This window comes from Solanum lycopersicum, chromosome 11 (genome assembly GCF_036512215.1).
Source record: "Solanum lycopersicum chromosome 11, SLM_r2.1".
Taxonomy (NCBI): Eukaryota; Viridiplantae; Streptophyta; class Magnoliopsida; order Solanales; family Solanaceae; genus Solanum; species Solanum lycopersicum.
Genome location: NC_090810.1, coordinates 29084929 through 29157017, shown reverse-complemented (window position 1 = coordinate 29157017; position 72089 = coordinate 29084929).

Below are 72089 nucleotides of genomic sequence, written 5' to 3'. Positions count from 1 at the left end.
ATCGTTCTACTATGCTCATCTTATGAAGCAGCTCATGACAATCAACCAGAAAATCATAGGCATCCTCAGATTCAACATCCTTGAAAACTGGAGGTTTCGACTTCAAGAACTTACTGAAAATTTCGTGATGATCACTTGTCATTATAGGCCCTGTAGTCAACTAAGGAAACGTGCCTATTTCCAATGAGGCATCCATGCTGGGAGCCACAGCAGCTGCATGTTGTACTCCTCGAACCTGAGGTGCTGGTGCAGAAAACACTGAGGTGTCTGGCCCTGATCAGATAACCTGCTAACATAAGCAAGAACCTGATTAATCATCCCTGGGGTAGGTTGGGGTTGTAATTCCTCACTCTGTACTTGTTCATTGTCCCCTTCCTCCCCCTCTCTTAATACTTCCTCAGTCGCTGGAGGAGTCACCGCCCTAGTACTAGATTGGCTAGGTGCTTGTCCTCTTTCTCTAGAGGACGTCCTCTCTCGACCTCTACCACGACCTCTTACCACTGCTCCTCTTCGAGCTACAGCCCAGTGGCTGGCTCAGACGCATCTTGTCTTGCCGGTGTTGGTGTTGGCGCAGTTGTTGCTCTAGTTCTTACAATCTGCGAAATAAAGTGAAGATGGTCAGATACCAATTTATATCACCTATATACCAATTGGATCCAAGTAATAGCACGAAAGAAAGAAAGAATGGCATTTTCCAAAAGTCTTATAGCCTCTCAAAGAAAAGTAAAGGCGTCCCCCTACCGTTCTTCAAGACTCTACTAGACTCGTTCTTGTGTGATGAGACCAACGAACCTAATGCTGTGATACCAAGTTTGTCACGACCCAAAACGAGCCGCGAGTGGCACCGACACTTATTCTCCTATGTGAGCGAACCAACAAATCTAAACCCCAACATTTAAACCATAATGAACGAAATATAATGCGGAAGACTCAAAACTCATTAACAAAAATCTATTAAATAACTTCTAAAATATAGTACTGGTTATTCCCAAAATCTGGAAGTCATCACCACAAGAACATTCTATCCTCAAATTACTAAATCTAAGAGTATCTAGGAAGCTAATATAAGTAAACAGATGGTCCATCTCCGAACTTCAAGGACATCAAAACATGAATGAGAGAGAAGCCGGTCCGAGCTAGGAACAATAGCTCACCCTGAAATCTGACGTGATGAAGACTGGCTAGAGTTGAGGACGAGTTGACGATGAAGGCACGTTTGCTGCACTCCACAAATAACAAAGAAGAAAATTACAAGTAGTGGTCAGTACAAGGCACAAGTACTGAGTTGGTATCATCGGCCAACTCAAAATAGAAAGCAATGTATATCATATAATAACATAAAATCAACCATAACACTTAACAGATGACAACAACAAGTACCATAACCATTGGCCACAACACAAGCATATCTATGAGGACTCAAGCCTCAACACCATACTCACTTAGGAATTAGGTTCTTCAAACCTAAGTAAATTAGCATAATTCAAGATTCATTCTCTTTACTATCCTGGTGTCGGAACGTGACACTCCAATCCCCTCAATATTCATTCTCTTAATTATCCTGGTCTCGGAACATGACACTCCGATCCCCTACTATCCTTGTGTAGGAACGTGACACTCCGATCCCCTACTATCCTGGTGTCGGAACGTGACACTCCGATCCCCTACTATACTGGTGCTGGAACGTGACACTCTGATCCCCTACTACTATGTGTCAGTTCATGACACCCGATCCCCTAATCTCATTAATTTCCAGTTCATCAACCTTCCTTTATGCCAAGACATCATCATTAATAGAGAGGTTTTAGAGTTTAAGATTCAACAGCCTCATCATGCTAATTTTATCACAATTATATAATCACATCATGCAACCACACAATTAAGCATATAGACGACTTTACAATACTACCCAATACATATCAATCGCTATTTAGAGTTTACTATGGAAAATCATAAACCATAACCTACCTCCACCGAAGAATCCGTGATCACGCAAGCTACTCCTCACGGTCTTTGCTTTCCTCTTCGTTCTCTCTTCTCTCGCTCGTTCGTCCCTCTCTTCTTTTCTTCCTATTTTTTTGCTTATTCAAACTCATTTTATTTAACCCCAATTATCATATAATTAAGTATAAAAGATGGTAAAAGTAACCCACTATTTATTTCAAGGTTATCTCCTTTAACCCTCAAGTCATTGAATTATTATCATGAAATCACTAACTTTATAATCATAAGCATAAATAGTCAAAAACACCCCTAAAAAAACTTGAGCAGAATTTTGACCCGAATAGGCTTACGTCACTCGTGACGGCCCGTCGTACCTGCGACTGTCCGTCCTGCAGAGTCGTCACAAAGTTCACAGACTCAATTCTGTGGAAAGATTTGTGACGGTCCGTCGTGCCAACGACGGTCCGTCCTGCCATTCCGTTGTTAAGTTCAGAGAGTCGATCTCAGTACCCAAATTATGAGAATCTAAGTGTTTTGGAACGAGACCCCCTCGACGGTCCGTCGTGCCCATGACGATCCGTCGTGGGATCCGTCGACCCAGACAGTTATTACCAGAATAAACTCTATTGCTGAAAAACGACTAAACAAGTTGTTACACCTATTTAATAGATGATGATGATAATTACAAGATATTATTACTTTATATATTAAAAGACCTTAATACTTATATAAAAACAAAAAATTTATGTCATATTAGTAACATATGAAGTAATAGAAATAACAACCCAAGGTTGGGCTGAACTAAGTATACAAAGTATAAAAGATGAATTATATTATGACATGTATGATTTATATGACGATTTAGATGTATTCAGAGATCAATAATTAAACCAAAAATGTCTGAAATTTGGCAAAAATGAAATAGTAATTTTTATAAAATAAAAATTATTAAAAACCCAACTAAATAAAGTAAACTATTTAAAATTTTGTATAAAAAATATAAATGAAAAATACAACAAGTAAAGAAATAAGTATAGAAAGAACCAAAATAGATAAAAAAAAGTACGAAAGATATGGAAAAAATTAAAACCCTTATATATAGAATATGAAATATCACAACTTATCAAAACAAGTGACAATAAAAAATATCATTTAACAAATATAATTTAAAAAACATAATACAAATATGTTTGTTATTTGAAAAAACTGTGTGAACAAAGAAAAATATAAACAACAATTGATAGAAAAAATAGGTGAAAAAGAACAAGAATTACAACATAGAAAAAAAAGACTAGAAGAAAATATTTTAGCAGGAGTATGTAATAAATCAATATTAGCACAAAGAAAAGTTATATTTATGTTAGAACAAGAAATAGATTGTCTTGAATATAAGTTACAACATAATATAATACATAAATTATAATGTACAAAGAAGAATTTGCAGTAGACGAAAAGACATATGAAAATCAAGACGGAATGATAATAAAAATAATATTTTCAAATTAGGAAGAATAGGTGTTTTAGCTTTTATATCTTGTATTTCTTTTTTTTTAATTCTTTACTTAGTATAGGTATATATGCTTTTCCTCTTGCATATTTACAATCTATAATATGTTCTTTCTGACTATCTACATAATATTCATCCTTTTGTCTTTTAAACCAATTTTTCAAAGTAGGTAGTTCAAGTATTTTTTTAACACTTAAGTTTAATTCTTTTCCTTTTATTTGTTAAAAAATTGTATTATCAAATATAATCTTTTGGTCTGATAATTCTTCATTTTGATAATCTTCTTTGGATGTTATTTTTATATTGTCTTCAGACATTATATTTCTTTGTCTATTATGTCATTATTTATATTAATATATTCTTCTTCATTTTCTGTTTCTATGTCTGATACTTGGTATATACTATCATTTTCACTTAGTTCATAGTCTATATATTATATTTGCATATATTTGTCACTATGTATAATTATTTCTGCAATTTGCTTCTTTTTTGGGTCTTTTGGTAACTTACAATCTCTACCTATGTGTCCTATCTTTCCGCAATTGTAACATGTACATTGGGATATTTTTCTTTTAGGTCTATATGGTCTTTTCATTTTATAATTTTTTACATAATATCTTTGTCTTGGTTTTTTGTAGTATACATAGTTTTAGTTTTTCTATAATTTTTATATTGCCTATGTTTTTTCTTTTTATAATTTTTTGTTATGCATCCAAACTGTGCTGCTTTTTTATTTTTACAACAGGTTAAATTTTTGTTTAGTACTTTTTCCATTTTTAATTTTTCTTTTTGATTTTCACATAGTTGTATGAACCATTGATGTAAGAATTTTATTCTTGCTCCTAAAGTATCTACTAATCCTTCGTCATTCCAATCTTTTATTACTTTTTCACTGAATGGTTCCGGTAATTTCGTAAAATATTGTTTTCCTATTCTTTTGCTTCATCAAAATTTTATTTCGCTTTGTAATAATATTATTTAAATGCACAAGTGTGTTCTTCTACATAACACATTTTACATATAGCTAATTTTGTCATAAGTTATCTATTTATTATTTTTTCTCTGTTTTGTTCTCTTATATCTGTGGTCATACCTCAAAATTCATTTCTTATCTATGATTCATATTTATCTAGTATATCTATATTTGTTGATGATGGAGATCCATCCATTTTCTTGTCACTTCTAAGTACTTTTAAGCTTTCTAAGGGAAGATTTTCTATCTATAATGTTGTTGTTCCTACAAATGTTCTTTCTATATACCTTGGTGTTTCTGTTGTTTTTATTTTATTATCTATTAGTTGCTTAGATATATTTCCTATCCATAGTAATATCACTTTATTTGTATCTGTAACACAGTATACATCTAAGAAATTAAATTGTTCGTTTATTGGTTTTGGTATCCAATTTTTATTTAATCTACTATTCCATATTGCGTTAGTTCTATCTTATTGCTGATAACTTTCTGTATAATAAGTTTGTGGTGTCCATCTAGGACTAATTCTAGGACTATTTCTGAGACTATTGTCTGGAGTTTTAACTCTTGGCGTACTAGGTCTATTCATATCTCCTGTGTTTATTTCTATTTTTTTTGGTTTATTTACCTGTTCTAGAATTTCTATATATGTCTCACTTATATCACTTATTTCTGATTTTTGATCATTTATTGTATCTGATTTATTTTCGTTTATTTCATTTACATCAAGATCTTCATTTAGTTTTTGTTCCATCTCTTTTATTTCATTAGTTAATTCAAGCTCTTTATCTTTTCCCTTTTGTTTTTGTTTAGTTTCATATAATAATTTTAACCTAGCTAATTCTTTTTCTAATTCACTTATTCTTGTATTTTTTATTTTTTCTAAATTTTGTACTTCTTGTTTTGCTTGTATTTTTATTTTTTCAATTTCTTTTGATTTGTCTATTTGTTCATTTTCTTTTGTTATTCTTATCATAGTTGTTAAACTATGTAACGACCTGTTTAGTCGTTTTGAGAAGCAGATTTTATTTCTAGAAAAATAGGCTGAGACGACGGAACCCACGACAGAACGTCATGGGCACGACGGACCGTCGAGGGTGTCTCGTTTCAAAACACTTAGAAAATCTGAAATTGAGTACGGAAAATTGACTCTTTGAACTTCGTGACGGAATGGCAGGACGGGCCGTCACAGGTGTGACGGACCGTCACAGACCCTTGGTGGAAATTTGGGTCTCTGAACTTTGCGACGACCTGCAGGACGGACCGTCGCAGGCACGACGGCCTGTCACAGGTTGCGCAATCCTAGTCCGGGTCGAATTTCTTGATACGTTTTAAGGAACGTTTTTGACTATTCTTGCCTTAATTATAAAGTTAGTGGGTTAATGTTAATAAGTCTAATTACTTGGGGGTTAAAACAGGTAACCTTAAGTTAATTAGTGGGGCATTATTGCCATCTTTTATCCTTAATTATATACTAATTAGGGTAAAAGAAAGAGGGTTTGAATAAAGAAAATAGAAAGAACAAGAGAAAGAGAGAGAAAGTTGAACGAGAAAGAGGAGAAACGAAGAGGACACAAAGCTTTGGGAATTTGCTTGCTTGATTTCTAATCTTCGGTGGAGGTAGGTTATGGTTTTCATTCTATTCGTAGTAAACTCTTAATAGCGAATGATATGTGTTAGTAGTATTGTAAACCTTCTATATGCTTAATTGTATGCTTGCATGAATGATGTGATTATGTATTTGTGAATAAATAAGCATGATGAAGCTATTGAATCCCAAATCTTGAAAAGAAACCCTAATCTACTTTGTTAATGATGATGCCTTGGTATAAAAGAAGGCTTGATAAACGAAAGTGGTGAGATTAGGGGATCAGGTGCCACGTTCTGGTACTAGGATAAAATATAGATCGGGTGTCACGTTCCGACACCAGGATAGAATATGGATCGGGTGCCACGTTCCGGTACCAGGATAGAATATGGATCGGGTGTCACGTTCCGACACCAGGATAGAATATGGATCAGGTGCCACGTTCCGACACCAGGATAGAATATGGATCGGGTGCCACGTTCCGGTACAAGGATAGAATGAGGATCGGAGTGTTACGTTTCGACACTAGGATAGTATATTGAAGAGCGGAGTGTCACGTACCGACACAAGGGGAATAAAGATAATGAATCTTGAAATATGTTAATATATCCAATCTAATGAACTAAATTCCCAAATGAGTATGATGAGGAGGTGTGAGTCCTCATTGATGTGCTTGGTGTTGTAACCAAGGGTTATGGTAACTGTAAATGCTGCATGCTTAGGATATTAGTTGATTTTATGATATTGCTTAATACATAATGTTCTCTATTTTGAGTTGGCCGATGATATCTACTCAGTACCCGTGTTTTGTACTGACCCCTACTTTTATGTTCTCTTCTTGTTTATTTGTGGAGTGCAGCAAACGTGCCATCGTCTTCAACTCAACAGTAATTCAAGCCAGTCTTACTACATCTGAAATTCAGGGTGAGATAATGCTTCTAGCTTGGACTGGATCTTCTTCTTCAAGTCTCGATGCCTTTAACTTCCGGCATGGACTAGCTTCTTATGTATTTTTAGCTTTTAGAATACTCTTAGTTTAGCCATTTGATCGTAGATGTTCTTGTGGTGGCGACTTCCAGATTTTGGGGATAATAATAGTCATTGATTTTATTAATGAGTTTAAGTCTTCCGCATTACTTTATGTTGATATTATATTGAAATGTTAAGGTTTAGATTGGTTGGTTCGCTCACATAGGAGAGTAAGTGTGGGTGCCAGTCGCGGCCCGCAATTGGTTCGTGACAAACTTGGTATCAGAGCATTAGGTTCGTTGGTCTCATCACACAAGAACGAGTCTAGTAGAGTCTTAAGGAACGGTAGGGGGACGCCTTTACTTTTCTTTGAGAGGCTATAAGACTTTAGGAAAATTCCATTCTTTCTTTCTTTCTTTCGTGCTACTACTTGAATCCAATTGGTATCTAGGTGATACAAATTGGTATCTGACCATCTTCACTCTCTTTCGCAGATGGTTAGAACTAGAGCAACGACTGCGCCAACGCCAACACCAGCACCAGCAGGACAGGGTGCGTCTGAGCCAGCCACTGGGGCTGTGGCTCGAGGAAGAGCAACGACAAGAGGCTGTGGTAGAGGTCGTGGGAGGACGTCCGCTAGGGGAAGAGGACGAGCACCTAGCCCATCTGATACTAGGGCAGTGACTCCTCCACCGACTGAGGAAGTAATAAGAGAAGGGGAGGATGGGGAAACTGAACAAGTGCAGAATGAGGGATTGCCACCCCAACCTACCCCAGAGATGATCAATCAGGTTCTCGCCTATCTCAGTGGGTTGTCTGATCAAGGTCAGGCACCTCCAGTGTTTTCTGCGCCAACACCTCCGGTTTAAGAAGTACAACATGCAGCCACTATGGCTCCTCGTGTGGATGCTTCATTGGACATAGGCACATTTCCACGTCTGACTACTGCGCCTATAATGACAAATGATCAGCATGAACTTTTCAGTAAGTTCTTGAAATTGAAACCTCGGTCTTCAAGGGTGCTGAATCTGAGGATGCTTACGATTTTCTGGTTGACTGTCATGAGCTACTACACAAGATGGGTATAGTAGAACGGTTTGGTGTTGAGTTCGTGAGTTATCAATTTCAAGGGAACGCCAAAATGTGGTGGCGATCACATGTTGAGTGTCAACCGATAGAGGCACCACCTATGACTTGGGCCTCATTCTCTAGCTTGTTTATGGAGAAGTATATCCCTCGGACTTTGAGGGATAGGAAAAGGGATGAGTTCTTGAGCCTAGAGCAAGGTAGGATGTCGGTTAATGCTTACGAGGCTAGGTTTCGCGCACTATCCAGATATGCCACGCAACTTTGTTTCAGTCCACAAGAGAGGATTCGCCGGTTTGTGAAGGGGTTGAGATCAGCGTTGCGAATTTCGGCCTTACAGGTAGCGGCTACAGCAAAATCCTTCCAAGAAGTGGTAGACTTCGTGATAGAGGTGGAAGGAGTGAAGCCCGATGACTTCACCTCGACATCGACATCAAAAAGGTTACAAAAGAGTGGTGAGTTTAATGGTTCCTACTCTAGAGGACAAGGTTCCGGAGGTTACTCAGTCCGACCAATTCAGTCTTCACTACAGACTGTAGTTGGGGGTCCACCTCCGACCGGTCAACACTTCTCTGAGAGACCTATGCTTGAACCCAGAGAGTGTTATGGCTGTGGGGAGATCGGACACATTAAGAGATATTGTCCAAAACAGAGTTACAGACCTCCAACTGTTAGAGGTAGAGGTGGTTATGGAAGAGGTCGTCATTCTGGAGGACGCGGTGGTCGAAGTAATAGTGGTCACCAAAACGGTCGGGGTGATGGGAAAACTTGAGCCACTACATCACAACATGGTAGGGGCAACGGACAAACAAACGAAAGGGCCCATTGTTACGCTTTCCCTGGGCGGTCAGAAGCGGAGACATCAGATGCTGTCATCACAGGTAATCTTTCGGTTTGTGATTGCATGGTTTCTATATTGTTTGATCCTGGATCCACATTTTCTTATGTATCTTTTTCATTTGCTAATGGTCTAAATTTACCTTGTGAATTACTTGACATACCTATTCGTGTTTCTACTCCGGTGGGTGAGTCTGTGATAGTTGAAAAAGTATATAGGTCTTGTTTGGTGAATTTTGTGGGGAGCAACACTTATGTAGATTTGGTTATCTTAGAAATGGTTGACTTTGATGTAATTCTGGGTATGACTTGGCTTTCTCCACAATTTGCGATTTTGGATTGTAATGCTAAAATGGTGACGTTAGCCAAGCCTGGGACAGATCCGTTAGTTTGGAAAGGCGACTACACTTCCAATCCGGTGTGTATCATCTCCTTCTTCGTGCTAAGAAAATGGTTAGTAAAGGGTGTTTAGCTTTCTTGGCACATCTCAAGGATGACACTACCCAAGTACCCCCAATTGAGTCGGTTTCCATGGTCCGTGAGTTTCTGGATGTGTTCCCTGCAGATCTTCCTGGTATGCTACCAGATAGGGATATTGATTTTTGTATTGACCTTGAACCGGGTACTCGTCCCATTTCTATACCCTCTTATAGAATGGCTTCCGCGGAGTTAAGAGAGTTAAAAGCCCAACTTCAAGAGTTGTTAAACAAAGGCTTTATTAGACCAAGTGCATCTCCTTGGGGTGCTCCGGTTTTGTTTGTGAAGAAGAAGGATGGGAGTTTTCGGATGTGCATAGACTACCGACAGTTGAACAAGGTAACCATAAAGAACAAGTATCCTCTTCCTCGCATTGATGACTTGTTCGATCAGTTACAAGGTGCTTGTGTCTTCTCTAAGATTGACTTGAGATCCGGTTATCATCAATTGAAAATACGGGCAACGGATGTGCCAAAGACTACTTTTCGAACGAGGTATGGGCATTACGAATTTGTAGTAATGTCTTTTGGTCTTACGAATGCCCCTGCTGCGTTCACGAGCTTGATGAACGGGATTTTTAAGCCATATTTGGATCTCTTTGTGATCGTATTTATTGATGACATACTGATATACTCTAAAAGTAAGGAGGAACATGAGGAGCATTTGAGGATGGTATTGGAAATGTTGAGGGAGAAAAAGCTTTATGCCAAGTTCTCTAAGTGTGAGTTTTGGCTAGATGCAGTGTCCTTTTTGGGGCACGTCGTTTCTAAGGATGGAGTGATGGTGGATCTTTCTAAGATTGAGACAGTGAAGAATTGGGTAAGACCTACTAATGTGTCAGAAATAAGGAGCTTTGTTGGGTTAGCTAGCTACTACCGCTGATTTGTCAAGGGATTCTCTTCTATTGCTTCCCAACTGACGAACTTGACTAAGCAAAATGTTCCATTTGTATGGTCGGATGAGTGTGAGGAAAGCTTTCAGAAGCTCAAGACTTTGTTGACTACCGCACCCATTCTCACCTTGCCAGTGGAAGGTAAGAATTTCATTGTTTATTGTGATGCATCCTATTCTGGTTTAGGTGCAGTACTAACGCAAGAGAAGAGTGTGATTGCTTATGCTTCAAGGCAACTAAAGGTGCATGAACGTAACTATCTGACCCACGATTTGGAATTGGTTGCGGTGGTGTTTGCATTAAAGCAATGGAGACACTATTTATATGGGGTTAAGTGTGAGATCTATACGGATCATCGTAGCCTACAGTATGTCTTTACTCTGAAAGATTTGAACTTGAGACAGAGGAGATGGATGGAACTACTGAAGGACTACGACATCATTATTTTGTATCATCCAGGGAAGGCGAATGTTGTAGCGGATGCTTTAAGTAGAAAAGTGGGAAGCATGGGAAGTCTAGCTCACTTGCAAGCTTCTAGAAGCCCATTGGCTAGAGAGGTTCAGAATCTAGCTAATGACTTGATGAGATTAGAAGTAAATGAGAAGGGAGGATTGTTGGCTAGCGTGGAGTCAAGATCTTCTTTTCTTGACAAAATTAAAGGAAAACAGTTTGATGATGAGAAACTAAGGCGAATCCGAGATAAAGTATTGCGAGGGGAGGCTAAGGAAGCACAAATCGATGAGGAAGGTGTTTTGAGAGTCAAGGGAAGGGTATGTGTACCCCGCGTCGATGATTTGATCAACACTATTCTGACAGAGGCTCATAGTTCAAGGTATTCTATACATCCGGGTGCAACCAAGATGTATCATGACCTAAAACAACACTTTTGGTTGAGTAGAATGAAGCGTGATATTGTTGACTTTATTGCCAAGTGTCAAAACTGTCAACAAGTAAAGTATGAACACCAAAGGCCCGGAGGAACACTTCAGAGAATGCCCATTCCGGAATGGAAATGGGAGAGAATCGCAATGGACTTCGTGGTTTGTCTTCCAAAGACAATGGGTAAGTATGACTCTATTTGGGTGATTGTTGATAGGTTAACTAAGTCTGCTTATTTCATTCCGGTCAAGGTGACTTACAATGCAGAAAAGTTAGCCAAAATCTATGTCTCAGAAATTGTTCGGTTGCATGGGGTTCCACTATCCATCATATCAGATAGAGGTACGCAGTTTACTTCTAAGTTTTGGAACACATTGCATGTGGAATTGGGTACTAGGTTGGACCTTAGTACTGCGTTCCATCCTAAGACCGATGGTCAGTCTGAAAGGACGATTCAAGTGTTGGAGGATATGCTTCGTGCATGTGTGATAGAGTTTGGTGGCCATTGGGATAGCTTCCTACCCTTAGCGGAGTTTTCATACAATAATAGCTATCACTCAAGTATTGATATGGCCCCATTTGAAGCATTGTATGGGAGGAGATGTAGGTCTCCCATTGGTTGGTTTGATGCATTCGAGGTTAGACCTTGGGGTACTAACCTTTTGAGGGATTCGATAGAGAAAGTGAAGTCTATTCAAGAAAAGCTTCTAGCGGCGCAAAGTAGACAAAAAGAATATGCAGATCGAAAGGTTAGAGACTTAGAGTTCATGGAAGGTGAACAAGTCTTGTTGAAGGTTTCGCCAATGAAAGCGGTGATGCGATTTGGTAAGCGAGGTAAACTTAGCCCAAGGTATATTGGTCCATTTGAGGTACTTAAGCGAGTAGGGGAGGTGGCTTATGAGTTAGCCTTGCCTCCAGGGCTGTCCGGAGTGCATCCGGTATTCCATGTGTCTATGTTGAAAAGATATCATGTGGATGGAAATTACATTATCCGTTGGGATTCAGTTTTGCTTGATGAGAACTTGTCTTATGAGGAGGAGCCTGTTGCTATTTTAGATAGAGAAGTTCGCAAGTTGAGGTCAAGAGAGATTGCTTCCATCAAGGTGCAATGGAAGAATCGACCGGTTGAAGAGGCCACTTGGGAGAAGGAGGCGGATATGCGAGAAAAATACCCATATCTGTTTACAGATTCAGGTACTCCTTTTCGCCCTTGTTTTCCTTCTTGTGATCGTTCGGGGACGAACGATGGGTAAATTGGTATATAATGTAACGACCTGTTTAGTCATTTTGAGCAGCAGATTTTTTTTCTGGAAATATAGGCTGAGACGACGGAACCCACGACGGAATGTCATGGGCACGACGGACCGTCGAGGCTGTCTCGTTTCAAAACACTTAGAAAATCTGAAATTGGGTACGGAAAATCGACTCTCTGAACTTCGTGACGGAATGGCAGGACGGGCCGTCACAGGTGTGACAGACCTTCACAGGTGTGACAGACCGTCACATACCCTTGGTGGAAATTTGGGTCTCTGAACTATGCGACGACCTGCAGGACGGACCGTCGCAGGCACGACGGCCCGTCACAGGTTGCGCAATCCCAGTCCGGGTCGGATTTCTTGATACGTTTTAAGGGACTTTTTTGACTATTCTTGCCTTAATTATAAAGTTAGTGGGTTAATGTTAATAAGTCTAATTACTTGGGGGTTAAAACAGGTAACCTTAAGTTAATTAGTGGGGCATTATTGCCATCTTTTATCCTTAATTATATACTAATTAGGGTAAAAGAAAGAGGGTTTGAATAAAGAAAATAGAAAGAACAAGAGAAAGAGAGAGAAAGTTGAACGAGAAAGAGGAGAAACGAAGAGGACACAAAGCTATGGGAATTTGCTTGCTTGATTTCTAATCTTTGGTGGAGGTACGTTATGGTTTTCATACTATTCGTAGTAAACTCTTAATAGCGAATGATATGTGTTAGTAGTATTGTAAACCTTCTATCTGCTTAATTGTATGCTTGCATGAATGATGTGATTATGTAATTGTGAATAAATAAGCATGATGAAGCTATTGAATCCCAAATCTTGAAAAGAAACCCTAATCTACTTTGTTAATGATGATGCCTTGGTATAAAAGAAGGCTTGTTGAACGAAAGTGGTGAGATTAGGGGATCGGGTGCCAAGTTCCGGTACCAGGATAGAATATGGATCGGGTGTCACGTTCCGTCACCAGGATAGAATATGGATCGGGTGCCACGTTCCTGTACCAGGATAGAATATGGATCGGGTGTCACGTTCCGACACCAGGATAGAATATGGATCGGGTGCCACGTTCCGACACCAGGATAGAATATGGATCGGGTGCCACGTTCCGGTACCAGGATAGAATGAGGATCGGAGTGTCACGTTTCGATGCCAGGATAGTATATTGAGGAGCGGAGTGTCACGTACCGACACGAGGGGAATAAAGATAATGAATCTTGAAATATGTTAATATATCCAATCTAATGAACTAAATTCCCAAATGAGTATGATGAGGAGGTGTGAGTCCTCAATGATGTACTTGGTGTTGTAACCAAGGGTTATGGTAACTGTAAATGCTGCATGCTAAGGATATTAGTTGATTTTATGATATTGCTTAATACATACTGTTTTCTATTTTGAGTTGGCCGATGATATCTACTCAGTACCCGTGTTTTGTACTGACCCCTACTTTTATGTTCTCTTCTTGTTTATTTGTGGAGTGCAGCAAACGTGCCATCGTCTTCAACTCAACAGTAATTCAAGCCAGTCTTACTACATCGGAAATTTAGGGTGAGCTAATGCTTCTAGCTTGGACTGGATCTTCTTCTTCAAGTCTCGATGCCTTGAACTTCCGGCATGGACTAGCTTCTTATGTATTTTTAGCTTTTAGAATACTCTTAGTTTAGCCATTTGATCGTAGATGTTCTTGTTGTGATGACTTCCAGATTTTGGGGATAATAATAGTCATTGATTTTATTAATGAGTTTAAGTCTTCCGCATTACTTTATGTTGATATTATATTGAAATGTTAAGGTTTAGATTGGTTGGTTCGCTCACATAGGAGGGTAAGTGTGGGTGCCAGTCGCGCCCCAGATTTGGGTCGTGACAAACTATCTTCTAATTTTGTTGTTTCCTTTTCTAACATTAAATATAGGTTATTTCCTATTTTGAAATGTTTCTCTTTATTCTTTCAGGACATACACATTTTCTATCAAAACAAAGAACAAATCCAAGCCTACAAGATTTAGGATTACAATCTTTTACTTTGTGGCACTGTTGACCTTCTCCCAATACCATACATGATTGCATGCCTATATAACAACAAAATAAATAATAATTTCATCAATTCAATTAAACTCATCAACAAATACATAAACATTCAACATATATAGTTTGTTTAAGTTACTATAACTATGTTTATAATGACTTTCAATTATTTAATATCGATCGAATTTGTTGATAATAGTCTAACTTGTAACCTTCAAATGAATAAAAAAAAAACTTCACAATTTGCCCTTTGTAAGTCAAAATAAGTTGGTGCATTGAATTTTATAACTAAAATATATTTTGAAAACATTTTTTATGATATTTGTATGGCTATACGAGATGTGGCAATGAATATTGCCTCGTACAACCATATAGTCAAAAAAGTATCTAAATTTACACTAAACTATCTAATTAATTTTTATGTTTTCTCTGTAATACTTTGATACATAGCCTAGTGAGAAATCAAATATATCTAAATATACCCTTAAAAATTAATAAATATCCAAAATACCTTATTTGTGTTCCACTAAATCAACAAAATCAAACACATTCTTCTATGACAAAAAAATTGATATTGAGAAAAAATATATTTGAGACAAAATATATAATAATGTGGGTCAATAGGTAATCATATATACGTGAAATACAATTTGCAAATGTTTAACTTTTTTATATACATGTTTATATAGATTACGTATGAAAATATGTGTATATGTAAAAAGCAAAAAAGTTACTGGCATATAAAATAGAAGAGAAATGAGAAGAATAGAGGTACAGAGAGAGACAATATAAGGAAAAAAGGGAAAAAAACATAACCGAGTAAAATAAACATAAAAAAAAAGAGTGAGGACATTGGTTGATTCCTTCTTCATCTTCTTTACAACTTCCCTATATCTCCATTATCTGCGATAATAATTTTTTTTTATATTGATTAAAGACACAAGTCCTGATATATATAAGACATAGGTGGTATACTAACTTTCCAAGAGAATTCAATCAAAAAATTATCAAATCTAGGTGAAGTAGATAAATTACAAATTAATAGACACTAGTCAACTATTCCGTGGAAGTTGGAAAGTAAAACTAATTAGCTTTTAGACTTATTATTTAGTGCTTAAATGAGTAAAATACTTATGAAATTAACATGGTTCACACCCGATTTGGACTGACTCATATTTTATTTTGATTACTATTTGATTATATAAATATTTTAATAATTAATTTTTTTATTTCTATCTGTTAACTAGTATATAACTTTTTATCTAAATTATTAGTGTTAATATTCAAAATTTTATAATAATTCATCTTTTATTTATCACTATTTGTCTCCATCGACGTGTCTACTTCAGCATAGGCATTTTCAAAAAAAGGTTTTAAAATATTATTTGGTTTTATTGTAATTTAAATATTGTACTCTTTCCTTTTGTAATTATGATACCCTCTTTAAATTTGGCCTTTGACTTTAAATTCATATATACTATAGTTTTCGCTTTATTATTCTGAATATCCCTAATATTAGTATATTTCTTATAAATTGTTTGAATAAATATATCAATTATAGATGAAGAAAATTGTTACTCAAATGTAAAACTCATCAAATAACAAGCTAACACGCTTTTTACATATGATAATACCCTTAACTCTTTTTATAATGAATTTCTTAACTGTAACACTATAGACAAACAAATTCTATTGGAATTAACTCATACAAAATTTGGATTAAATCTATGTTTATTTGGGTAGAACGATTAATTTGGGCTTTACAAATAAATAACTCCATTTTTATTAAATTCAAGTCCAAGGATAACATTAATATCATTGAAGATTTGAGATATAGTAAAGTTGTAAAGAAGATGAAAAAGGATTCAACTATTGTATTCACTCTTGTTTTTGTGTTGTGTCTATATTCTAGTCCGTCTGATTTTTATCTTCATATATTGTATGTAATTAATATATATATATATATATATATATATATATATATATTAGGGGTATATTTAGATCTATTTAATTTCTCATTAGATAGACATCATACTTATGCAGAGACATAAAAAATAATTTGATAGTGTAGGTTGAATTTAGATAATTTGATTGTCTAAGGTTCCACTGAGTCAATTTTCATAGTAAAACCTGGTATAGGCATACAAATAAATTGAAAGACTTTACAACTTTATTCTTTTTGTTAAATTTAGTACCCAACTCTATCGTTCAAAGTGCAATGTAAAAATATGTACTTTTTATTTGTTATTCATTTGAAGTTTACAAGTTTGAGTTTGACCACACGAACATATCGATATTAATTGATTGAACTTCATGATAAACATAGTAGTAGTAACTTGATGAAACTAAATATGTTTAATTTTAATGTATTTACTTGAATTAATCATATTATAATTTTTTTTATGTAGGTTTATAATCATGTATGGTATTGGAAAATAATCAACAGTGTCGAACAACAAAAGATTGTAATCCTGATTTGTGTAAAATTGGATATCTGCTTTGTTCTGATGGAAAATGTGTATGTAGTGACAGAATAAGGAGAAACGATTCTTTCAAGAAAGACATGTTTTCATGTATAAGTGAGTAATTCATCTTCTAATATTAAAAACACTGAGAAATTTTTTCTTATCATAATGAACACATAGTCTGCTAATTTGATACATCGATTTCATTTACCTCAAATTATACAAGGATAAATCTATCATGGTACTTATGGGCTCATTTGAGTATAAGAAATCTACTTATTCTTTGTGAATAATTTATTTCACTATGAATACAATTATTAACATGTAGAATTATCTTAAGATATTTATGAAAATCATTAACTTTAAAATTCTAGGTTCACATTTAACTTTATGTTGCAAATATTAATATACTAAAAGTGTCATTCCTCTATTCTACCAAAAATCAAAATCATTGCTTATCCAAAGTAAGCCCTGGTTTGACATACTATAAGATACAAAACTAATTAATGTGGAAGCCGAGATTGATAGTGATGAGTTAAAATGTTTATGTCATAACCAGACGACTGACCAATGCTTAAAATTCTAAATCATATAGCATATACCAATGCCAACTAAATCGTAGAGGATGAACAAAACTTACTCTAAGCCTCAAAATAAATCAATAAAACAGCAAAAGTCTAAAATATTACATTCTTTGAATTCGACAGTTATCGTACTAAAACTATTAAAATAGCTTGCATCGCTTGTTAAACCTTGAGATTTTAATCCAATGAGCAACGCTAAAAGTTTGGTGATCATGTGAACATGATAAGAGAGAAGGCACATGAAAGGTCTTGTAAAAGAAAGGATACAAACGGAGGACAAGTGTCGTTTAAAATTTGAAAGTTTTCCTTTTTGAATGAAGTGTTTGAGATGATAATCAATTATAAAATAGTTGTTAATATATTTTTTCACCTCAGAGGATTGTTGTCTTTCTTATGGTTTGCGATATTTTTGTTGTGTTTTATATAGAAGGACGTAGACTTATAAGCATTTACCTATAAATATCTATGTATTCAATTTTTGTAATCAGATTATCTACCATACTTAACATATTACAACACATGGAATCGAACCTTCAAAGTTATTGGAAGAGAAAGTTTAGTAGTTAAGTTTGTTAGCATTCTAATAGTTGAGGGAACATTACTGGATAAGTTATTACCTGAAAGTGTCAACTTTATCATTGTCTATATGGATTCTGGATCCATGCCTTGAAAATTTTTGGAATGGAAGGGAGGTCTAAGTGAATGATTGTGATATGTTTTGAGATAGTTCATGGATTATTACTAGTGAACTTGTTACCTGAAAATGTCAATTCTATGCTTCAAGTGAGATTGCGTAGAATGGAGACTGATAAAATTGTTTAAAGAGAGATCTAAAACCTATGAGAAGAAGGTTGCCAATTCCAACATGTAACTTCCTGATACCCCAAATTTCTTTCTCGAAAAGAAGTAAAAGCAGTTGCATCAAGTAAAAAACCCAACTAGTGAGGTTAGGATCATACCCACGAGAAAAATGGTTCGGACTTAACTTGATTCTATTATAACTTCTATTTAGTCAATTACATTCCAAAAACAAATAACTAAAGGGGGTTTTGATTAATAAAAACAATTATCTAAATTAAAGAAAACAAGTGACAGGTTCAAGAATTGGATTTTAATCAAGTAATGAGACTAACTAGAGCATAAGTGTTACCCACACGCTCCTAACTCAGTAATTCTAACTATAACAATCCTTTCATAGTATCTAGCATGCAAAGTGATAAGTTAGGTTACTCTAAATTCCTTGTCCAACATTTAGATAGTCTCACTCCGTACCTTTGTTTGGCTATATGTTTTGCATTACTAAACCTTATCGTTACATTATATTAAGCAACATATTCAATATTTGACTAAATTTTTACTTCGTACCAACCGATACTAGCTATTAGATTGTATACACTAAATTTATGTTGATAATTCTTTTTCTACTATCTACCTTCTTAGTTCGGCAAGTAGCAATAACACGAGTTCTAACGTTGGCCATCCGTTAAAAAGACTTCTAAGCAAAAGAATTAGCAATACATGTAAGACACTATTCTAGAACTTTTATTATAGCTAGATTTTACGTTATTAATTACCCATGGTTCCCACAACTCTAGTTATACAGTTTAGTTACCTATGCTAATAATCACACAATTCATATTGATATTATAATAATTCATGCACTTAGTTTTATGAGAATGAAGAACATTCAGAAATTCACTTGAAAAATTTACAAAAACACAAACAATTGATTCCGAAAAAGTATGATCAAATGCCAAAATAAAGAGTTCAATACTTAAACAAGAGAACTAAAAAATATCAAAAAGTCTATCACCAAGAACAAGGTTTTTCAAACTATTTATAATAAAAATAAAACATAATAAAAGAAGGACTCTATTAAAGGAAAATCTATCCAAAATGCGCCTGAATCGACGAGCACTGCGATGGACCGTTATGGACACGATAGACCGTCGTGTGCTTTGTTATTCCATACTTGGAATAATTTTCTGCTGCTTTTTTCATCAACTCGATATTACCCTCGACGGACAGATATGAAGGACTGGTGCAAGAACGATGGTCCATCAAGGGGTTCCGTTAGACAAAACATCGAAACTTCTTGAAATTGGGTACTAGAACTTCTCTCTGATAAAGACGACAAATATACAGGACGTACCATTGTGTCTATGACGGTCTGTCATGATTCCCACACTTGGTCAGACTTTTCCAACTTCCTTCAGAAGTCATTTTTATCTCACGACGGTGCCACCTATGGACCGTCACAGTCATAATGAACTTCATGGGCTCCGTAGGTAGAGACATCTGCAATTCTAGTCAAGTACTCCACATTGTCCATTGGATAGATTTCCTGCAAAATAAAGAGAAACATACATAAAAAATAAATACAAAAGACATTAGACACACGCCGAACTTGAGCAAAAGAAATTGAAGTACTTTTAAACCACGATACATCGACACCCTCAACTTAAATTCGTTGTTCGTCCTCAAGCGACACACTATGACTCAATAAAAAATCTTTGTACAAGAGTATCTGTCTCTTAGCTTTCGCAAAAATCCTGAGTATTCTCATTATGCTTATGCATGGTATCATTAATAGGTAATTATGTGGATTAGACCATCACACTGACTCATCACAACTTGACACCTATCTTCGTCGATCTCTTACCTAGGTGTTAATTTTTTCGGTATTGCAACTAGTGTCCTAACTTCAAAATAACACCCTCATTTTTGACATAATGATTTGAGTTTTAGTATAAGGATTAGTTTTCAACACTCACTCTAAGAACAACTTCACGACTCATTTATACATATTTTCATAGGCTTTCCCTTATTTTCACTATTTTAAGTTCGCCATAACAATGCTTAGAATCACGATAGGACTTTCTTAGCTTGTAACATAGGCTAAGGATTAGGTATGGTATATTTTAGTGACTTGATTTTCTCCTTGGCTTATCGGTAAAGCGTCCTACCTTTTCATTGTTTTATTCCTCCCATTTCTTATATTCTTTCATCTTGCTATTTTCCCTTCTTTCTTCTTTTGTGTAAGTTACTCTTTTGTTTTCTTGCTTGGATTTATTATTATTTTTTATTTAACTTTTATTTCAACTTTTATTGAGTCAATTTTTTTGTTATTTCTCTCTCTTTATTCTATACACCCCAGTTTCAGGAGTATTCCTCATAATAGTCACCCTCAACTAATGGCTTTGCAATGAGTCAAAGTACACAAATACCAAAATTTGGTCAGGGCCACGACAAGGTTGTTTTATGCATTATCCATCCTCAACTTATGCTTTTGGCATATGCTAAGGTGCACATGTCCAAGGAGGGACAAGGGCCAACACATTGTTCATAGCAAAGATCAGTTGGGTGAAAAAGAAAGGTCTATTTTAAGCTTAATTCATTTGGATCAAAAGAGGATAAATTTCATTTGGTTTCTGTTATTTAGGCTAAATATTATCTATATTGAACAAGGGCCTATGATCCTTTCCTAATTTTCTATTATGGGTTACTTTTAACAAGACAAACCAGACAAGTTCTAGCTTTGTAGAAATAGTGAACTATTAAAATTTTCCTCACACTCACTTCACATCTCATTACTCTACCAGATTATATGAAACCTAGTTCGAGTCTCAGATTTACGGTCATGCAGTGGTGTATTTCTATGTCATGCTTAGAGCCACACATTTCTTAGTTACTATACCCAATCATGCATCATTTTCATTACATCATGATATCATTTCTGTTTTAGCCATCATGCATCAGAGTTATACTATGTACACAAGATATCGACATGCCAGTTCAAAAATAAAAATAATTAGTCTCTTGGGGAAAAAAAGAAAACAGGCAAGAAAACTCCAAAAGAGGATCCTGAGTTGGGCTACTCAGACTTCATCCTAGAACTCACTCTCTATTTACCCCACCCCAAAAAAAAGATATGAAATTGTACCCAATGCATAAAAGAATAAAAAATAATAGAGTGGTACGTGGAGAAAACCTTAGGCGCAAAGCCTCGTCGATTAACAAGATGGTGGGTCCGGTGTCCAGGAACCCACTACCTCTGTAGTATAGACACCCTCAGTAGTATCCTCAGTCTCAACACAACCCTCACAAGTGCGTCTCTGAATAATCACAACACCATCTGTAGTGCTTTTCTTTGCCTCAACAATTTTGGATCTAGACGATCCAACAACTAACTCAATAGCCCTCAACTGAAGGGCCTCCTCATCAGCAATCGAGGCTCTCCTTACAACCTCCAACTCTCGTCTCTCCCTCTTCTTTGCCTTAGAATCATCCTTATTTCTACCTCTATGGCTCTTGGCATGCTTTTGTGGTGGAGGTGGTGGCACTGCAACAATGAAGAATAAGGCCACCAAAACAATACACTCGACGGGCTCTACAGAAGGGGCCTCAGACTCAGGCGCCCTAGCCTTTTGAATCGTGTCCAGGTTTGCTCTCAGACTCTATACAACATCCTGAAGGGTCGACACGTCCACCGGAGGGTCTGGTTGGGCTAGCACACACAACTGAAAAACGTCAAGTCGTTGATGAACCTCCATGATATTTATCTCAGTGTGCAGGGACATCTTCTTCTCCATGCGCTCCTCAACCTCAATAACAGACCTCTGAATCGAAGGCAGGATGTGATGCAGAAGAGTGGCAATTTGGTCCTCAAGTTTCTGGATCATAGAAAGTGTTACTAGAGTGGCGAAGGGAATCGAGAGAGAGGATCTCGGAGCGGTGCTATATCCCGGGCTAGACTCGACAAGGGTGGTTTCAATAGGCTCACATGTAGCCTAGGTAGCCACTTGGGCTTGCTCTATAGTGTCTGCCAGGTTATCACCAAGCAGAGGTACCTTCAGGCGGTGTCATCTCCGTGGGGCCAACTCATTGGCCTGATAACTCATAAGGCCTATATAAACAGTGCCCAGCGGAAACCTAATCTAATAAATGTGCAAAATAGGCACACCTACAGCTCTGCACAAATCAAACACCATGCATGGAAATGGATAGGTAGTAGTGACCTTGAAGTCCCTCTCGTGCATGACCACCTGATGAAGCCAAGTGAAGTACAACTCGAACCCTGCTATGATTGTCACCATTAGAACTGTGCGATCCCAAGTGCCTATATTTTTTGTAGTAGTGGGGGAAAGGTATATCAACCACAAAAACTTGGTCGTGAAGGTCAGGTTAGTCTTCTTGATGGATCCCTTCGTCTCAAGTACCCAATCAGCAACCTCTCTATCAACAGACAAATAACGGCAATCTAACTTTTGGTGGTCTTTATCTATTTTGGCACACGCAGGGAGTGTCCATGTTTAACCAGTTTCCACTAGTAGTCTAACTCCATAGTGACAGGAGTCCGGTTGGCATCAATAGTATCGCCATATGGATACCGGTGGATAGAAGGCAAGGAGATGTCCAACCGATTGTCGTGGACTCGGATGTTCTCTAGTGGGGCCTGTTTCACGGGGACATCCCGCTATTCTATCTCGGCTTGGAGAGTCCCCATATACGAGGCGTAGAACTCTCTGACCAACTCCTCAGTGTATCGGCCCACATCAGGAGCTGTCCATTCTAACTGATGCCTAGTGAGGAGGGCAAGGATTGTCGGCATGATGGGGAGACTCCCCGTGAGGACCCACCTCTACAGTGTAAGGGTCCAGGTCATAAACCCCTTATCATTCGAAAGCTTGGCGTATGAGTACACCTTAAACTGCCCCTCAACACACCACTAGATGGGAATGTCGGCAATCGGGGCGGGGACTCCTGTCAGTGGCTCTTGAGTGGAATCAACACTATTGGCCTCATCAAATGAGGCGGAATGAGATGCAATGGTTGGAGTAGGAGCTTCCTTAAACCCGGAGGCTTCTTCTACAACCGAAAGTTCCTCAGAGCCAGAAGCATCCCTGTAGTGTGTAGAAGACCTAGAAGACATGTCGATCAGTATGCGTTAATCTTCAGAATGAGAGGCAATGACTACATCGGGCGTCACCTTCGTGGGGTTGGCTCTGGTGGTACGTGCAGCATGTGCAGGAGTGGCAGTGCTTGGGGGAACGTATTTAGGGTACGCTCATTGTCAATGCCAATGACCAGTCGGGTAGATAGGGCGACAGATGTTGAGTGACCTCGTGCGTACATGCGATCTAGCTTTGGTACCCTAAGTGTTAGTACCTGAAAAGAACAACATTTAGTACATGTAGAAACAAAAAACATGGAAATAAGAAAATAAAAACGTAAAACAAAAATTGAAATGGTATTGATGTAGTTTCTGTGCTGGATGACAGACCAGTTGACGATTCATCGTGAGCATGAAGGAACGTGATGACGTTCCTTCATGAAATACTTATGAAATTTTATTGGAGACTCTCAGAAAGAAAGTCTCTGGCAATCATGATGGTTGTGCAGGACATAGCGTCGAAAGCATGATGGTTCGTCGTAGAGGTTTGTCATTTGACATTTTTAAAAGATTTTCAGACCCTGAAGAATAGGGTCTCTGTCAACCATGACGGTTGTGCATGATCGTCCGTCATAGAGGTCCGTTGTTGGAAACATGGAGAAGATTTTGAGGCCGTTAGGAATATGGTCTATGGCAACCATGACGGTTGTGCAGGACGGACCGTCGAGGGCACCACGGTCTGTCATTGGACACTTGGAGAAACTTATGAGACCCTTAGGAATAGAGTCTCTGACAACCATGATGATTGCATAGGACGAAACGTCGAGGGAACAACGGTTCGTTGTAGAGGTCATCGAGGTACACTGAGAGAAAATAAATGGGAATAAGTGGGACGGACCCCATGACGATCCATCGAGGGAACAATGGTCCATTGAGGGTGTCGCGTTCTATACTTCAATGACAGAACTAGGGATGCCTCAATCGTCCCCTAAAATTCTTAATGAAAGAATACTTATCAAGCCATAATTTCTAACGCAATTATCCAGCATACTAGCAATCCTAAGTCAATAATTTCTCGAGTTTTAGCATGCCAATTTTGAGGACTATCAACCTAGGTCAGAAACATACACAACCATATGATTTAGTTAAGACAATATCCCCATACTCTTTACTATGTGAAGCGTCTTAAGGCATGTAGGATTAACGGGGTGAGTTCGTACTATTCAATAGGGGTCAAATTTCGAAGATACAACATTCACAATCAAGCAAGCAGTATGGGAAAACAAGAAAGCAATGTAGATGGTTTAGATATCATAACCACTACCTGATATTTGGAGAATCTGAAAATTTAGTAAGGCACACAAATCTTGTGATCAACAGAAGAACAGTTGACTCCGACAGGAAGATTACATGAAGAAGCAGAGAGATTAGAAGATAGAACATTAGGGGAATTCGTGAAGGGATGGGGAATCTGATGTTTTGGGGAGAGGAAGAGAGTGTTAGGGAGTTGAATAGAGAGTAAATGGGGGAAGTGAGGGAAAGAAAAGGTCAGAATGAAGAGGTGGGAAGTTAAAAGGTTTAAAAACTTTTAATATCCGCCGAACGGGTAGGGTTGGATTTACGGGTATTGATGCTATCAGTCCCCATCGACGGTATGTCATGGGGTCCATCATGGGTTCCCTAATTTAAACAATATGGAAAAACTTACCTGGGAAAAATGGATGCCTGCGTTGGTCTGTCGCTGGCATGACGGTCCGTCGATGGGTCAGTCAATGAATTCTGCAGACCAATTTTCTGACGATGTGCTACCTGTAGACTTGATACTCATGAAGATATTCTTTTTGTATTTTCTGGACACTTTTTGGACACAGACCCTAAACAACGCTCTAGCCAAAAATTCTAAAATGAAACTAATACTATAAAGTCATAAAAAAACCTATAGTTGTCTTAGAGGATACATGTTGGGTTGCCTCGCAAGCAGCGCTCGATTTAACGTCGTGGCACGACGGAGGAAATTTGATTACTCAGACTTCATCAAGATGGTATGCCTCGATCACTTCATTCGCCGTTTCAGCATTCCACATATAGACTTCGATTCGTTGTCCGTTCACCTTAAATTGCACACCCTTCTTGTTTTTAACTCAAACGCTCCATTAAGGAATAGTTGGGTGATCAAGTAAGGGGCCAGTCCATTTTGACTTGAGTTTTTACGAAAACAAGTGCAACCTAGAATTTAATAAAAGCACCAAATCATCAACCATAAAATCGTGTCTCTCAATATTTTAGTCATTGTACTTCTTCATCTTTTCTTTGTATAGGGTTGAACTTTCATAAGCTTTTAGGAGAAATTCATCGAGCTCATTCAACCTATTTAACCTCTGTTATGCATCCTTATTCCAATCCATTTTCAACTTCTTCATTGCCCACATAGCTTTATGCTTTAATTCGACCGATAAGTGAAAAGCCTTCCTTTTACAAGTTTGTATGGGGACATACCTATGGGAGTCTTGTATGTTGTCCGGTAGGCCCAAAGAGCTTCATCAAGTGTCCATGACCAATCCGTTCTACTAGCGTTCACCCTTTTTGACAAAATCTCTTTATCTCTGTATTTGACACCCCAACTTGACCACTAGTTTGAGGATGGTAAGGAATGGCCACATTATGGAGAACCCAAAATTTCTCCAATAATCCCTTAAACAATTTGTTGCAAAAGTGGGATACCCCATCATTAATAATAGCCCTTTGTGTGCCAAATAGAGAAAATATATTCTTTTTCAAGAACGCTGTGACAGTCTTCCCTTTATTATTTGCGAGTGCAATAGCTTCTATCCATTTAGTCACATAATTAACCACTACTAGGACGTACTTTATCCCATGAGATGTCAGAATAGGGCACATAAAGTCAATGCCCCACACATAAAATAACTCAATCACAAAATTGAGTTTTAAAGGGAGGTCTTGCTTTCTTGAAATGCCGCCATCTCTTTAGCATCTATCGCATGCCTTGGAAAACTCATGAGTATCTTGACTAATAGTTGGCTAATAGTAGACACATCGTAAGATCTTGTGAGCGGTACAGATGCAGCTTTGATGTCCACATACGTGTGAAGAATGGCATGCCTCCAAAACACTGAACATCTCAATTTCTGGCACACAACACCGAATAAGCCCATCGGCACAACTCATATAGAAGTATTGCTCAGCCCAAAGAACTTTTTTAACATCATACATAAACTTTTTCCTTTGATAAAAGGACAAGTCCAGTGGGATTATATCGCTAGCAAGATAATTCAAAAAATCTACGAACCATTAAATTAAGTGTTGAGAGGCGGCCAATACATACTTGTCAAGGAAAGTAACATCAATTTCAATTTTATGCCCCAGCTCTCTCATTACTTCATCTTCTAAACAGGACAAGTGATCAGAAACTTGATTTTTGGTCCCTTTTATATCAATCACGTCCGAGTCAAATTCTTGCAATAGTAATACCCAACGAATAAACCTGAATTTGACATCCTTCTTTGCCATGCAATCTCTAAAATCGGAATGATTGGTATGCACTATAACCCTAGTACCATGCAAATAAGTGCAAAATTTCTCGAAAGCAAAGACTACTGCAAGGAGCTCTTGCTTAGTCTAAGTGTAGTTCTTTTGGGCTTCATTTAGGGCTTTACTAGCATAGTAAATGGGGTGAAGGATTTTATCCCTTCTTTGCCCCAACACCATACCAAGAGCAACACCACTACCATCACACATTACCTCAAATGGCATGCTCCAATCCGACAAAATAATGATAGGTTTTAACACCAATTTTTCTTTCAACTCACCAAAAGCCTTAAGAAAGGATTCATCAAAATAAAATTTACACTCTTTCTCAAGCAACTTGCACAAAGGATGCGTAATTTTGTAAAATTCCTTGATGAACCTCCGGTAAAACATCCATGCCCAAGAAATCTTCTCACACCTTTGACAGAAATAGGTGGGGGAAGTCTCTCTATTACCTCGAGTTTAGCTCGATCAATATCTATTCCATTCTCTGCAATGCGATGACCTAATAGAATACCCTCTTTCCCTATGAACTGACATTTTTCCCAATTTAGTAGTAGATTGCAGTCTTCACTCCCATTAAGGACCTTAGACAAATGACTCAAACACCGCTCAAAGAACTCACCAACAACAGAAAAATCATCCATAAGCACATCAATAGTGTCCTCCACCATATCGGATAATATCAACATCATACATCTCTGAAATGTGATGGGTGCATTGCACAACCAAAAAAACATTCTCTTAAACGCAAAGGTACCATATAGACATGTAAAGGTGGTTTTTTCTTGATCTTCTGGTGTAATAGAAATCTTACTATACCCTGAATAACCATCAAGAAAATAGTACCACCCCTTTCCGGCAAGTCTATCCAACATCTGATCCATGAAAGTCATAGGAAAATGCTCTTTTTTGGTCCATGAATTTTATTTCCGTGATAATCCATACACACCCTCCAACCAGTCACCGATCTTATTGTAACAAACTCATTTTTCTCATTTGGGACCACATTCATTCCCCCTTTCTTAGGTATACACTTAACATGGCATACCCTACTAATATCGGCGATTGGATATATCACTCCGGCATCAAACAAATTAATAACTTCATTCTTCACTACATCTTGCATAAGTTGATTTACACGTATCTGATGCTCAATACATGGATTAAGATTGAGCATGACTTGGATATTATGAGAAAAAATACCGGGAGGGATCCCAATAATATCAAAAATACTCCATCCAATAAATCTTTTGAACCATTTTAATAATTTCACCAAACTCTCAACATGATGCACATTCAAATATGATGCAATAATAACCGACAAAGCGTCATCTTTTCCCAAGAAAACATACCTCAAATGAGGTGGTAGAGGATTAAGTTCAATCTTTGGAGCTTCCTCAATAGACGTTTTTATGTGTTGAGATTCTCGATTTTGCACATCTAACTTAATTTTCGTTCATTTAAAATGAACATTACCTCGATCAAGTGTCGCGACAAATGACCCATACTCTTCAATGTCGTCACTATCAAATATAATGATCATTGCCACCAATGATTCTACACCAAGACACTCTTCAATTTGTACCTCCGATGACTCTTCAACTCTGTAGGATATAGAAGAGAGCGATTGGAGCTCACCACTCTGCCTCATGGACCTACAAATGTTGAAGGTCACTTCTTCAGTGTTTAACCACAATTTCATCTGCACCTTTTACATATCAACCAACGCTATACCCATAGCAACGAATGGCCTCACAAAAATAATAGGCACCTCAAAATAGGCCTCACAATCAAGAATCACAAAATTGGCTGGAAATATGAACGACTCAACTTATACTAGCACATCGTGAAGTATACTAATGGGACATTTTACCGTTCAATCGACCATCAAAAGGCGCATCGCAATGGGCTTTGAGTCACCCAAACCCAACTTCTTGTGAATCGAGAGGGACATGAGATTTATACTCGCGCCAACATCACATAGTGCTATTACAAAAAGTAATATCCCGACTGTACAAGGAATAGTTAAATCACCTAGATCTTCTTTCTTTTGCACTAAAGATCTTGAAGCAATGGCAATGTAGTGCTGCATTCTATCATCATCCCAAATGTGATTGATCTTTTCTTTGTAATTAAATCTTTTATGAACTTTCAATAATCAAGCATTTGTTCAAGAGCTTCTACCAAAGGGACATTGATATAAGTATGTTTCAACATTGTTATAAAACGCCAGTATTTACCATCCCAGTCTTGTTTACTAACTTTTGTGGGAAGGGAGGTGGTGATCGAGGCATGGGGGTCACCTTTTGGGGCACCTCAACATCTTTTACCGTTTAATCTTCTAACTCACCACTAGCCTCCACCACTGTATCATCATCTCTTATCACCTTTTCTACACCAGACAATGTAGGTGATTCAATGGTTTTCTTACCATCCCGAGTAGTAATTTCCATATAATGCCCCTCATTTTTTGGATTTTGGACAGTGTTGCTAGAAAGAGTGCATGGTTTGTCTATCTTCACAGTTGTTATTATCATCTTGTCCCCGATAGAAATGAACTTTAAGAGACTCATCATTTATGCGGTGATTTGGGACACTTTTTAAGAATGAAGTGAAAATGTCCCAAGAAGTGCTAACTGACTCTACCGATAGTGCCACAAAGTTGTTCACTCTGTCTTTATGGTTTTGTTTCTTAGACACCAAGCAGTAGTATGCTAACAAAGCATCCCTCTGTTGATTCCTAGTGAATATTGAGTTATAAGGGAGCTCAGTAAACCAAACAGCATCCTCTCACATCTGTGAGGGAGGAAAAACTCTTAGCCCGATTACATCCATATATAAATCGAGCCTCGCTACACAACTTTTTCATACTGACCTTACCTTAGCGATATCAGCATGTGGATCCTCAGATGGTAGCCCTGAAAACAAACCTCCAGCAATGAGAATTTGCATCAGACTACTAGTTACCACAAAAGTTTGACCGTGTGGTAGAGGGGGCAAGACGAGTGGCCCATTATAGCCTGCAATATTTTCATAGACCCTATAGTACTCTTGAGGGTTTGGAGTGGGAGGTTGTCTCCGTATTTCACCTTCCCCAAGAATATCAGGTATTACAAGGTCACAAGCGTCGACGAATAGGTGCATTTGCGGGTTGACCTCATCACCTTGAATGCTCGAAGTTCGATTAATTCTTCTGAAAGTATCCTTTATATCCTTAACTCCGTTTGTTTTCCCTGTAAAAAATTTAGACCTGCATGTGATAAAACAAAAACAAAAAGTAAAATTAGGAAAATGTGGACTAAACTTTGGTAATAAACTTAATGTTTGTCTGAAAGCCACTATCCTCGGCAGCGGTGCCAAATTTTGATACGCTCAAATTTACTTCTAGAAAAGAAGTAAAAACGGTCACATCAAGTAAAGAACCCAACTATTCAGGTTTGGATCATTCCCATGAGGAAAATTTTTAAGACTTAACTCTATTCTATTATTACTTATTTAGTCAATTATTTTCAAGAAACAAAAAACTAAAGGGGGTTTTGATAAATAAAAGCAATTACCTAAATTAAAGTAAACAAGTGATAGGTTCAAGAATTGGAGTATAAAAAAGTAATGACAGTAACTAGGGCATAAATGTTCCCCACAGTCTCCTAACTCGATGATTCTAGCTGTAACAATCCTTTCCTAGTATCTTGCATGCAAAGGGATAAGTTAAGTATCTCTAAATCCTTGGTCTTGCATCTGGAGAATCTCATTATGCACCTTGGTCCGGCTACAAGTGTTGCTCTACTAAACCTTATCTTTACCTCGTATTAAGCTATATATTCGATATTTGACGAAGTTGTTACTCGTACCAACCGACACTAGCCTATGAGATAGTATACACTAAATTTATGTTGATAATTCTTTTCCTATTATCTTCCTTTTTTGTCCAGCAAGTAGCAATAAGGCGAGTTCTAACGTTGGCCATCCACTAAAAAGACTTCTAAGCGAAAGAATTAGCAATTCATTCAAGACAATATTCTAGAATTGTTATTTTAGCTAGATTTTACCTTGTCATTTACCCATGGATCCCACAACCCTTGTTATAGAGATTAGTTACCCATGCTAATAATCACACAATTCATATTGATAATATAAGAACTCATGCACTTACTTTTATGAGAATGAAGCAAATCTAGAAATTCAATTAAACACTTCACAAAAACTACAACAATTTATTCCGGACAAGTATGATCAAATACAAAAATCAAGAGTTCAATACCTAAACAAGAGAACTAAAAAATATCAAAAGTCTAACATAAAAAATGATGTTTTTTGATCTACTTATAATATAAATAAAACCTAATAAAAGAAGGGCTTTATTCAATGCAAACCATTCCAAAACGCGTCTGAATCGACGATTCCTGCAATAGACCGTCATGGACACGATAGACCATAGTGGGCTTCACTGTTTCATACATGGCAAAAATTTTCTTCTACTTTTTTCATCAACTTGATGTTACCCTCGATGGACAGATATGATGGACTATTTAAATAACGACACTCCATCGAGGGGTTCCGTTCCATAACACTTTGAAACTTCTTGAAAATGGGTATTTCTCTTACAACCACGACTAATATGCAGGACAGACCGTCGTGGTTATGACGGAACGTCATGAGCTTCCGTAGTCCCACACTTGGTCAGAGTTCCCAACTTCCTTAAGTAGCCAATGTCATATCACTACGGTGCCACCTATGGACGGTCACTATCACAACGGACTGTCGTGGGCTTCGTAGGTTGTTACTTCTGCAATTTCTACTCAAATCCTCTTGTTTCTCCTTTGGACAGATTTCCTGCAAAATAAAGATAAACCTACATCAAAAATAATACAAAAAGGCTTTATACACACACTAAACTTAAGGAAAAGACATTGAAAGTACAGTGAAACAATGCTACATCACTTCCCTTAAAGAGTAGTGAGAAAAAGTCCAACTCTAAAATACTTTTACTAAAATCCCAATTGAAATTAGACTATATTTCTGGTCATAAAGAATTTTGTGCCAATAAAAACACTATCTAGTTTGTTAGATGAAAAATTTGATACTCACTTATATTCTCAAACATGTTGGTGCGTCTATTACTTTTGTATCTAAGGGAAGAAGAAAAAATCTTCAGTAACTCAAATTATGTGTTCAAGAAGTCAACAACAGAACCTTAAGTATATTGCTTGTTAGCTCCAACAAAATATATGTTGTCTATCACTATAGTAGGCCTTAAAGAATAGATATCTAATCAAAAGAAAAAGAGAGATCTAATATCAATGAGTATCACCCTGAAGCAGTTACTATTTTCTATTCATAATTATGAGCGTGTACACTTATGTTCAAGGTTGCCAATGAATTCTGGTATTGGGAATGATACATGGTTTAAAGAGAGATGTAAATACCAAAGAAAATTGAGTTTGCCTATTGAATTAGCTTTTTTCCTAAATATAAAAGTATAACAAAAGTCCAAATTTAAAATAATTCTACTGAATACTAATTGGAATTAGGCTAATTTCCGGTTAATAAAGAATTGTTTCCGTAGTTCAGCATGTAGGTTTAGTAGATGAAAAATCTAAGACTAACTTATGTTATCAAATATGCTAGTTACTCAAAAACTTAAGTAGGTAAGGAAAGAAGAAAACTTCTTAGGTAACTCAAATGGTATGTTCAGGAAGTCAAGCAACAGAACGTCTAAGTATATAGTTAGCTCTAAAAAAGTATACATTAGATTCAACCAGAGTAGGGCTGAAAGCATATGGAGCTGATCAAAAGTAAAAGAGGGATATTTAAGCAGCGCAAGATGGAAACTATATGCTAGAAGAACGTTGCTGGAGAAAGGCGTAAAAAGCAGGTTATTAGTTCAGCTTCTAGGTAAAAATTTGGAAGGGACAACATTGTACATTCTACAGTTGAAAATTTTAATTTGTAACTTATAATTAGTTTCATCTTTTCATGTTATATATAGTTTTGTTTAACAATTAATTGTAGTAATTTTGTTTTAGATTAATAGCTAGTTATGTTTTCTCCTCCTTAATATATGAAGTTCTAACTATTTTGTTAACAATTAATAGCCAGTTGTCAATGGGTAATCACTATATTCATATTCATTGCATGTGCACATATCTGAACATTAGAATGGTTATATGATGCTGAAATTTTAAGCTTATGGGCACACATCACAGGTTTAAACAACTAAAAATAAATGCAGAACATGCAATTTTTTACACCCAATAAAAAAAATAAACAAAATAAAGAAACTGAAACATTGGCCTGCCTGTAGCCTCTACCCTAGGTCTGCCTGTAGAAAATCTCATTTATACTACTGACACCAGGAGACTCTTCCCTAGAACATCGTGTAGAAGTATAGAATGAAAGATTTCTAATTCCGAAAAGAATATTTGCACAACATCCTCTAATACCCGAGGCACCTCCTCTAAGCAGAAGTGCAACAAATTCATGAGGTTGTCCTAACTATGATGATTTTGTAACAGTCCCAGATTATGGAATCTATGTAGACTAATGTCCAATCTCCCCACAAGTAAGGCAACTCACATAGCCTAAATTCAGGGCTAAAGGATGTGACGAGTTGTCCTGACTAATTTTTTCAAATTAAATATCACCTCCAACACTCTAGGTACCAACCCTAGCAAATGTACCGGGGCCCTAGGGACCTTATAAAGTTGAGTATGACCCTTGCAATATGCAAAGGCAGGTCACCCCCAAGCAAAATGTCCCAACTCACCACAAGAATAACATTTCATACAAAAAGTGACCTGACGAGGTGGCCCGCCTGAAATAAAGTGAAACCCAGAATTTGAATGCTCAGGATACAAATCCAAATAGGTTTGTTATGAACCCTCTCCATCGTAGGTTCCACAACTTGTCACAAAACCATAAGGAACCTGAGGTGCCATGGGTTCGATAGGTCAATATTTAGGATGACGCTCACTTAGACGATACCTACCTCACGTAATATGTTATTACCACACTACTAATGGCAAGGTCCTTTACCGCTACCTCTTTAAATCTCAATACACATATTGTCCACGGCCATCGTATTACTAACTACCAGGGGAAAAATAGATCCAGCTGCTATCAGGTGCTCTTATGCTGGATAGAGTGGGAAAGTGAATCCTCTAATAAATTATTGAGTCACGTCTCTCTTTATAAAAAATAATATAAATGTATGTATGGCCCAGTCGAGAAACTCGATCATGTACACAGAAACTACTGGTAAACCCAACTGAATACCTAATAACCCAACTCTAGTATGTAATGAGATAGTTTTACGAAGAACCACGCTAGCCCGTGGAGTTTCCTCAAAGAGACTCAAAAATCCCAACACTAACTATCAAGGAGCCGAGGTGGCCAGTAAATCTGTAGGAACCTTACCTCCCCCCGAATCCTCTAGTTGTCTTTGAACATCCCACGTGTCTTGACCTAGAATCAAAACCTTTGTGATACGAGTTGACATCCGATATGCGTTCGTTGAACACTTTATGCTATCCATCTATATGAAAGACTGATTTCAAGAAAGAAAATATATAGACAATGATTGAATCAATTAAATGCAATAAGGAATCAAAAATAGGATTTCCTAAGAATGCCATATAGCCTCCCAAAGATAGGATACAAATTTCTCCACTCCAATATGGAAGATTTTACTAGATACTTACTCTAATACGCTGCGATAATGACGAGAATAAAGCTCTGATACCAATCTGTTAAGACCCAAAATCATAGGTTATGATAGAATCGGCTACGTCTCACTAATGCTAAAAAGCAAATTAATGGAAAAATAGAATCAAATCAATATAGAAAATAAACCTTAAAGGCCAGGTATTAGTCGGTATTTGAACAACTAATTAAAATAGGAGCGCAATAATAACAACAACAACAACAGTAATAACAATAATAATTATATCATAATAAATATAAAAATTTATTTGAAAACAATATAAAGATTAGTCCTAGAAAAATGGAGGGACATAGGCAACTCTTAATGTCAAGAGCCTACTCCATTCCCTGATTCCCAAGAGCTACTTTGCACGAGACTCAAATCGGTGGTGAGAACTTGTCGTATGATCTGCAAGCTGCATATGTGTAGTATGAGTACAGATACGTGGACTTAGTAGATATAGGTCGAGCGAGCTCCAAGAAAAAGCAAGCATAAACAACAGGTAAGAAGAGAGCATATATCACAAGTAACTAAAGCAATAATAGGGAACACATAATAGGAAACAAACTAATATAAGGAGAAAAGGGTAAATGAAGCAAGGAAGCACACCCGAATGCGCTAGGCGTAAAAACCTTTTTACAATCATACTCAACTAAGAATGGAAACTAGTTGAAGGCTTACTAATAGGATTAACCACAAATATCATATACAAGACAAGAAGCCCTTTCTAAACCAAACCCTACCTAAAAAATGTCAATTAGAAGAGAACAAAAGCATTAAATATCATCAAACAAGGGACCACCCATTATACTACCTCTAGTACACAATCAATAAAAAAAACCTTATACATCCCCTATATGCCAGAAGGTCCAAAAAAACAAATTAAACCCATATGCTCAACCATTAGAGAAACAAGTCAAACAATAAACAGTAATTGTGATTGTAGGAAATGTATATTTATGCGACTTATGCAATAAATTAGTAGTACAGTTATTGCCAACTGCCTTGTGCCAAGGTCTGTACACCTTTTTCCTGCCCCCAACAACCACGTAGGACCCATGTGCCTCCTTAGTTATGTTCAATGGATCACACATCTATTTATACTTGCATGGTCCCAATAAAGGTATTACATAATTGATATGGTTGGATCCGGTCTGTTATGGTGGCCACAGATAAAATAGAACAAAGGGTTGGTAACTCTGCGATCTATCAAGTAAAAAGTGAGTGTATCCTCGATGCCTATTTGTTTGAAAGTCCACTTATAAAGTAGTAAAGCTAGTACGACTCCTATAGAAAGATCACTTAAAAGTAATTTGCGCAAAAAATCTATTTCTCACAAAAGATAATGAGAACTAATGATTCACCAAGGTCATACTATAAATCAAGGGAGAATGAGAAACCAATGCAATGCATTCCATCACCGGTATCCAAATAATAATTAATATCCAAATCACAAACCACAGATGGCATAAAACCATAATACGTCACACACAAACATTAAAAACAAACCTAGTGTCACAACCAGAATCAAGATCCCAGACAAGACCGACGTCGGTGACCTCTCAGAGGCCGCTAAAAAGCCTACATATGTCATTCTTACTTCATCTAGGTTATTTTAAGAAGAAAATCTTTTTTATTTCCTAACATGATTACTAAACATTATACTACATATATAATTATTCACCACCAACCATCTAACATTAAGATCATCAAATGAAAGAATGAGTTTATTATAACAATAAAGATGTACTTGCCATAAAGGCACCCATACAATGTGTGAAAAAAAAGGGAAAGAAACACTAGTGGAACATACTCCACTATATCTATCCTACAACTAAGCTAGAATGTAAATGGCAAAGTATCTTCGAAAACGTGAGGTCCTACCATGTTTGGATAAATACTAGATGTCTGAATAACTGCAACATTGATCATGTAGCTCTTGCGTCCACCTATGCCTGCACCTAAAAGTTTAATGTTGTATAGGGTTAGTACACACTTGTACTAAATATGGGTATATGAAAGTAGTAACAAACCTAAAAAATGAATATGCTATGTAATGCTTAATGTGTGCTGAATGACTACGATTAGAACAGGTTTATACGGATTGATGCGCATAGAACCAGACCTCTGCACCCTTTGTACGGCCAAGACAACTAACTTGGCGAGTTATATGAGCTGAAAAAGGTTGGGTGCAACCATGTACGCCTCTGGAATACGAAGAATTACTTCGAGGAGTCTTTACCAAACATAAAAGGGTAAAATCTTAGGTTTGGAGGGTCTAGGGGTAAAATGGTCTTTTTTCCAGACTAAGGGTAGTATCGTAATTATTCTAAACATATAATTAGTTATTTAATTTATAGGGTTGAGGGGCATTTTGGGTAGAGAGGACCAAATATTGGCTCTTAAAGTGAAGTCTTGCTCCACCAGGTTCGAACCTAGGTGAAGGCAATGAAATAAATTATTTTTAATTTAAGTTGGTAAATTAATGTAGTTAATTTATATTTATTATTTATAAGCTGATTCAAAAAATGAGGAAATTATATTTTTAATAATTACATAAAAACCTTATTAGACTAAATCCTAAACTAGACTCCTAATCCTAAGAAAACTCTTCTCTCCCATGCTCATCTCTCTCTTTCTCTCTCTCACGTATCTATCGCTCTCACTCACGATTCTCTCTGACAAATAACTTCAAAAAACAGTAGAAAAATTAAAGTTCTTCACACTTGAAGAACTCAAAATGAAAATATAAGAAAACAAACATATTCAATCGCGTAGGCAAAGATAAATTTATCTGTCGAGTTAGTGTTGACGTTGAGGGGATTTGGATGTGATTTTTGGAAAAGATTTTGGGCAGAGTTTCAAGGTTTGAATGTCATAAAAGGAATGAGTATTAATTTTGGTCCCTTTCCCAAGATACCCTTAAGGCTCAGATGAATCTACTAAAAAACTATGGTTGTTCCCGTACTTGTCGAACTCCTTGTCTCTAGTATCCCTCTGATCTCAATGTGACATAGGTTAGAGATCATGTTGTTGGTATGTTTTCTAGAACTGTAAGTATGAATTTTCATTTTCCTGATAATGTGTTCTTGATTTTGTGTTTGGAATTGTAAGCATGTTAAGTTATGTCAACCGAAAGTATGTGAGAAATGATATGTTTTTATGGTTGAATTTTATGTACGAATGTTAGTGTATATCATGAGGCGTAAAATTTGTGTAATGTTTCTGGATGAAATGTTAAATCTTTGCTGAATAAAATAATAAAAATATTATACTTAAAGATACACCTAATGATCCACAAAATTCCTTAAAAATTAACGTATGAATGATGATAAAAAGAAGCTGAAAATAGTGAAAAAATTTCCAGCATTTGGTAGGTTGTGTTCGGCCAAACAAAATGGTAGAAAATGCTATGAAAAATGAATGTAAGATAAGTGAGTTCACTAAGTATTGAACTCAAGACAACATTACATGAAAGTTACAAAAAAATCAACAAAATATTAAGGCAAAAATGAATTGGAAGAGACTAAATTTCAAACCTTTTGGAAATTGTAGTCTCAGCCAACTTTTAAAAAAATGAGCTTCGTTTAAATTTTGTTTTTAATGTGATGTCATTGAGGATTGAACCCATGACATCACTCAATGAAAATTTCATAAAAATTTCAAAATTCAAGAAAAAATAGATGTTGTGAGTGGGGATTCAACCTACAACCTGTTGAATGGATGAGAGAGTTCAACGAAAAATAAAGGAGAGAATAAATTTGGAGAGTTGGGATTGAACCCACAACCTCATTTATAGGTGATAAATTTAAAAGATAAATAAAAAAAATTAATGAGCTTGTGTGGGATTGAACCCACGACATCCTTAACTTAAACGAAAAAGGAGAGGAGAAACAGAGAAGAAATATTATGGGGTTGATGGGGATCGAAATAGGGTCCCCTAATTCTTAAAAATGTGATTATCAAGTTTAAAATAATATTAAATGTTGTCCAAGGGATTCGAAATCGGGTTTCCTTGCCCATTTCCCTATTGACACATAAGTCATACATAACTAAATATTTAATGAATGCTGCCTCTAAAGATCGAAATCAATATCTTGGCATATCTACATGATGCATAAGTCTTGTACCACATAATCTTGGGTAAATATAAATCACTTAGACAAACTATGAACGAAGCCCCATTGCTTGTATATATTGACTCATAAGTGTAGCATATGTTTAAAAGTAAGTGAACCCAAGATGTAAGTGATTGAATGATTTAACCCCAAAAGGCTTAATTAAGAGTGTGAAACACACTAAATGGGCAAGTGCATTGGGGTATGATGAAATAAACAATGAACTGATGAAATGAATAAAGAAATGATGAAATGAAACATGAAATGATGAAACCATAGGAGGGTTAAGTAGGAGTGTGAAACACACTAAATGGTCAAGTTCATTGTCATATGATGAAATGAACATTCACGTAAAATGGGGTGAGTAATTTTCAAGAGAAAATGTGCTAATGTTAATGAATGTGGTGACAAAATGATCAGAGGCTAATGTAAAAGACGAGAGCAATCTCAAATGAGCCTAAGTAAATGTTACTAAAGCGTACTCACCTATGAGAGTTTAAAGTTGATGAAGAGACCTGTCTCTATGAACACTCTAATGAAAGTATTGAGATAAACACACTTAACACTAATAATGAGATGAGAAATCATGTATTGTGCTATAATCTCCTCATACTAGAATAAACTTCGATGACGTATGAGTTGAATGTAATATATACTAAGAAGCGATAGACTAGCTATGAGCGGTGAGGCCTTCTTTCGAAAAGGGTTGGAGGTTCACGTAACTCTCATGAGATGAGACTATTCGACATGCTGGGTATGGGTCTATTTCGTTCAAAGTCATCAAAACCCCACACCGAAAAGAGGTGGAGTCACCAGCCAAAGTCACGAAAAACGTTGCTAGCGTACATGGGAACGGAACCCCGTTAGATCCCTATATTGGCAGTATAGTTTCAAAGACAAGGAGATATAAAGAGACCCATACCCAGCATGACGGATAGTCTAATCTCATGAGAGTTACGTGAACCTCCGCCCTTCCCGAAAGAAGGCATCACCTCTCATAGCTAGTCTATCAGTGCTCAGTATAAAGTTTCATTACATTCAACTCATACAGCACGGAAGCTGGTTTGTCGTATGAGGACATCACAGCTCAATAGATGATTTCTCATCTCATTATTAGTATTAAGTGTATTATTCTCAATACTTTCATAAGAGTGTTCATAGAGACTGGTCTCTTCATTAACTTTACACTCTCATAGGTGAGTACATTTTGGTAATATTAACATAGGCTCATTTGAGAGTTCTCTCATCTATTACATTAGCCTCATATCCTGTTTTCACCACATTCATTAACATTAGCACATTTGTTGTTCATACGTACTCACCCTTTTTGCGGTAATGTTCAATTAATCATATGCCAATGTACTTTGCCATTTGCGTGTTTCACACTTTTACTTAACCCTTCTAGGGTTTCATCATTTCAATACATAATATTTGTTTCATCATATGCTGATGCACTTTCCTATTTAGTGTGTTTTACACTCTTACTTAACTCTTTTAGGGTTACATCATTTCATTACATATATCTTAGGTTCACATATTTTTTTAAAACGTATGGTAGACATATGTATCTATACATACAAGCCATAAAGATACATTCATAGTTTGCTTAAGTGATTCATATCTTCCTAAGGTTATTTGGTACAAGGCTTATGCATCTTTTATGTATGCCAAGATCTCAATTTTGATCTAAGTCGGCAGCATTATTCATGAACATTCAATTCACGTATGACTTATGTATCAATACGAACTTTGGTCAAGGGAACCCAGTTTTCCAATCCCTTGAACAACACTTACATTTTTTTTTCATTTTGGTTTGATCCGTACGGCATGGGGACCCATGTTCGAGCCCCAATGCCTTCATTTTATTTTTCCCTTAATTTCTCTCATCATGTTTTTCTTAATGGAACTATGAGGATGTGGGATAGAACCCCCACAACCTAATTTACTTTTTATTTTCATTGGCTTTAAATTTTCTTCTTTGGCTGAGGAGTTGTGGGTTCAAACCCCTACAGCCCCTCTTTAAAATCTTTTAACTTTTCTCCTCAAATCTGCATAGGTTGTCGTGGGTTTGATTCCCACGCCTCACATATCTTTTATTTTATTTCCTTTGACTCTCCTTCACTGCGTAGAGGTTGGGGTTTCGATTCCCATGCCTCACATTTCTTTTCTTTCATTTTCTTTACTCTCCTTCATTGCGTAGAGTTCGTGGGTTCGATTCCCACACCTCATATTTTATTCATTTTTTCTTTTACTCTTCCTTAAATCTGATTGAAAGGTGGTTGGTTTGAATCCCACTCCTCTGATTTCTTATTTTTTTCTTTTAAGTTATATATTCCCTTCAATACCATGGTTCGAATCCCCTTCACCACATTTCTTTTTACTTCTTTATCTTTGTGGTTTTGAACATGGGGAGGTCACGGGTTCCATCCATCATGCCCTCACTTCTTTTAATTAATTTTTTTCAATATTTTGAACGCTCTTTGCTTACCAAAATTCATCAATTGAAGATGGAAATTTTGTTTTAATTTTTCAGCATCCTTTCATCAAGTTGCACCTTAGTTCTTAGGGGAATTTTATAGTGCATTTAGAATGTTTTAGGTGCGTCTTCATGTATTACTTTAGCTAAGACATTATCCCTTAAATTATCCACATTTCAACTCATATGAACATCACATTTACATCAACATGTGTACATGACATCAAAAGAACATGCCATTTCAAGTCCTAACCCATGAACAATAGCCACGGTAACACACATATACACACATAGTTACATTTTCAAAAATATCAACATAAGTCACATAATTCCAAACATTCATTAAAATACATAATATTGACGAAAACATGTTTCATCCCTATTTTTCTACAAGAAAACATAACCAACCTACGATTCAGTGGGATCTAGGGACTGGGACATGCAACGGGGAACAATCCTAGTTTTTGAAATGAATATTCTGAACCTTAAGGGTCTCTTGGGAAATGTAACACAAGAAAAGAGAAACCATACCTTTTTGACTATAAACTCTTGAATTTCTGCCAAAAAACCTCACCCAAGAACACGTTTAAGCCTCCTGAATATCAACTCCACTCGATTGACAACCTCCCTTAGCCTAGTGTGCATTTAACATTTGTTTTCTTGTGATTTCGTGTGAGCTCTTCAAGTGTGAAGAACATGGTTTCTTTTTATTATTTTATATCTTATTTTGGAAGATAAAATACATGAGAAAGAATAAGATAGATTGAGCATAAGAGTAAAGAGATAAACGTGAGCGAGTGGGAGTTGTAGTAGTCTATTTTTAGGACTTACTCAATTACGTTTTGTTTATTTAATAATAATCTGATTTTTATTTTATTTTAAATAATCTAATGAATTATAATTATTAATTAATTACATTGATTCAATGTCTTAAATGAAAATCACTTTAATTCATTGCTTCAACCTAGGTTCAACCGAGGTGAAGCAAGACTTCACTTCAAGAGTCCAATTTCGGCCTTCTCTCCCCAGAATACACATCCATATTATTAATTAAATAATTTATTATAAATTTATTGTAATTACGATACTGCCCTCAGGCTATAAAAAAACCAATTTTACCCATAGACTCGCCAAACCTAAGATTTTCCCCTTTTAAGTTCGATAAAGACTCCTTCAAGTAAATCTTCATATTCGAGAGCCCTACATGGTCGAACCCAACCTTTTCAAGATCAAATAACTCCCCAACTTAGTTGGCTTTGATGTAGCAAGGGTTCAGAGGTCTGGTTCTACGCGCATCAATCCGTGTGAACCCTGGTCTAATCATAGGTATTCTTGTCACGTTAAGCATTTCTTATGTTAAACATTTTTTGGGTTGGCACACCTAGAATTACCCAATGAACCTATTATGAAATGAAGAATGATTGTACACTTGACTTAGAATTTTTTTGGGTTTTATAGCAACCCGAAACAAAATAAATTCATTTTAAAATTGAGTTAAGAGTATTTTCATATGTAAATAGCGTGTTAGCTTTATTATTTGGTGAGTTTCACACTTGAGTCACACTTTTCTTTATCTACAACTGATATTTTTATTCAATGTAGTTTTAAAATTTATATTAATCTTAGGGATTCTTAAAATAATAAAGTTACAACTAATGTATATATGAATTTAAAATTAGAGGCCAAAGTTAAAGAGGGATCATAATTTTTAAAGAAAAGAGAACAATCTTTAAATCATAAGAAAACCAAACAATAATTTTTTTAAAACTTTTTTTGGAAATGCCTATGCTGAAGTAGACACATCGAAGGAGACAAATAGAGATAAATAAAGGATTAATTAGTAAAGATTATGACTATTAGTACTAATAATTTTGACTTAATATATATAGTAGTTTACATATATAAATAAAAGAAATTAGTGTTAAAAATATTTATTTCATCAAATAGTAATCAAAATAAGTTTTAAGTCAGTCAAAATTGGATGTCAATTATATGATTTTCATAAATATTATTCTTATTTATTCACTAAATAATCAGTCCAAAAGCTAATTAGTTTCAATTTCCAACTTCCACAGAATATTAGACTAGGTTCTATTAGCCGGGGGCGAGTCCAAAATCCAATTGTTCCATTTTCCTTCTTGTTCATCAATCGGAAATCAAGACAAACCAGGCCAACCATTTTATACACTTTTCTTTCTATGTTTATTCTACTTTGTTAAGTTTCTTATTTTTTATTCCTCATCTTATCTATCTACCTCTATCCTTCTCATTTTATCATATATTATATATCCCTTACTTTTTTTGTTTATACATATACACATATTGTCATATGATATGTACAGACATATGTATATGAAAAAGTTAAATATTTGCGATTTGTATTACACGTATATATGTTCCATATTATTATATTTGTCTCAAATATATTTTCTCCCTATATCAATTATTTGTTATAGAAGAATGAGTTCTATTTCGTTGATTTAGTGGAACTCAAATAAGGTATTTGGATATTTATTATTTGTTTAAGGGTACATATAGATCTATTTAATTTCTCACTAGGGTGCAACGAATTATTAGTGAGTTAAACATAAAAATAAATTTCACAAGTTAGTGATAATCTAGATATTTGATTGACAATATAGATCTACGAGGCAATTGTTATTTCAAAATCTCTTATACCCGTACAAATATTATGAAATATTTTCAAATTTTATTTTATTAAATTTAGTGCCTCTCATTTTTTTGATGTACAAAGTTCAAATCAGAAAATATTATTTTTATTTGTTATTAATTTGAAGTTTACAAGTTTGACCCTAATCACAAGATCATATCGATATTAATTGATTGAACATCATTATAAACATAGTAGTAGTAACTTGGAGAAACTGTATATGGTTAAATACTATGTATTGTCGATTAATTTATTGAATCAATGACATTAATATTTATTTTGTTTTGATATAGGTTTACAATCATGTATGGTATTTGGAGAAGATCAATATTGTCGAACAACAAAAGATGTGATCCTCATTCTTGTAAACTTGGATTTGTGCTTTGTTATGATTGAAAATGTGTATATCCTATAAAAATAACGAGAAAAGTTTCTTTCAAGAGAGACAATATTTATATGGGTAGATAATCTTGTGGATGTAAACCATATTGTGTCTTAGGATTGTGGACATGTCCTTCTTAAGAGATAATGAAGACATGTTTGAGGTATAAGAGAATATCTCTCTTTTTTTATAGTGAAACTTAAAGAACATTTTGTCTTATTATAATGAACACATAATATATTTCTTTCACCTAGATTAATACACGGCTAAATCTATTGTTGTACTTGAGTTTTATAATCTGCTAATTATTTGTGAATAATTTATTTGAATATGAATATAATTATTATCATTATTATTATACAGTATAATCTTATGATCTCCATGGAAATTGTTTCTTTTAATTACACACGCAAAAATTCGTAAAAAGAAGTACGAGTATCGGAATAATTACATTCTTTTTTTGTGGGAAAGATAACTTGATATGTTCAATCTGTATAAAAGTCAAATTCATGAAATTTACCGATTAGTACAGATTTGTGTTCAAAGTTGGCACAAAATTTACATGCTTAAATCTTCAGCATTTTTTATCTTTGCGCACGTGTGGATGAAAATTCAAAACTTGGAGTAGGAATATCACAATAATGAGCTTCTTTATTTTTTGAAAATATGACTTCGATACCTTCAATCTGTATAAAAACAAAATCCATGAGATTTATGGATTACAACAAATTTGTGTTCGAAGATGGCTCTTAATCTGCGTGCTTGAATCTTCAGCTTTGTGCATCTTCGGGAGAAAACCAATAACTTTGCATAGGATCCTTGAAATGATGTTATTCTGATTTTGTTGGACGCATAAATCATAGAAGTACAACACATATCTAAATCACAACAAAAATATTTCAAGACGACCGCAGATATCTTGTCAACGTCAACTCAAATTTTGTTTCACTATACTCTTCATCTTTGAGAAACTTTGGGAGAAAATTAACAACGCGGCGTAAGAGTGTATAAATTTTACAAGTTGACTATATGCCCAAAATGTTATTTTCTAAACTTTGTGCGCTCTTGACTCTATTAAAAGACTGCCTCTTGAACTTTGAGTGTTCAGATCATGATTTTTGTGGCTATACCATTTCCATATAGAGCTTTGATCCGAAGAGTATTTTGATTTGATGTTGTAGGTAAAGATGCCCCTATTTGAGTAATTTACTAAACAGTGACTGAATTTCACCAAATTATCTACACCGTAGGCTGAAAAAAACAAAAACAATCACAAGTCGCTTCATCCAATGTCAATGAATTCATCAGCCTACCGCATATCAAAAATTCAAATAAAAATTCCTTTTGAATTTATAAGATTAATACCAGAAGTTGACTCCACATCTAGCATGTTTTACATAGAACTTTGAACTATAATAGTTGAAGATCCACGAATAAATGTAGAAGTTTCTGTTTACGAGCTTCTTCTTTTTTGCGGATAAGGTTTCAAGAATCTTCTCCTTTGATCGTTTTCGCTGCGTTTGAACTTATTTGCTAGATATATGATTTTTAAAGAGCAAGTGTGATGATCACTCAAGCCCACCAATCCCTTTTTTTACTCATTTGACCGAATTATGAGTGATTACTCCAAACGCCTATGCGCCTCGATGAAGAGGATCAAGTCATATCGTAGTTCAAGAGGATGACTTTTATTTGTTTGTTATTTTGGGCCATACAAAATTTATAATCTTGATTTCTAGGAGCAACATGCCGTGTATGCTCATACCTTAAGGAGCGTAGTCAACCTTCATAAGAAGTATTGCTTCAGGAACAAGGTGTTGATTGGACAAACTCTTACACTATATTAGTCGAAATTTTATAATTGCCACTTGAATATGCCTCCTTCACAACAAATGGTCCATCCCATTATGATTTAAACTTGTCACCAACGGGTTTGTTGAGGATTATGGGTCTCTGGACTGCTAAGACCAAGTCTCCCACTTGATATTATCGAAGTAGAACTTTCTTGTTGAATGCTTTTGCAAGTCGAGCTTGTTAAAACTCTATCTGTTATGTGCTTCTAACCCAATAGACACTCACCATAATGTTTCTTTCCACAAGTGACACATGTAGGTTTTACATTTTGAGAACCACCTCCCTTCTCATATTTAACCTTAGCATTAGGTCCATCTTGAGTTTGATACCTCTTTTTGAACCTAGCTTGCCTTTGATCACTAGCACCACTTCTTTTCTAGTTTCTAGCCATCCTACTAACTTTAGACTCTTCAATCGATTGTTCATACACCATGAGTCTAGCTAGGGTCATATCATCATATAGCATTGTCGTACGACATTCCTCCCTCACTAAATTGGCTACACCCGTCATAAAAATGACTCATTTCATCCCTTGGATTAGAGACAAGGGAAGTGACATATCTAGAGAACATTGAGAACTTCAAAGAATATTCCTCAACACTCATAATGCGTTGCTTGAGATTTATTAAGTCCTCTAACATAACTTGCCTCCTCTCACGGGTAATGTACTTACCAAGACAAGCTTCCTTATATTCTTCCCACTCCATAGGGCCCGACTGCTCTAGCCTATTCTCCTTCCATTGAGTGTACCATATTTGAGAAACATCCCTCAATTGGTACGAATCCAACTCTGCATTCTCCCAAGATGTCACCCCAAAACACTAAAAACCTTGTACACTCCATCTAGAAACTCTTGTGGATCCTCTCCCACCTTAGAGAAAATAAAGATAGAAGGATTCATCCTCACAAAGTCTCTTAATCTAGAAGTCATAGTGCTCTCTACAACATTCACCCTCGTTGCCATACTCAAATTTATTTGAGTAGTCATGGCTTCGGCGAAATCAACAAAAGCCACTCCAATCTCTCTATTAGTCTACTCCGGATGTACCTTCGGGACCTCATTACCTCCTTCCACATTAGAGAATTGATCATCTTAAGCACCTTGAGGAAATTGCTCAACTTCCCCAACTTAAGGAGGAATATCCTCTTGCACTTCATTATCCTTCACTCTTCAAGCCAGCATCCTCCTCTTATTCATCTTCCTAGAAACACAAGGAAAACAATGAGAAAAGAGTACTCATAACTTTTACTCTACCGCACGACATAAGAGTAAAAAATAAGTGAAACTCTATCGTCCAATATCCTCTCATCCATAGATGTGTCGCGACTCACACAGATAGTCAAGACTCTACTAGACATAACTTGATGAGACTTTTCAATTTCTAATATTAATTTCATAACCTATGCTCCGATACCAAGATTTTTGCATCCCGAAACCACACCCTAGAAGTTAGGGGTAATTCGGATTTGCAACCGACTTACTTGACCTCTCAGAGGTCTTGTACAAGCCCTTACATATCACTCATTGCATAAACATAATGAAAATAGTGCGGAATTAAAACTTTTCGCATAACATATCACTGTCTTTAAAAAAACGCTTTTATATAAATTCATAGCAAAATCCTATGTCTCAATCTCATCAAACATAAGACACTAGAATACTTTTGGAACACGACCTATGCTTCAAAATATTGAATTACTTCGTCTATTACATTACTTAAATAAGACACATAAAAGACATCAATGTGCTCGAATCAAATGAGAAAATACTTTGCCTTCTCTTGAAAGTGATTATTTTAGTAGTTGAGTGATGCTAGAAGGAGAAGGGTATTGTTCTTATCGTGATAATGATGGTATGATAATTCTTCTAAGGTAATAAATGTGGAGGAAGAAAAGGATGAGATGTTACTATGAGAAATAGTAAAATGCGAGAATAAGAAATTCTTAGAGAGGTTGGTTAGTATGAGTTCATGGAGTGGTTATAGTACTAAGCTTGAAAGTGGTTTTTTAGCATGTGGAGGAATGCATGATGCATTAGGTGGTTCTTGATATGAGACAATGTTTGTTTAATGTGGTGGTAAACATTAACCAGCTCCATCCCCAGTTCAATCGTCATTTGAAGATGAATGATCCTAAGCGGGAGACATTTTAACACCCTAGACAATTTTAAGCTAAGCCTCAAGCCATTATTCGTTGTGAGTAAGATTTTACCAAGAAATATAAAATTTCTTAATTGTTAAGGTTACTAGATTTAGAACCTTGAATTCTAAAAATAAGTAAAGTTGATTCATTCAAGTCATTTAAAGTTCTATTATGTTTTAGGTCAAATTCAATGACAGTAGATATTAGCATAGTATGATTTAAGAGACACATAAGAAATCAAATGAAATTTCTCTGAGTCCTCTTTCCAACGCCTCTAGGTTTTATCGAATCAAATTTTCTAGGAAGGAGATATTCCTATTAGATATTAGTCTAACTAGATAAGGAAATTTACCAGATTGATGAGAAGTATTTTGGTATTTTTCATACCCCTCTAACCTAACCCTTTTTGTTAACATTTTAGGGTACTAAATTTATTAGAATCACTTTTAGTTATTCCTACATGTGCTTAGGTTTTTGTAGAGGAGTTCAAGAGGAGAAAAGGGGAGAAAAGCTTCATATGTACGCGATTCAAGCGATCTTTCAGGGATTTCACCAAGGTTTTGATCCTTAAGAGCTATGTAAGTTTTCAGTAAATTGATTGGAATAACTTTGTTCACTCACATGTACACTTTCAAATTCATCCAAGAGATTGAGTATATAGGTTTCTGATGAAATTCTTGAGGTGTTGCTCTTCATTCTTGAATTATGAAGGTTAGTTGAGTTCTTGAGGCGGGTATCTTGTTAATGAGCTTTGTTCAAGAGTGATTTGAGTAGATATTCATGAAATAAATTTAGGTTTATGACTCAAATAGAGATTAGAAGAAACCATTCAATTCTAGGTTAACTAGGACCAAAAATTGAAGAAGAAAATTCATCGTATTTTTTGCGGGGAGGGATGGTATAATGACCGCTATAAGTTTTCCTGGAAAAAGGGTAAGAAGTTTAGGGGTTATCTCCCTGCGCCACTCTGTGCAAACGGTTCAGAATTTCACGGGTTGGCGCCCAGCGACACTTAGTGCCCCAAGGGTGCCATCCCCATGTTTTTCAATGATTTGCACCGTCTGAGTTCTTCTAAAGTGTACCTTTACTCCCTTCCTTATGTTACTATAATAAATCGCATCTAGTCATAAATATTCATATATATATATCAGGATAATAAATCTTGAATTCATATTTCCATTTCATGAAAGAGTTAGAAGTAGAGTTCAAGAAATATTTTTAGTTAAATAATGAATCACTTGAAACCAGTTATTTATTTGAGCTATGTATTTTGAGGAACTAAGTATGACAATTATATGATTTGTACTCATAAGCTCTATATTTTCAGTGAGACCCTTGACTCGAGTTGAAAATGTCCATAATTCCTCATGAACTCCATAAATTGAGTATCTTTGAGACTAATAGTATCTCTGAGTTCTAAGTACTTCAATATTGAGTTCCTAACTGTTTATTAAAATATATATCATAATTATTGATTACCATATGTTATGCATGAAGGTCCTTGTGTTGAGTCAATCATGACCATAATTCTACATGAACGTATAAGTCAAACAATCTTGATATAAGTGGTATCATTGAGTCTTCGAGTTGTGAATTTGGTGAGTTTCGAGTATTGATTTACATATATGGTTATTAAAACCCTTGAATTGAGTCATTAACATCCATAGTTCGGCATGAACCCTATTTTGAAAAGTCTGTTATAATTATTTATAATTTTTTAGACTTGAGTAAATGAGGATGAGGATGAGGATGATCAGGGCTGCCTTTCATTTCAAAATGAATATATGAGAACTAAGTATTTCTAAGAGAAACTATTTAAAAATTAACGATAAGAGGAGACTTTGATTTCCATATGTGTGCTTGAGGAGTTTTGAGAACTATCTCTTTCAACAAAACATTTTGAGTAATATTCCCAAAGTTTGAGAATAAGGAATAGTTTTTTAAAAGTATGACAATGACTTATATTGTTAGGGGTAGTATTGAGCACCGATATTGGGACGAACTCCGATAATTAAATGTCCACATAAACCATGTATGCCATCATTGGTAAAAAGGGTCATACTTTTTAGATGATTAATTATTGTGTTTAAGCATATAGTGAATAAACTTAGTTGAGGATATCTTACACTCTCGCATGGTATAGGATATATTTTATGATGAAGTTACATGTATACAGGGTAAACATCAGTTGCTATGTCGACAGCTGTTGAAGTTCCAGTTACGTTTGGTGAGACTCCCAACTTCCGAAGGGTTCAACTTTTATTTTTTCGGTTTGATAGGATGTCGAAATTCTTGTAACAAAAATCCTTCTCTAATAGTAGAGGCTTCATAAATAGTTTAAAGGTAGGATTTTATCATCATTTTTTTTGTTGTTGTAAGGATTTGATGAAGCATTTGACTAATGCATGTTAAATTATTTTTAAATCATTATTTAAGTTCAGTTTAAATTGAGCTTTAAAGTTATTTTATCATCAAGTTTTCACTTTCCTTGAGTATGTTTTTCACTGAGTAATGAGCCATTCAAAGGATTCACTTGGAAACCTTTATAGAAAATAAAATTCACGTCGAGAAAATAGTAATCAAAAATGGAAAATTATGCAAAAATTATTTTATTATTTCAAAGTGCAAGTGTTACAATATCTATGATTCTTCCTAATTACCTTTTCAAATATAAATTCAATGGATTTTGAGCTATGAATTGAATTTATCTTTAACTAGAACTTTATCTTGATCTTGACTTTTAGTTGATTTCAAGGGATTCTATATTGTTCTTTAATTTGGTGGTATTGATCTTGATCATTCTTGAACTTTTATATTGATCTTGACTTCTTGTTTATTCCAAGGGCTTCGAGCTTGACTTTTAATTTGGCGGTCCTGATCTTGATCGTTCTTGATTTTGAGATTTATCTTGATCTTGACTTCTAGTTGAATCCAAGGGCATCGAGCTTGATCTTTAATTTGAAGGTAACAATCTAGATCATTCTTGAACTTTTTCTTGATATTTATTTACATACTAATAAATGGGCTTTGAGATTAATCTTGAATTTGGTGGTCTTTATCTTGATCGTTCTTGAACTTTAAGGCTTGATTCCTAAAAATTCTTGAACTTGAACACTTGAGTTCCTAAATTTGTCGCTAGTAAAAAAAATTGGGATTTTTATCCACGAGTTTTTTTATCAATTTTTGTTGGAATTCTTAGTTTCTTTTCTCAAAAATTGAGAAATCTATTACAGTTTTAGAATAGAGGAGTTGTGATTAAAAATGATTTACTTCAATCAATCAAATTTATGTGATGTGGCATTTGGGCTTTTCAGAGTGTGCTTTAATTAAATCTACATTTATTTGATTTAAATAATTAACTGTAACAACTTGTTTAGCCGTTTCGAGCAGTAGAATTATTTTTGATAAAAACTGATTGGGTCAACGGATCACACGACGGACCGTCATGGTAACGACGGACCGTCATGGCCTCCGTCGTCCTGTACTTGTGTAATTCTCCTGTTTCTTTCCTTCATTACCCTCGACGACAAGTAGGATGAACCGTCATAGGCACAACGGTCCGTCGAGCATGTTCGTGCCAAAACACTTAAACTCAAAAATCTGGGTACTGGATCAACTCTCTAAATCCGCGACGGAATTGCAGCACGGACCATCGTAGACACGACGGACCGTCACAAACATCTTCACTAAAGTTGACTATCTGAACTTTGTGACGGACCTGCAGGACGGACCGTCGCAGGTACGACGGACCATCACGAGTTGTGTAACCTCGACTGGGTCAGATTTCTGCTAAAGTTTTACAGGGGTGTTTTGGACTATTTATGACAAACTGTATCAAATTAGTGGGTAAGTTTAATAACTTATTCACTTTGGGGTTAAAGGAGATAACCTTAAAATAAATAATAGGTTACTTTTATCATATTGAATTATATGATAATTAGGGTAAAAAGAAAAAGAGAAAGAAGAGAGGGAAGAACGAGCGAGAGAGGGAGAAGCGAAGAGGAAAGCAAACACTTTGAGAAGTAGCTTGCTTGATCACTATTCTTCGGTGGAGGTAGGTTATGGTTTATGCTAGTTCATAGTAAACTCTTAATAGTGATTGATATGTATTGGATGATATTGTAAAGTCTTCTATATGCTTAATTGTGTGGTTGCATGATGTGATTATGAAATTGTGATGGATTAGAATGATGAGGCTGTTGAATATTAAACCTGAAATCCTCTCTTTTAAGATGACGCATTGACATAAAAGAGGCTTGATGAACTAAAGGATTGAGATTAGGGGATCGGGTGTCACGTTTGATACGTAGTATTAGGAGATCGGATGTCACGTTCTGACACGTAGTATTAAGGGATCAGGTGTCACGTTCTGACACGTAGTATTAGGGGATCAGAGTGTCACATTCCGACACGTAGTATTAGGGGATCGGAGTGTCACGTTCCGACATGGTAATAATAAGGGGTTGAATGTGGAATTATGTTAATATGCTCGAGTTAGCGAACCTTATTCCCAAATGAGTATGGTGTGGAGACTTGAGTCCTCACAGGTGTGCTTGATATTGTTGCAAATTGTTCTTATACTTGTGGTTGTCACCTGTTAAGTATTGTAGTTGATTTTATATTGTTATTCGATATATATTTCTCTCTATTTTGAGTTGGCCGATGATACCTACCTAGTACGTGTTCCTTGTACTGACCTCTACTTGTATTTTTCTTTTTGTTATTTGTGGAGTGCAGCAAACGTGCCAACAACTTCGACTCGTCCGCAACTCTAGCCAGTCTTCAGTATATCAGAAATCAGAGGGAGCTACTGTTTCTAGCTCGGACTGGACTCTCTCCTTTACGTCATGATGTCTTGAAGTTCGTACATGGACCATCTCTTTTACTTATTTTAGTTTCTTAAATACTCTTAGACTATGAAATTTGAGGATAGATTTTCTTGGTGTGATGACTTCCAGATTTTGGGGGATAATAGTTGATAAACTTTAGAATGTTTATTTATTAGTTATATTAATAAGATTTGAGTCTTTCACATTATATTTTGTTATGGTTGAAATATTGGTAAATGTTGGGGTTTAGATTTGTTGGTTTGCTCACATAGTAGAATAAGTGTGGGTGCCACTCGCGGAATCATTTTGGGTTGTGACATTAACTTAATTATATTAATCCATAATATTTATTTGGACTAATATATTTATAAATTTAATATGGTCGGAATCATTATATAAATTTATATTTAATAATTTTAAATAACAATAAAATGACCCTTTCTTCAAGTCTTGCTGAGATAATTTATCTTTAAAAGATTAGGCTTGAAGAATTTGAAGACTTTTACTTGTAGAGTTTGAAGATTTGGATACTTCATTGTGTATTTTTAGAGAATTTGAGACTTCATCTTTCATACTTGGATATTTTGAATACTTCACCTTGAGACATCTTTTATTCGTAGGGGTTTTCCACCATTTAATCACCACCTTTTGGTGCATGTCTGAAATTTTGTTAAAGATTACTCATAGTTTTAACTTTCATGTGACAGATCAAGTGGGAACATTTGTTTTTTGAATGACACACAAGAAATTGAACTTAGAATATGATTCTAAGCGTCTATGTACCTAACTGAAGAGGATCAAGTCACAATAGAGGTTTGGGGGAGTGAGTGATTTTTTTTGTTATGCCATACCCAGCTTATTCTCTTGCCAGAAATAAGTGGTAAGCAGTTTAGGCTCGTACCTTAAGGAGTATATTTTACCTGAAAATTATGTTCAAATTGAAAGAGATCTATTAAATACCATTTATGCTTGTGTTTCAAGAAGCATTTTAACTTGAAAATTTATCTCAAATATAAAGAGCTTCGTAATATATATTTTAAGCTTGTGTTTAAACTTGAAGATTTAACTCAATTTTAATGAGATTTATTATATACAATTTATGCTCATCTTACTAGGAGAAGTTCGGCATGCAGTTTAGGTTCATGCGAAGATACATTGTAAGTTCTACTTTGGTCTCAAGCAATAAAAAGAGTATTATAACTTGATGTAAGGCTCATATGATGAGGATCATTCTAAGTTGATGATTTAGGCTCGTGTGATGAGGAGCATTGTAACTTGCAGTTTAATCTCATGTATTAAGGAGAGTTTTAACTTGAACTTTATTCTCATACGTTAAAGACCGTCGTAACATGCAGCTTAAGCTCATGTATTAAGGGGCATTTTTACTTGTAGTTTCAGCTCATGCATTAAGGTGCGTCTTAATATGCATTAACTTTTCAAATTCATCTTAGGATGCAAACTTTAACCCATTTTGGAGTTCTTTTACATCTTCATCTTTACGAGGTCCATAGACACAAGATCGTTTATCTTCTCTCAAAGTTATTCTTAATTTCATGTCGTGTGCACGAGTTGCCAACCCTTCGAATGTATTGGGCTTTAGTTCTTGCAAAATATAGTGTATACCCTAATTCATGCATTGGATGCACATTTGAATGCTAGAAGTTTCACTAAGGCGGTATTTTTAGTTGAGGCTTACACTTCTATAACGATTGATCATTTCGACAACTAGATCATTTTTCACCTTGACGAGCCTTTGAGGAACTCTTGCTCGTATCTTATGGACTCATCTTGTGCTATAGAAACGATAGAAAAACTCCTGCTCTAATCGCTACCAACAATATATAGAATTAGGTTCAAGATCCTTGTACCAATCTAAGGCATTCTCTCAAAGATATAAAATGAATTCTTTCACAAGATAATGACTATACATCCCAACATCATTGCAAGTGTCAATAAAGTTTGTTATAAATTTTTTGGATTTCCTTTTCTATCAAATTTTTGAATCTTAGGAGGTTGATATGCCTCATGCATTTTTAAGTTATCAATCTTTTGTACATATGGTTTTGCATATGTGGGTGAAAATTTGGATGAAGACTCAAATTTGTCTTCCATAGCAACTATGATAAAGTCCTTCAACTGAACAATTCAAAGCAAACCTTCATCACAGATATGAATCTCTTTGGTCTTTGTCTTGTTTAAACAAGAATATCCTACGTCTTGAATTTTAGGAATCTTTAGAGGTGAAAGATTTGATCTTCTCCTGATCATGCTATTCATCTTATATGTTAGCTTGGAATTTTTAGCATCTTGTTCGTGTGCACACTTTTTCAAGCCTTCAATTAATTTACTTAAGTTTTCTAGTTGTTCTTCTGTAGTGGAAGAAATGTTGATATTCTGTGGTGCTTGAAAAGTTGATATGATAGGTAATGATTTTCCCACTGGGGTACCTGAATTTGTAGACAATAAAATTTCACGTCGAGAAAATTATAATCAAGAATGGAAAATTATGCAACAATCATTTCATTATTTCAAAGTGTGAGTGTTATAATCTCTATGCTTCCTCTAAATTCACCTTTTAGAAAATAAATTCAAAGAATCTTGAGCTTGTACTTGAATTTATCTTGAACTTGACTTTATCATGTAATTTATCTCAATCTTGAACTTGAGCTTTATATTGATCTTGACTTCTATTTTATTTCAAGGGCTTCAACCTTGATCTTTTCTCTAGTTGTATTGATCTTGATCGTTCTTGAACTTGAAATTTATCTTGATATTGACTTCTAGTTGAATCCAAGGTCTTCGTGTTTGATCTTCAATATGGAGGTCTTGATCTTGATTGTTCTAGAACTTGTACTATATCTTCATCTTGACATCTAGTTGAATCCAACAGCTTTAAGCTTGATCTTGAATTTTGAGGTCTTCAACTTTATCATTCTTGAACTTGAACTTGAACTTTATCATGATTTTTATCAATTTAAATCTAAGGGATTGGATCTTTATCTTGAATTTGTGGTCTTGATCTTGATTATTCTTGAACTTTAACGCTTTAATTTTTTCAATTCTTGAACTTGAACACTTGAAATATTGAATTGTTTATCTAAAACTTGTAGCTTGTAGTGAAATATATGGCTTTTGATGCACAAGCTTTCTCTAGTTTTAGGTTACAATTCATGGGTTCTTTTTTATGGATTATGAGAACCCCTATTTATAGTTTTAAAATAGATGAGTTTTGATAGAAAAAGGATACCCTTCAGCCAATCCGATTTGATTGACATGGCATATAGGTTTTATGGAGCGGACTTTAGTTAAATCTGTATTTATTATATTTAAATAGTTAACTTAAGTATATTAATCTATAATATTTATTTGTAGTAATATATTCATAAATTTAATATAATACTAATTATTTTATAAATTTATATTTTATAATTTTCACTAGCAATGATTGTCGAGTGTGAGTTACGTCAAACGTGGAGGCTTGGGTCGTGAAATTTACTTGTTACACATAACAACCAACAGTCAAAGTCCCTATCTTACAATTCATGATTGATAAATCACAGAAAAAATTTACTAAGGATCCAACATGATATAGGAGAATACTGTCAACCATATTAATAAAACAATTTTTAATCAACCCTAACTTTTCTCTTCAAAAGAAAATACTCTATCTAGAACTAGTATTGGATGCACAACCAAAAAAATTCCTATTTCTTGGAAAAACATTGTGTTTTACCGATTGACAAAATGACATGTCCTTGGATATTTGATCAGAGGATATCCATGAGAAAATCAGAGATACTGTCTATCTTATTTTCATCAATTATCACTGCATAAAATAAGTCAAATATTAGTCTGTATTTTCAGAAAACAAAGATAAAGACATACTTGATGTTATATATTGAAGGTCATCAAAAATATATTTGTCGTCCTACTAAGATTTTATTTTATTTTAGAAGGAAAAACAACATTAGATAGTAAAATGTCAAAAAAAATTCTCATGTACACAATTTATTTATTTTTAAAACCTACCTATAATTTATTTTTAAAATCAAAAAAAATAACATACACATAGAGGAAATCCACACAAAATTGTTACCTCTTCAATGTTGATCGTGAATTGAATTGTTTAAACAAATAAAATAACATAGCTTTTATTTGAAAGATTGTATTATCCTCTGTGTAGATCTAGTAAACTTCACATGCATGATTATGTTAGATCTGGAATCTATCGAGTTAATATGTTGAATATAGAAAATAAGTTCTCAGATATTTATTAATATGATAGATTTCTTTTATTTTGATATTTCATAGATACATTCAAAACTTCGTCAAACCATCATAAAATTTATACAACTATTGACCATAGAAAGTCTTTCTGAAAAATCAACAACTAGAAAAAAAATCAGTGAAAACTATATCTTAGTGAGATTATATAGAAAGTTCTAATTTTTACGTCCAAAAATTAAAGAAAATTATACCTCAAGATTTTCTTGCATCACTTGATGGAAAGACCCTTAGTGTATTTGTATACTTTAAGAGTGTAAGATAAGAATAAGTTGTAAAATATATATGTGTTCCATGAAGATATTTATATTCACTTTCACTTCTGAAATAGTTTTTTCCCTATATTTATTTCATGAAATTAATTTTAGGAAGATCATTTTAAATGTAGATGACATTTCTGTCTTGAAGATAGTTTCTACGTAATAAAACATATAGTTCTTGAATATATAGTCTTATTATTTATAGTCATTCAATTTAACTTTGAATATATTTATTATATTGACTATCTTACATAAGTTGGTTATTTGTCATATGATTATCACATATTATCTAATTACATGTGTTTTTTTATGATCAAGATGGATCTCTATTTTTCTGTGATTAATATATGAAACAATATATTTAGACATAAATTTTATGATCCAGAATATGAAGAATTGCGATGACATTTTACTAACACTCCATTATAGAAGTCAAAAAAAATTTAAATACTAAAATCAAAGAATCATACGAAAACAAAATGAAATAACGATAACCATTCATGTTTTCGAGTATAAAAATAGAGGCAACACAACCAGAAGAGTCATTAGAATTAAACTATAATTTTTAAATATAAATACACTATCCAATAATACAAAACTTAAAAGACAAAAGATAAAGCTTGGAGTTGACCATGGTCAAAATTTGGTAGACATCTTTGAATTTGTGATTTGATGTTCCAAAAAATTTTTAATATATTTTATGATTATCTTATATTTCCTTTTCGAGATGAGTATGATGTGAAAAAACAGAGAATTTCTAATAAATGATGCACCAATTGTTGGTTCAATTGGCTTTTTTCTCCGTGCTTGCAAGGGCTACATCGCATTGGTGAAGAATAATTGTAGGACTTCTATGAATTCGCAAGGTCTGTGTCGTGTGAGAAATCAGACCTCTAATATATTGTTCTATCATGATTGTGATGGGTTAGATCAAATTACTTTATCACGTTGGAGTTGTGATGTACATTCACAAAATACAATTACTATTGTTACGCCCTGAGCCTACACCTTGGGCGTGGCCGGCACTCGAGAACTATTGATGGCTCAAAGAGAACCCCTTGCCTAGCTTGCTTACTCATTGGAAGACCTTAAGCATAAGTAAAAGGATTCAAATGCTAAATAACATAATTGTCTCAACTTAACTCACAATGTTTAAAAAATAAACATTTAACATAGACAAAGTTGCCACTCACATTTGAACATAAGGCAATAGCAAGATGATGACGAATGAACTGACATCTAACTGACTTTCTATGAAGCCTATAAATCAAATGAGATGGATGTTCGAAAAAACCCCACAACATCCTAATGAACTAATATAATAACTTAAAGAAATTAAAAAATAAACCATCTGGAGTGCTAGGAGGCTACCAACTGACATTGAAGTGCTCACTTAATCAATAATCTGATGCTTGTTGATCATGGTTACCTGTGTCTGCATCATAAAATGATGCGCGCAAACTAGCATCAATACATTAAATGTACGAGTATGCGAGTTGAAATTCTAAACATAACATAGGCTTGAAAAGAGTTTGACAGAAACACTTACATGGGCTTTACTTAGCTAAACTAAACTTAACTAATCTCAATATAAAGTAGTGTGAATAAATGCAGTACATAGAAAAGCTTAAAAGATGATTTTCAACTCTATTTAGTTAGAAATACAATGATAACTCTTTATGTATACAAAGATACTATATGAAATCTGTAATGTATATGTACATACAAATATTTGTGATGTATATAAAAATACAAAATATTTTTGTGGAGTTTCTCTAACCAACAACCATTATTTCTGAGCTATACTGATGATACAACACTTTAGCTCGCGCTGTAAAGGACCATCCTATACCTTGCAAGGGTATAGGCCCTAACTCACTAAGTGGATCCACTAATTTATGTTAAAGACACCAAAAGAATCATCTAAAAAGTATGATCCTTTTCTACTCATGATGGCTACATGATTTATAATGACGTGATTTATATGAAATCATGCTCGTCTCCAACTCCGTTCTCTATACTACTCGAACAATATATTGAATCTTATTTTTTAAAAACATGGTTCTTCTATGATTTGATATAAGTTCCCAAAAACATAGCTCAAAGGCTATCTTGGAAGTCTCAATTTCCTCTCTTGCTTAATTGTGAAAACATTTACTCTTTAACTGAAAACTAACTCAAAGGCTCTTTACTGAAAAACAATCTCAAAGGCTCTTTACTGAAAAACTAGCTCAAAGGCTCTTTTAAAAATCAAAGCTTCCTTTCTTGTTTAAATGTTAAAACATTTAAACTTTTTTGAGAATACATAGTCCACATATACTTTTGAAGAAATAAACTTTGACTTTAAAATTTACCAAACTCAAAACTCATGTCTTAAAACAAACATAAAATGTTTGTAAAGACTTCTAAAATAAAACATTAAGAAGTTATCTTGACTTAACTGTTGACTTCTTGACTTGACTTTTAACTTCTTGACTTGACTCTTTACTTTCCTTGAATTGAATTATGTATTGAATGATCACGATTTATGATAGGAAAGATCTTGCTATGTTTAAGAATGATTTTACATAGAAAAAACAAGGTTCTTGAAGAATCTCGAATAAAAATTTGAATAGAATTTGAAACTCTAGCTTGAAGGTAAATGATCAAGAAAACCTTTCTTGACATTATTGAATTAGTTTCTCGAAATCTCTATAGCAAAAAATTATGACTTTCATTAGTAAAGATTAAAATAAAATTGTTTTGAACATTTTATTAGTCAAAAAATCTGTTTAGGGTTTCCTTGGAGGTAGAAGAATAAAAACCACCCTTTTTAATATTTTCATGTCGGCTAATTTGTAACAGCACAATATAGGTTACTAAAATAGTAATAACTTTTTACTGAGAAATCGCATTGACGGGAAATTGGTGGGGATAGAAAGTAGATACAATTAAATTGAATATGATAGGTTATGGATCACATAACTCTTAATTTTCTAATAGATGTGGTTTTCTAAAGTTGACAAAAGTAGAATCTTACGTTATAACTTTATCGATAAGGAAACTTCAAGAACACTTATCAAGAACTCAACTTGAAAGCTTTTAAGAACTTAATGCACTAACATAAATTATGATTGTTGCATGGGTGAATGTATCCAACACTATGGAAGCTCACATACCTCTTACAGATCACCGCTTGATGAAATCCACAATCGATTCTTGAACATTCTTGACAAATCATAAACATTCTTCCCTTTTCTCCTCTTTTCTCTTCACTCTAACTCTAGCATGAAATTCACTTTTTTAATCTGACTAAAATTTGACATTAACCCAATATAACTTCTAAAAACTTAATTAAATTTGGTATGGACAATATTACACTAACCTTCTACTATCTAGTTTTCAGACATTGCTTATTCCAACAACCCAACTTCAAGATGTCCTAACTCACTCATACGAATTCATAATCGCGCAAACTTGATGGAGTTGGAAAAATCATTAAGAGAGTATTCTAACCATATCTTGAACTACACCTAACTCATCTTGAGCTAGTAGTTTTGATCGTTTGAAGTTTACCGAAAAGGCACATTTAACTTACTTAAAAATATCTAGATTTTCGTATACTTTCCAAAAGTAACTATTTCCAGATTTTACACGTACTTCTAGTCCCTTTCTAGTTGCGCGATGTTACTATATATACTATTAGAGAAAATTATTCCTCGAATAAAGTTAATCTTACTAGGCTAAGGGTAGTAACATCAACCTTCAACACTCAACAAGCAAATGTAACAAAAACATGGTTACTCATTACATAAATAGTACTAGGAAGAAGCTTTTATATTGGACTGCCTTTTCTCTGGATTCAAATATATGTTGATATTTTTTCTTTATATCATCTTCATCTTTCCAAGTAGCTTCTTCGACAAATTGGTTCCTCCAAAGGAATTTGGCTAATGCAACTTTCTTTGGTCACAACTTGCAAACTTGGCGATCTAGAATTTGCACAGGAATCTCCTTATAAGTTAAGTTATCCTTGATTCTAATATTTTAAGTTTGTATGATTAATGATGGATCGCTCGTGCACTTCTTTAACATAGATATGTGAAACAAGGGATGACATACTGCTAATTCTTCTGGTTGCTCTAACTCATAAGGTAAGTTGCCCATCCTTTTAGATATTTGATAAGGTCCAATATATAGGAGACTAAGCTCTTTTTTCCAAACATCATAACACCCTTCAAGGGTGAAACATCTAAATAATATACCCAATCGTCAACTTCAAACTCTTACGGCTTCATCAGAATAGCAATGTAGGATTTTTGACGACTTTGTGTCATTTTCAATCTCTCGGTAATAACCTTCACCTTCTCCATAGCTTGGTGAGATAAACCTTGTCCTATTAATTTTGCTTCACCAACTTCAAACCAAACAATAAGAGATCCGCATCTTCTCCCATAAAAAGCTTAATAAGGATCCATTTGTAGGTTAGAGTGGTAACTATTATTGTAAGAAAATTCAATGAGAAGTAGGTGAATTAAAATTCCCCTTGAAATAAATTGCACAAGCCCTCATGTAACGACCTGTTTAGTCGTTTTGAGCAGCAGACTTCAATTCTAGAAAAACTGGCAGAAGCGACGGACCCCACGATGGACCGTCATGGGCACGACAGACCGTCGCAGGGTCTCGTTTCAAAACACTTAGAAAATCTGAAATTGGGTACTAAAAATTGACTCTCTGAACTTCGTGACGGAATGGCAGGACGGACCGTCACAGGTGTGACGGACCGTCACAGACCCTTCAGAGAAATTGAGTCTCTGAACTCTGTCACGGGCAGCAGGACGGACCGTCGCAGGCGCGACGAGCCGTCACAGGTTGCGTAATCCTAGTAGAAGTCGGAATTCTGTTTAAGTTTTAAAGGGGCGTTTTGGACTATTCCTGCTATAATTATATATTTCGTGGGTCTATATTAATAACTCAATTTCTTGGGGATAAAAGAGGTAACCTTAAGTTAATTAGTGGGCTATTATTGTCATCTTTTATTCTTAATTATATACTAATTAGGGTAAAAGAAAGAGGGTTTGAATAAAGAAAATAGAAAGAATATGAGAAAGAGAGAGAAGGGAATCGATAGAGAGAGAGACGATCGAGAAGGGGGAAAACACAAAGCTTTGGGAAAATTTGCTTGCTTGATCACGAATCTTCGGTGGAGGTAGGTTATTGTTTTCATGCTTTCATAGTAAACTCTTAATAGAGAATGAAATGTATTGGTAGTATTGTAAACCCTACTATATGCTTAATTGTATGTTTGCATGAATATGATTATGTGATGGTGATAAGATAAGCATGATGAAAATATTGAATCCCAAATTTTGAAAAGAAACTTTAATATACATTATTAATGATGATGCCTTGGTATAGAAGAAGGCTTGATGAATTAAAGTAATGGGATTGATGATGCCTTGGTATAGATAAGGCTTGATGATTTACAGAATGATATTAGTGGATCGGAGTGTCACGTTTCGACACATAGTATTAGTGGATCGAAGTGTCACGTTCCGACACATACTATTAGTGGATCGGAGTGTCATGTTCCGACACATAGAATTAGGGGATCGGAGTGTGACGTACCGACACGTAGAATTAGGGGATCGGAGTGTCACGTTCCGACACATATAAGGGATCGGAGTGTCACGTTCCAACACATAGTATTAGTGGATTGGAGTGTCACGTTCCGACACATAGTATTAGTGGATCGGAGTGTCACGTTCCGACACATAGTATTAGTGGGACGGGTGTCACGAACCGACACGTAGAATTAGGGGATCGGAGTGTCACGTACCGACACATATAGGGGATCGGAGTGTCACGTTCCGACACATAGTATTAGTGGGACGGGTGTCACGAACCGACATGTAGAATTAGGGGATCGGAGTGTCACGTACCGACACATATAGGGGATCGAAGTGTCACGTACCGACACATATAGGGGATCGGGTGTCACAAACCGACACGTAGAATTAGGGGATCGGAGTGTCACGTACCGACACATAGTAGTAGAGGATCGGAGTGTTACGTACCGACACAAGAGGAAGAAAGATAATGAATCTTGAAAGATGATAATATATTCAATCTAATGAACTTAATTCCCAAATGAGTATGGTATTGAGGCTTGAGCCCTCATGGATGAACTTGATGGTACTTATTGATGATTATAGTACCTGTTGTTGCTACATGTTGAGTTTTATAGTTGATTTATGATATTACTTGATATATACTGTTCTCTATTTGAGTTAACCGATGATATCTACTCAGTACCCGTGGTTTGTACTGACCCCTACTTTTATGTTTTCTTCTAGTTATTTGTGGAGTGCAGCAAACGTTCCGTCATCTTCAACTCAGCAGTGATTCTAGCTAGTCTTCGTCATACCGGATATTCAGGGTGAGCTAATGCTTCTAGCTTGGACTGGGTCTTCTTCTTCAAGTCTTCATGCCTTGAACTTCCGGCATGGACTAGCTTCTTACGTATTTTTAGCTTTTAGAATACTCTTAGTTTAGTCATTTGATCGTAGATGTTCTTGTGATGATGACTTCCAGATTTTGGGGATAATAATAGTTATTGATTTTATTAATGAGTTTAAGTCTTCCGCATTACTTTCTGTTGATATTATATTGAAATGTTAAGGTTTAGATAGGTTGGTTCGCTCACGTAGGAGAGTAAGTGTGGGTGCCAGTCGCGGCCCGGATCTGGGTCGTGACAAACTTGGTATCAGAGCATTAGGTTCGTTGGTCTCATCACACAAGAACAGGTCTAGTAGAGTCTTAAGGAACGGTAGGGGGACGCCTTTACTTTTCTTTGAGAGGCTATAAAACATTAGAAAAATTTCACTCTTTCATTCTTCTTTTCGTGCTACTACTTGAGTCCAATTGGTATCTAGGCGATACAAATTGGTATCTGACCATCTTCACTCTATTTCGCGGATGGTTAGAAATAGAGCAATGACTACGCCAACACCAACACCAACACCGGCCAGACAAGAAACAACTGAGCCAGCCACTGGGGCTGTGGCTCGAGGAAGAACAACGGCAAGAGGCCGTGGTAGAGGTCGTGGGAGGATGTCCTCTAGGGGAAGAGGACACGCACCTAGCCCATCTGATACTAGGGCAGTGACTCCTCCACCGACTGAGGAAGTAATAAGAGAAGGAGAGGATGGGGAAACTGAACAAGTGCAGAATGAGGGATTGCCACCCCAACCTACCCCAGAGATGATCAATCAGGTTCTCGCCTATCTCAGTGGGTTGTCTGATCAAGGTCAGGCACCTCCAGTGTTTTCTACGCCAACACCTCCGGTTTCAGAAGTACAACATGCAGCCACTAGGGCTCCTCGTATGGATGCCTCATTGTACATAGGCACATTTCCACGTCTGACTACTGGGCCTATAATGACAAATGATCAGCATGAACTTTTCAGTAAGTTCTTGAAATTGAAACCTCCGGTCTTCAAGGGTGCTGAATCGGAGGATGCTTATGATTTTCTGGTTGACTGTCACGAGCTACTACACAAGATGGGTATAGTAGAACGGTTTGGTGTGGAGTTTGTGACTTATCAGTTTCAAGGGAACGCCAAAATGTGGTGGCGGTCACATATTAAGTGTCAACCAACAGAGGCACCACCTATGACTTGGGCCTCATTCTCTAGCTTGTTTATGGAGAAGTATATCCCCCGGACTTTGAGTGATAGGAAAAGGGAGGTGAGTTTAATGGTTTTTACACTAGAGGACAGGGTTTGGGAAGTTACTCAGTCCGACCAATTCAGTCTTCACTACAGACTGTAGTTGGGGGACCACCTCAGACCGGTCAACACTTCTCCGAGAGGCCTATGCTTGACTCCAGAGAGTGTTATGGATGTGGGGAGATTGGACATATTAGGAAAAATTGTCCCACACAAACTTATAGACCCCCAATAGCTAGAGGTAGAGGTGGTCATGGTAGAGGCCGTTATTCTGGAGGACGTGGTGGTCGAGGTAATGGTGGTCACCAAAACGGTGAGGTAATGGGAAAACTGGGGCCACTACATCACAACATGGTAGGGGCAACGGACAGACGAACGATAGGGCCCATTGTTACGCTTTCCCTGGGCGGTTTGAAGCGGAGGCATCTGATGCTGTCATCACAGGTAATCTTCTGGTTTGTGATTGCATGGCTTCTGTATTGTTTGATCCTGGATCCACGTTTTCTTATGTATCTTCCTCATTTGCTAATGGTCTAAATTTACATTGTGAATTACTTGATATGCCTATTCGTGTTTCTACTCCTGTGGGTGAGTCTATGGTAGTTGAAAAGGTATATAGGTCTTGTTTGGTGAACTTTGTGGGGAGCAACACTTATGTAGATTTGGTTATCTTAGAAATGGATGATTTTGATGTGATTCTGGGTATGACTTGGCTTTCTCCGCAATTTGCGATCTTGGATTGTAATGCTAAAACGGTGACGTTAGCCAAGCCTGGGACAGATCCGTTACTGTGGGAGGGTGACTACACTTCCAATCCGGTCCGTATCGTCTCCTTTCTTCGTGCTAAGAAAATGGTTAGTAAAGGGTGTTTAGCTTTCTTGGCACATCTCAAGGATGACACTACTCAAGTACCCTCGATTGAGTCGGTTTCGGTAGTCCGTGAGTTTTTGGATGTGTTCCCTGCAGGTCATCCTGGTATGCCACCAGATAGGGATATTAACTTCTACATCGATCTTGAACCGGGCACTCGCCCCATTTCTATACCCCCTTATAGAATGGCTCCCGTAGAGTTGAGAGAGTTAAAGGCCCAACTTCAAGAGTTGTTGAGCAAAGGCTTCATCAGACCAAGTGCATCTCCTTGGGGTACTCCGGTTTTGTTTGTGAAGAAGAAGGATGGGAGTTTTCGGATGTGCATATACTACAGACAACTGAATAAGGTAACTATTAAGAACAAGTATCCTCTTCCTCGCATTGATGACTTGTTCGATCAACTACAAGGTGCTTGTGTCTTCTCTAAGATTGACTTGAGATCCCGTTATCATCAATTGAAAATATAAGCAACGGATGTGCCAAAGACTGCTTTTCGAACGAGGTATGGGCATTACGAATTTGTGGTGATGTCTTTTGGTCTTACGAATGCCCCTGCTGCGTTCATGAGCTTGATGAACGGGATTTTTAAGCCATATTTGGACCTCTTCGTGATCGTATTTATTGATGATATATTGGTATACTCAAAGAGCAAGAAGGAACTTGAAGTGCATTTGCGAATGGTATTGGAAATGTTGAGGGAGAAAAAGCTTTATGCCAAGTTCTCTAAGTGTGAGTTTTGGCTAGATGCAGTGTCCTTCTTGGGGCACGTGGTTTCTAAGGAAGGAGTGATGGTGGATCCTTCTAAGATTGAGACAGTGAAGAATTGGGTTAGACCCACTAATGTGTCAGAAATAAGGATCTTTGTTGGGTTAGCTAGCTATTACCGCCGATTTGTCAAGGGATTCTCTTCTATTGCTTCCCAACTGACGAACTTGACTAAGCAAAATCTCCCATTCGTATGGTCGGATGAGTGTGAGAAAAGCTTCTAGCGGCGCAAAGTAGACAAAAAGAATATGCAAATCGAAAGGTTAGAGATTTAGAGTTCATGGAAGGTGAACAAGTCTTGTTGAAGGTTTCGCCAATGAAAGGGGTGATGCGATTTGGTAAACGAGGTAAACTTAGCCCAAGGTATATTGGTCCATTTGAAGTACTTAAGCGAGTAGGGGAGGTGGCTTATGAGTTAGCCTTGCCTCCAGGGTTGTCCGGAGTGCATCTGGTATTCCATGTGTCTATGTTGAAAAGATACCATGGGGATGGAAACTATATTATTCGTTGGGATTCAGTCTTGCTTGACGAAAACTTGTCTTATGAGGAGGAACCTGTTGCCATTCTAGATAGGGAAATTCGCAAGTTGAGATCAAGGGAGATTGCATCCATCAAAGTTCAATGGAAGAATCGACCCGTTGAAGAAGCCACTTGGGAGAAGGAGGCAGATATGCGAGAAAGATACCCACATCTGTTTAGAGATTCAGGTACTCCCTTTCGCCCTTGTTTTCCTTCTGGTGATCGTTCGGGGACGAACGATGGGTAAATTGGTATCTATTGTAACGACCTGTTTGGTCGTTTTGAGCAGCAGACTTCAATTCTGGAAAAACAGGCAGAAGCGACGGACCCCACGACGGACCGTCATGGGCACGACGGACCGTCGCAGGGTCTCGTTTCAAAACACTTAGAAAATCTGAAATTTAGTACTGAAAATCGACTCTCTGAACTTCGTGACGGAATGGCAGGACGGACCGTAAAAGGTGTGACGGACCGTCACAGGTGTGACAGACCGTCACAGACCCTTCAGAGAAATTGAGTCTCTGAACTCTGTGACGGGCAGCAGGACGGACCGTCGCAGGCGCGACGAGCCGTCACAGGTTGCGTAATCCCAGTAGAAGTTTGAATTCTGGTTAAGTTTTAAAGGGGCGTTTTGGACTATTCCTGCTATAATTATATATTTCGTGGGTCTATATTAATAACTCAATTTCTTGGGGATAAAAGAGGTAACCTTAAGTTAATTAGTGGGCTATTATTGTCATCTTTTATTCTTAATTATATACTAATTAGGGTAAAAGAAAGCGGGTTTGAATAAAGAAAATAGAAAGAACAAGAGAAAGAGATAGAAGGGAATCGATAGAGAGAGAGACGATCGAGAAGGGGAAAAACACAAAGCTTTGGGAAAATTTGCTTGCTTGATCACGAATCTTCGGTGGAGGTAGGTTATGGTTTTCATGCATTCATAGTAAACTCTTAATAGAGAATGATATGTATTGGTAGTATTGTAAACCCTACTATATGTTTAATTGTATGTTTGCATGAATATGATTATGTGATGGTGATAAGATAAGCATGATGAAAATATTGAATCCCAAATTTTGAAAAGAAACTTTAATATACATTATTAATGATGATGCCTTGGTATAGAAGAAGGCTTGATGAATTAAAGTAATGGGATTGATGATGCCTTGGTATAGAGAAGGCTTGATGATTTAGAGAATGATATTAGTGGATCGGAGTGTCACGTTCCGACACATAGTATTAGTGGATCGGAGTGTCACGTTCGGACACATAGTATTAGTGGATCGCAGTGTCACGTTTCGACACATAGAATTAGGGGATCGGAGTGTCACGTACCGACACGTAGAATTAGGGGATCGGAGTGTCACGTTCCGACACATATAGGGGATCGGAGTGTCACATTCCGACACATAGTATTAGTGGATCGGAGTGTCACGTTCCGACACATAGTATTAGTGGATCGGAGTGTCACGTTCCGACACATAGTATTAGTGGGGCGGGTGTCACGAACCGACACGTAGAATTAGGGGATCGGAGTGTCACGTACCGACACATATAGGGGATCGGAGTGTCACGTTCTGACACATAGTATTAGTGGGACGGGTGTCACGAACCGACACTTAGAATTAGGGGATCGGAGTGTCACGTACCGACACATATAGGGGATCGGAGTGTCACGTACCGACACATATAGGGGATCGGGTGTCACGAACCGACACGTAGAATTAGGGGATCGGAGTGTCACGTACCGACACATAGTAGTAGGGGATCGGAGTGTCACGTACCGACACAAGAGGAAGAAAGATAATGAATCTTGAAAGATGATAATATATTCAATCTAATGAACTTAATTCCCAAATGAGTATGGTATTGAGGCTTGAGCCCTCATGGATGAACTTTATGGTACTTATTGATGATTATTGTACCTGTTGTTGCTACATGTTGAGTTTCATAGTTGATTTATGATATTACTTGATATATATTGTTCTCTATTTGAGTTGACCGATGATATCTACTCAGTACCCGTGGTTTGTACTGACCCCTACTTTTATGTTTTCTTCTGGTTATTTGTGGAGTGCAGTAAACGTTCCGTCATCTTCAACTCAGCATTGATTCTAGCCAGTCTTTGTCATACCGGATATTCAGGGTGAGCTAATGCTTCTAGCTTGGACTGGGTCTTCTTCTTCAAGTCTTGATGCCTTGAACTTCCGGCATGGACTAGCTTCTTACGTATTTTTAGCTTTTAGAATACTCTTAGTTTAGTCATTTGATCGTAGATGTTCTTGTGATGATGACTTCCAGATTTTGGGGATAATAATTGTTATTGATTTTATTAATGAGTTTAGGTCTTCCGCATTACTTTCTGTTGATATTATATTGAAATGTTAAGGTTAAGATTGGTTGGTTCGCTCACATAGGAGGGTAAGTGTGGGTGCCAGTCGCGGCCCGGATTTGGGTCGTGACACCTCAACATATCTTCTATGGTATGAATAATTCGTTTTTCTTGCCCATATGTCTAAAAATGAAAGAAAGTACTTAAGTTCATCTTTGAACCCAACCGTTTCTGAAAAGATTTTCTGAACTATACAGTAAATTGTGCACCTATATCTGAAATAATAGAAACCAGATCCTGAATAAGTCTTACCATCTCTTGATTATACAACTTAGCATAATCTTCTATTCAATGAATATTTTTTACTTACGTAAAGTGGGCTGATTTTTTAATTCTGTTGACAATCACCCAAACAAAATCATGCTGACTGCAAGATCTTGGTAGACAACTCTCTATATTTCAAAGTGTGAAGGACAATTCTGACATGACTAGCATGATCTTCTTCATTCATTGAATATATTAGTATGTCATCAATGAAGACAATAACAAACATATTTAAATAAGGTTTGAATACTCTATTCATAGGGTTCATGAATATTGCGGGTGCATTGGTCAAACCAATGGGCATGACAACAAAACTCATAATGACAGTATCAAGTTTTGAATGTTGCTTTTGGAATATCACATTTCCTTACTTTTAAATGATGATTGCCAGATCTGAGATCTATCTTTAAAAAATATGTGTAACCCTAATTCAAATCAAATAAATCATCTATACTTTGAATAGGATACTTGTTCTCTATGGTAACCTTGTTCAACTGACGGTAATCTATACATATTTGATTCTTAGGGTACCATCTGTAAGGACCCCAAAATAATTTAGGTCCAAATACATCTTATCATGTATGTCATGATCTTATAAGGTCCCAAAATGACTAATAATAGTGTTGGGAGGCATTATATGGAGTTTGGAAGAGTTTTGAGGTGAAACGTTCGATGACATTTTAAAGTTAGTCTTGAGATGTGCAAGCATGCCTTAGTATGTTTCATAAGGTTTTATGTAGTGTTTGGAGTTCACATTTATAGGGAAGGTTCCTAACATCTAGAAGAAGTATTTGGCTAGAAACGTCCAGGAATGAGTCCCCAAGGAAACCCAAAGGGTCCATAAAGAGGACCCAAATGTAGGAAGTACACTACCTTGGCATTGTCAATTGATGCTTCCAAATCGATGGCTCGTGGATCAGGATACGCGCCGTCGATGGGTGGCGTTGCTCACCACATAGGTGTGTGAGATTAACCCCCCAAAAAGGAGTCCCTTAAAAAATTACGGTTTCCATTACAAACCATCATTTGGTCGATGCCCCGAAGGGGGCCCTCGTCATTTGATCTACAATTTCCTGTAGACTTTCACCCAAGGGAGGGGCAATATGGTAAATTCATCCTATATCCAAATAAATGCATGGGCGGTTATTTTAGATGATTTCAGGTATATTATGTGTATTTAAACAATAAGAATCCAATTATACCCTATACTCCAAATCAAAACCTATCTCTCACCAAAGTTCTCACAAGAATACTATAAAAGAAATAGAGAAGTTGGAGGATACTATTATGACTAAATTAACTATGGAATCAAGTTTAAAAGGCTATAACCCAAAATATGTGAGGCTTATTCATCCATGAGGTCCCCCTAGTTTTCCTCAATTGTGAATCTAAAGAACCCATTTCTAGAGGGTTTGAGAATGCATTGTGGCTAAGGCTTGGTTGTGATCCACAACGAGTGGGTAAAATTCAATGATTTTCATATGATGTATTCATGGTAACTTTTTGTATTTGATGTTGAAAGTTATTATGGTAATTTTAGGCCATTAGAGTCTAGATGGAGGTTCTAAGCTGACTTTCTTAATTCGATTGTATTCTATACTATTTGATCATGATTAAATCACCTATATAAGAATTGCATTAGGTCTAATTGATTGAAGATTATCTTAACTTGTAAAGTTTGAAAAGAACCTATGTGATCAAGCAGGACTAGAGTTACCTTCTAATAATCTAATTGAATGAAATTAACATGTAATTGAGTATTAATAATGATGGACTAAAGGTAGTAGTCCAATGTAAGGATTATATGCCATTGTTGCCAGGGCATTGTGGTGAAGTCATTATGATGAGATTCTATTCATACTTTCTTTTTCTCTTACACATAAACAAGAACAAGCTAGAACAAGTAAGTTCTATCACATAGATGA